Consider the following 59,302-nt stretch of genomic DNA (forward strand, 5'->3'; position numbering starts at 1 on the left):
TGACTTGATGGTAGGAGGTAATCAGAGTAGAGATAGAGCTCTACAGTTTGTGGGGGCGACGACGATATGTTGGAGTATATGGAAGTCTAGAAACTCAGCTTATTTTGATAGACAACAACTTAACGATCATGTTAAAAGTTGTGTTTTCTATTTGTCGATGGCTCATCTACTGGGGAAAAGGACTTCAGAAGGCTACTGAAAAAAGGAAGATGAAGTTAGCAGCTTATTGTTTGTCATTAGTTGCCACTGAAGTCTATCACGCTAGATTCGGATGGAAGCAACTTACGAGAAGGATTGAGACAAAGTAGGGCAAATTTACCAAGTAGATTTGTAGTAGCTTTACTTGAATTGGTCATCGCGTGTTAGTTTGGGTTGAGCGATTGGAGTTTCTAATTTTGTTTTCATTCCGTTGAGAACTTCTAAGACACTCTTGGTTTCATTGATGAAGCAGGAGTTATGTTCCTTCAATTCTAAAAAAAAGTCTTCAACAGGTACAATTTTTATTCTCCTTGTCTTTATATATGGAGTCCGGCCAAAAAACTTAGAGCCTACACATGTTTCCGTACTTCAATGGTCGGTCCATATTTCGCCTTTCATATCTCGGTATTAATGATATTCTCTAACTTTTTTATTTCCAACGGGTAACACTCCAACGGTCTTTGCGCAAAAAAAAAAATCCAACGGTCACATTTTCAACGGCTATATTTGTAGCTCTATATATGTACGTATGCTCGCACCATCTACCTTTCATATCTCAATACTAATGATATTCTCCAACTTTCTATTTCCAACGGCTAACCCTTCGACGGTCATATTTTCAACGGCTACATTATAGATCTATATTTGTACGTATACTCGCACATCTGCCTTTGACATCTTTTTCTCCACTTACCGTTGTATCCTCTTTCACACAACAATGAGATGTAGAAAGCCTATTCTGCGATGGCTTGAGAATGAGTCACCGCCGGACATGAAAAGCTACGCCAAGACTACTTCCATGATCCTCCCATCTACGTGCACTGTCGACGCAGGTTCGTAATTAGTATCACGTTCTAATTGTACCTAACACATTGTGTTTGCCAAGTCACACTATATTATTTTGTCGCGAAAATTTTGAAGCACATAGAAAACTCAAAATCTACATTTCCCCCCTATTTGAATTAGCTTGATTCCTTCATACTTATTTTGCAATACATGATTTCCAAGTATGTTTTCAGAATGGGTTTTCAAAGCAAGAGCGCAATGAGAATAATTTGTACCTTTCTCCGTCAAGAGACCTCTGCATATTTTAGCTGTCAAAATCCAATAATATGCTGTTATTGGATTCGTGTTTAAAAATACCTTTTGTGATTCTAACTTTGTAACTATTGTTGGGAAAAAAAAGAATCCACAGTCAAAGCTTAAACTTAGAACCGTCGAAGTACATCTGGACGGAGCCAGCAGCAGAGTTCCTCGAAGTGATAGTCCGTACTCACTAATGACCAATTATTATACTGCTAATGCCAGATAACATAAAGTAAGCATTTGTTATCCCAACGACATCAACTGGCTCTAACAGTAACCACACAAGATCCCTGATCTGATACTCCTAGCAAACACACTTTGAGCCACAGAGAATCCCATCCAGTCTCTCCCTCCCTCTCTCTCCCCCATCTTCTTCCTCCTTCCCCAACCCCAAGAACCCATCTCCCATCAGTCCACCATCACTCCTCCCCTTCCATCCATCCATGTCCTGATGCCTCCTTCTCCCTCTCCGTCCTCCTCTCCTCCCTTTCCCCCTCACCTCTGATGCAACTGCGCCTACCTCCTCCCCTGGCCGTGCCCTGCTCCTCCTCTGTTCGCCATTCTTGACGGTCCAAGGAGCCCGTGCGACCCTGATCCGATCCCTCCAGCTCCTCCCCGCTACGCAGATCGCGGGGTGCTGCTAGCGAGAGGATCCTGCTCGCTGGTGTGTACTCTGCTGCTGCGGATTCATTGCTGACAGCGCGCACTCCTTTTGTCGCTCCGCCATGGATGACGGTGTACGGAGCATGGCGGAGTGCGTGGGTGCTGGCGGCGGCGGTGGCCGGAACAACCTCTTCCGCACCCTTGGACCGGCGCTCTTCATTTCTATGGGGTACATCGATCTCGGGAAGTGGGTAACGTCGGTGGACGCTGGCTCTCGCTTCGGGTACGATCTCGTGCTGCTGGTGCTGCTCTTCAACTTCTCCGCCGTTCTCTGCCAGTACCTCTCCATCTGCATCGGCATGGTCACCGAGAAGAATCTTGCCCAGGTAACCACCACTTTTGTTTGCTTACTTCTTGTTCTTGCTTTGCTAAGTTAGTCAACAGCTGTAGCAAGTTGCTCCGGATTACCTAGATACGATCACCGATGATCTCAAAAGATATAATAACCTCCCATCTCATGTTAATCTCTCAAAGTTCCTTTTTTTTACCCCTCTTATCTCTTGTTTGTTCAGCTATACTTGCCATATTCTTCAATAAGCTGTCTGCGTGCATCAGTGGATGCAGGGCTCTTTTCGGAAGGAAAAAAAAACCCTACCACAATTTGGGAAGTTGTTAACTTTCTTTTTTGTGATACTTTTACAGATTTGCTGCCAGGAATACAGTCAGCCAACTTGTGCCGGTCTCGGTATTCAGGCATTACTGTCCTTGTTAACTGCAGAAATTACCATGGTATGTCATAGGCAATGTACATGAGTCTATGTTCTGTCAGTACTTCATTCCGGAACATTTATTGGCCTGTCTGATATATGCATTGACTTGTAGATAATTCATAACCAGAGCATGTGATGTTTGGCTATTTCAGATTTCAGGCATAGCACTTGGGTTCAACCTTGTATTCGAATATGATGATGTTCTCACAGGCATATGGTTTGCAAGTGTTGCGGTTAATCTGCTACCATACGCACTCTCGCATCTGGTAATTTTAAGAAAAAAATGCATCGCGGTAGGGAACCTTATCCAAGTTCTTATGTACTTTTGGTTCTGCTCTTGCCCATTCTAGGACAAGAAGATGGCTGGAACTTTAAACGCCTGCATAGCGGGCCTTGCACTTGTTTGTTTCGTGCTCGGTTTATTGGTTAGTCAACCAAAAGTTCCTCTCGATATGAATGTGATGTTCCCCAAGTTGAGTGGTGAAAGTGCGTACTCCCTCATGGCACTTCTGGGTGGAAATGTAATAGTGCACAACTTCTATGTCCATTCATCATTTGTACAGGTTAGTACTTCCGGTGTTCCTTGTTCATGCTTAGTTTGTTCAGGCATTGTAGTTCAATTGGAGTTACACTTGGAGCCCTTAGCGTTTTAAAACTTCTCTTCAATCACAAGTTTATGTGGCTGTCTTGAAACCTGTCTTGTATGGTGTTTATGACCTTCCATGTTTTCTACAGTCAAGGTATACCACTGGCTGTACTAATACACGATACAGAACAGTCCCTCGCCAAAAAAGGACAAACTATTGGACTTTTTGTTGTCCTGGTTGCATGTCCACTGCAACTTATGCATGGTGTTTTATATTCTTTCATGTAGGTCGGTTTGCCAGAATTCCGATCATACCATCCATACCTCTAACAGCCCATCTATGTTCATGATACTTTTGTCCACTTAGTCTTAGCTTATGGTTGAAGTTGACCTTCCTTTTCATGCTTAATGATATGGTTTTGAGTCTGATATGAAGGTTGTTGAGTGTGTTAACATTGGATGTGTGTAAGCTCATTTGGCCAATGTAAGGCTTGTATATATATTCCCTTCAATGGTTTGGTAAGGTGTACTTCCGTGAACAGCAAAACTCCTGACCCTCTCTAACTTAGTGTGGATACTGGATACATACTTTATGCACTCTCATTGTTAGCAGCATCAACCTTCCATATCTGCCATCTGAACTTCTACTCTTCAAGTTACAAACTTCTTCACCAATGCTCATAGCGTAGTCGTTAGCAACATAGATTTCATACCCTAAAACTAGGTGCCTCGTCCACCTTGAGTTTTATGGGGGTTGGGTGAAGGATTAATTGTGCACATGTGTATACGCCCGAGCCTAGGTTGGCCCATGGCCCCATGCGAGGCTTATGCACACCCTTCCCATAATGAATGGGATGTATGATCGTGAATATCACAATTCTTACCGCAAACAAGAATAGTATACTTCCTCTTCTAACAGAGTATAGTCCAAAATCTGAAAGTATCCAATATATCTACACAAGATCAACCTTAGTTCTAGAAGCACTCTGCTATGTCATAAAAGTTCTGATCCCGAGTTCTTTGCAAGAGACCACTTGGCGGTATACTATACTGATGTGATTTTTCAATGCTAGAAAATAATTTATGTGCAAATGCATTGCATGAGATATGTAACTTAAGTTCTCACAATTTTTTTTTATGATCCTACTGCCATACTTGAAATGTCATGAAATGCAACTCCAAAGATTAAACAGCCACACAAATATGGTTGGACTTCTCATAAACAAATGTCGGTTAAAACACCAGAATTAATTGGAACATATCAAGTGTTTGCATTGCACATTAACGCATTTTACAACAGAGTATTGATTTGGCAAACCAGTCTGCTATTCTTGAATTGTTTTCTGCGTATTGAATCTGCTTTGATATTTTTATATTAATTAAAATATCATCTATGCAGGCTCAAAAAAGATCTCCAGTTACCCTTGGGGCTCTATTTCATGACCACCTTGTTTCTATCTTGTTTATTTTTTGTGGGGTTTTTCTTGTGAACTATGTTCTTATGAGCTCAGCAGCAGTTGGACCTGGTAATACGCTGCTCCTGACCTTTCAAGATGTTGTTGAGCTAATGAGTCAGGTCCGTATCTTCCTTTCTGTAGTTCCTATTTATTTGTCAAATTATTTCTTCTGTAGTTGCCACCTATAGCAGTGTCGTTCGTATCTAAAAGATTAACATGTTTCCCTTAACTTCTATATCTGATATTTCTCGATGTCCACCATAGGATTGTACTATTTCCAGTTATCTGTCAGTCTTATGGGGTTTCAGTCCCGTGTTGAAGTGCTATCCTGAATTTTTTTGGATTCTTGTTTTCTGCAGATATTTATGAATCCTGCAGCACCACTTTTGTTCTTAGTGATTCTACTCCTTTCGAGCCACATCATCTCCTTGTCATCTATTATTGGTAGCCATGCAATTGCAGATAATTTCTTTGGTATAACCCTTCCTCTTTCTGCGCACCATCTGCTACTCAAGGTTTTTGCCATGATTCCTACGATCTACTATGCAAAGATTGTAGGCTCAGAAGCGATATATCAGCTACTTGTCATCTGCCCAGTTATCCAGGCTATGATCCTTCCTTCGTCTGTTATACCTGTTTTCCGTGTTTCCTCGTCGAGATCAATAATGGGCAGCTACAGAATATCTTCATCAGTTGAAATATTGGCCTTTCTTGCATTTCTTCTTATGCTGTTTACAAATGTCATTTTTGTTGCGGAAATCCTGTTTGGTGATAGCACCTGGACAAACAACATGAAAGGGAACACTGGGAGCCCTGTGGTACTTCCATATACTGTTATAGTCCTAATTTCGTGTGCATCTCTTGCTTTTACGCTGTTCCTGGCTGTTACTCCACTAAAGTCAGCAAGCAATGAAGCTGAAACCCTGGAGTTGTTTGTTCACTCTCAGAGAGAACCATTGGGCACTACTCATCACATAGAAGAGGCTTCACGAGAAGATATAGCCCATGAAGAAGTTCAGAGGCCTTCTATTGATACTGTTCTCAGGGATCCAGTAGAAATTCATCAGAAATCAGCTTTGGAGCACACTGAAAGTTCTGACACCACTGTAGAGTCTGATCATGACACTCAACAATCAACTGATTATAAATTGAATACTCCTAAAGCTCAACCTTCACTACCTGTCTACCATGAAGAGCCCAAACCAGTTTGTGTGGCTGATTGGGCAGAGTCAGTGCCAAAGGTATCCACTGCCACTGCAGTAGAACATATTAATGCAGAGAACATCAAAGCAAAGAGTACAACTGAAAAAGATGTTGAAGTAGTACCAGAAGTTTGCACGGAAAGGGATAATGTTGCCTCACATAATTTGGAACACGAGAAGTCTGCTGCATGCAGAGCACCTGTCAGTCCTGATGGTCCACCATCTCTTACTTTTAGCAGGGCAAAAGACTCTGAGGCTGGTAATGGCAGTGGCAGCCTCTCGACACTGTCTGGTTTGGGCCGTGCTGCAAGGAGGCAGTTAGCAGCAACTCTTGATGAGTTCTGGGGGCATCTTTTTGATTATCACGGTAAGCTTACGCAAGATGCTAATGATAAAAGATACAGCTTTTTGCTCGGACTGGACTTAAGAACAGCTAGTTCCGCTGTGAGGATAGATAATCAAACCATTGAAGCTTTGAAGAGCCCCTTGATGAGAGATGCGGTGCGAGGATCGGCTACCTCACTGAACTCATGGGACTCAATGTCTCGAGATAAGGAACTCCGCAACCTAGACTGGAATTCTGGGCATCAGATGGGTGCAATGGGTTCATCTAACTGGTCTCAGAGCATGAATTTACCTTATACAGACCTTTCAAGTCCAAGCAGCAGCTTACTTGAGCAAAATGCAAAATATTATTCAAATTTTAATGTGCCATCTTATTCTGATAATCAGTTCTATCAGCCTGCTACCATTCATGGGTATCAGCTGGCATCTTATTTGAAAGGGATAAATGCAAGTAGAAGTCAGCACTCCAACATTCCCCTGGACCCACGGCGAGTTCCTAGATCTTCTGAATCTTCTTTTCCTAACTATGCCGACTCTGCTATGCATGCCCGTAGCCAAACTGTGCGTGGTTCGCTGGGAGCTAACTCTTTGCAAAGCCCAACGATGAACCGTTTAAATGCAATGGCAGAGAGACCCTATTATGATTCTACCTCTATTGATGAAAGCGAGAGTGTTGGCTCACCTGCATACTCAAAGAAGTACCACAGTTCGCCTGACATATCTGCAATGATTGCTGCAAGCAGAAAGGCTTTGTTGAACGAAGCGAATTTGGGTGGTATTGCTGGAAATCAGTCATATCTAAGTAAGTTAGCATCTGAAAGATCGCAATATATGGATTCGGCAGCGAGGTCCAAAGCACAAATTGAATTTAATGAGCGCTCACAACATAATCTCCAGAGAGATGTCCTTTCCATGCAGTTGAGTATGAACCCAAACACTAAATCACTTTGGGCCCAACAGCCGTTTGAGCAATTGTTCGGTGTTTCAAGTGCGGAATTGAGTAAGAGTGAGATGAATACAGGCCAGAGGTCAAGTGGCATCACAAAGGATGATTCCTCTTACGCAGAGTGTGAGGCCGAACTTCTTCAATCGCTTAGATTATGCATCATGAAAATCTCGAAAGTGGAAGGATCAGGATGGCTCTTTAGGCAAAATGGTGGTTGTGATGAAAGTTTAATTGATCAAGTTGCGGCAGCTGAGAGATTTTCACAAGAAACAACTGAGAATCTATTGTCAGCTGATCTTCGACGCATGCCTTCTGATAAAAGCTCACAGACACTTCGAAGGAATGATGAGAGAGCTACCAATTGCATGCGTGGGCTACCTAACTGTGGTGAAAATTGTGTTTGGCAGGCTCCCCTGGTTGTTAGTTTTGGTGTCTGGTGTATCCGTCGGGTACTGGACCTGTCCCTTGTGGAAAGTAGACCAGAACTTTGGGGCAAGTACACTTATGTTCTTAACCGTCTCCAGGTGATCCTTTTGTCTTACCTATTTTGCAGCAAACTACAACATGTACCTTTACCATTAATAAATAGATAAAAAGTGGCTGTACCCTGCAAGAAAGATCCAGTTATTGGTTGCTTCATCCATGTAGCCAAGGTTATAAGCATCTCAACATCATTTTTTTAATCAGTCTTACCTTCAATTGATTACTTTGAATGTCATTTAGTTAGAGCATGGCACATTGAGCATGTAAAAACTTGCTATTATGTTGGGACGATTCCATGATGCAAATAAAGTGACCCACCGCTATATATGGCCTTGGTATACATTTTCTTGAGACCACAGCTGTGTTATACATTAAAACTTTTAGTTGTAACTCAAATGAAAAGATCTTGCCATAACTGTGGCGAGCACCTGTTCTTACTTGTTTCACTTCACTTGCAATTTTGCTAATCTTATATACTTTATGTAGGGAATCCTTGAACCTGCATTTTCCAAGCCCCGGAAACCTCCCACTGGGTGCACATGCCTTCAGACTGCAGGCCCGATTTCCAGACCCATTTCTTGCAGCTTCACTACTGCAACTGTGATCTTGGAGACGATCAAAGATGTCGAGCAAGCTATCTCTGGACGGAAGGGTCGAAGTGGAACAGCAGCAGGAGACGTGGCTTTTCCCAAAGGGAAGGAGAACCTGGCTTCCGTGCTCAAGCGATACAAGCGTAGGCTGTCGAGCAAGCCATCTGCTGGACAGTAGTATGCCGCCAAAGCTTATTTTTGCTTGTTTTGTAGGGTTTCTGGCACTGTTCTAGGCGGGGTGCCATTTTCCTGATTCTCAAGTCTTGGTTTTTTTTCGTTGCACCACACGACGTTCCCAGGGCCTGAGAGCTCCTTTGACCTTTTTGGGCCCTTCAGTTTTTGCATGTAATGTTTTGACAGGGGCCAAGGATGAAGGGTAACCATGTTTGCCGCAATGGCGGTGTGTAAGCAAAACGCAATCAGCGTTGTAAAGCAACTGGGCTACTTTTTTTGGCCTCTTGTGCCATATGTGACTTTGTAGAGAGGTTAAAGTGACATGCAACAAGGAGTCCAAACAACTACTGCTAACCTTTGTTTTGATTGCTCCTTTCGTCAAGACATTGAAAATATGAATTGAGATGTAATTCTCATGTGATGCTACCATGTGTGACGATATGCAGCCCTTGCAGGAGAAATACTCCCGTGGTTTCTTTAGGCTATTGATTTTATATCCGCAATGTTGCCGGATAGCATTCTTTTTGTTGTTTGGTGATTGAGTTTTTTCGACCAAAACATGATTTTATCCGTAATACATGGCAGTGTTATTGAACAAGTGCTTAGGCACATGTTTGTGCACATGGTAGAATTTCTGAGGTTCAGGACTGAACTTGCAAAGTTTCTTATGGCTCTTAGCAAGGTCAAATCCTGTTCATTGGCAGTTACCGAATTATGTCAAGTTTCTGGTATAGACTAGTGTGGAACGAAATTGAAGTCCAAATATATCTGAAAAACTGCCCCAAATTGGTTGCAAACTGGCTGGATTTTGGCAGTGAACTGAATACAAACTGTCCAAATCTTGTTCTTTGGTTCAGGCAAGACTCCTATGAGATAAATCATGGGAATAATACATGCAAATTTATTATTGACGATTTTTGTCCCAAATAATTTAGCAACAAGGAGAATTGGATATTGCATCAAAGAAAGCTTGGACAATGGCATCTTCCACTTGACATAAACAATAGGACAAAAGGGTGAGCCAGTGCAACACGTCTAGACACCAAATGCATGCAAACCTAAGATTGTAGTGCTGCCCACCTGCCTACGGTAGCATCATTCAGAATTTTGTTTAGTTCGGAAGACAGAACAAGTTACGACCTCTTCTGAAAGAGACGTTTCTGTAAAAACCTATCTGCGTGGGGAAGGGTTGGATAGGTCCTTTTGACGTATGCCTGGACACACTTCCTGTATGAGAAATCCTCGCTGCCGCCATTTGTTCTAACGACAAAGAGGCATCTGGACGGACGACTGGACAACCAGAAATCAGGATGCTTGTAACCTACGAACATGAGCACAGCACAAGTTACAAAATGTCTACAACAATTGCATTTCATAGGCTCATAATAGAATCATTACTTTCCCATAAGGTAGCAATCGATTTCTATTACAACTTTCTGGTTTTAAAGTGCATTAAAAGTCCTTTAGGTGTAATAGACACCGTCGGAGTGGCAAAAGATCAGTATAAGCAGGAAATAAATAAATTATGTCATGTTTATTCATACCGAGAAAGTTGCAAACTTATAAGCATGGTTAAAAAAATTGGTAAGCGTTAAGCGATCATTGAGGCACCGATTAAAAGAACTACCGCTTAAGCGTTTGTACGGACACTATACGGACAATTCACAAGAATGCAATTCTAGACGCACATAAGCCAATTCTGGACACACACATGACATATCTAAGGTCTACAATGCTTAAGACCCATGGTATTCTGAAGCTAGGACCCACTAGAAAAATAACCCAACTGCCTTCTTCCTCTATACTCCGTGTCTTTCTCTTCCCTCAAAATATCCCATAGGCCACCGCATCTCTTCCTTCTCGGTTCCTTCTACCACCGAATCCTCTCCCAAAATAGTAAAATCTCTCTGCCCCCATCGAATCCTCTCCCAGAATTTGTCCTGGGGACGAACTGGACGGAAGAGGAAGAGGAGTACCTGAGGCAGTCGTCGATCTGGAGTTCTGGACGGAGTGACGGACAGGACAGGGGGACGAGCAGAGCAGGTCGTCGATCTGGAGTGATGGAATCATAGACAGGGGACGCACGCGTGGAGGAAGAGGTGGGGAGGGAGGCGTCGGAGAAGCTGGACCGGCGGCGTGGAAGGATCTGGACCGGCAGCCGAGAGCTTCAATGGCGCCGCCGCCTGTCTCTTCTGTGTCGCGAGCGTGGAGTGGGAGTGGCCGATGGGTTTGCCTCATCCTAATCCCCAATTTCACGTCTCCCGCCTGCTCAGACCGAACGCTCACGCCGACGCACGTGTTCAAACGGGGCCTTGGTATGTTCTACTCCGTGGATGTCTCAAAATTTGAATGCATTTATACACTAGGTCATGCCTAGAAACATCCAAATTTTAACAAAGTTGAGACATTCTTTGTTGGACGGAGGGAGTATTTTATGTCATTCAAGAAACATACTTTCTACAGCTATTCAAGGATAAAGGAAGCCATGAAAGAAATAATGAAAAAATTCTCCAAAAATACAGATAAACTAAATCAGAAACAAAATTATTATTATTGTAAGTTAAAAATTCTTATATTTCCCCACAAAAGAAAACAGCATGTTCAGACTTGCAATTAGATTTGTTTGGGGAGGATCATGTCTTTATTAGTAAATAGAACAAAAGAAGGAAGTGATCACTGGTCTCACTAATTCACCATAATAGCATCAAGTCCGCAACCAATCTTGTCTTCCGAACAGGGGTGGTGAGCAAGAAGCTTTTCTACTACAAACTTCTGGTCATCTGGACTTAAAACTTCACCATCTCCATATCTGTTATAACAGAACACTGTAAGGCAAAACATATATGATTGTGGACAGACAACAAATACATCGTTGCAAATTGCAAGTATTATATGGTACATCTACTTGCTATGACATAAGTGTCTTTTTTTTAGCTGCACCATTTCTCTCTCTTTTTAAAAGATTTCCTGCATTTGTTTGGAAAAAGGTAGGGCTCGAGGAACTCACGGCTACAACACAACCCATTGGATGGACCTGTTGCACGGAGCTGGGATTTACAATACTGACCTCCAAAAAACATGTCCGGGCAAACTCACACACACATGGCAACACAAAAGTCTTTGTTTCTATCTCCAGAACCGCCGGAGAGAAGTAAGACGAACCAGGGCAGTGACCACCGCCAGTGGAAGGAAGAGCTTCAGCCGTCTCCGAATGATTGCCATATTGCATGTGTTGCCAAAGATACATCCCAGAAAATGGAGCAAATCATTGCCAGAGCACCACAAACATGTGGAGTGGGAGGAAGGACTGAAGGAGAAGCCATTGCCAGATCATGGAGGTACCTTGATGGCTGCCCTTTCCATAGAACACAATATCACTTTTAATATGATTGAGAGATCGCTGCTCCCATCAAGAGTGCATTCAATCTCTATTTGTCATTCAGTGAACCAGCAAACTTCTGAACTGAGCCATATGGCCATATCACCTTATGCAACAAACCAAGCATTCCATCATTCCCCAGTCACTCTTCCCGAGTTCCCGTAAAAGAAAAAAATTTATCCCCCAGGATATAAAGGAGTGCCCTTCCTAGTTCTTCAACTGGATGATACTAACACAATTTTCACCATAGAATACTTTGACAAACCTACATATTCTAGTCGTTCAACCAGTGACTTTGTAGGATTCTAGTTGTTTAAACAACCATGATGATCTATGGAATGGAAGCTTGCAGCCATTTGTATGCTGAAATTGCCAGTGTATTTTACTCAACTTTGCTGAACCTTTTGCAATTTCTGGAGAAATCATAATCACAACACTACACATTCTTTTGCGATGTTATGAAAACCGTGCGGTGTCAAATGTGCACAGCCATCGAGAAGTTAGGTTTTGAGATTCCTATTCATTGCAACAAGAGAAATCAACAATTGACCTGCCGGAGTGGAGGATGTCCTTGACAAGGTCCACGACAGGCTTGACGTCCCGGAGGATCTCCGCCTCGGCCGCCTTCCACGGGTCCTCCACGACCCCCGGAGCGGAGGGCTCGTCGTCGTCGGCGGTGAGTCCACAGAATGGACGACTGTAGCTGGATAGCGCCGGAGAAATGGAGGACGGCGGCAGGCCGCCGCGGAAGAGACGCGTAGCCGCTCGGGCGAGGGCGGCGGCCAAGGCCATGGCTTCTTCAGTTGCAGAAGAGACGGCAAGTCGGCAACGGCGACGACAAGGGTTTCTGGCTTGGCTAGTTGGGTTTTTGACCGGTGACGACGAATTTGTGGGCTTGGGCTACTATTTTGAGGAGTCAGGCCCAAAACCACGTTATCTCGCCCCTCACTTCTCTCTCAAACTCTCGAGATTATTCATCGGCAGGCTCTGATCATCGTCGTGGCAATGGATCCCTCATGACCTCATCTCTGCTCCCTCACACCTCACCTCTATTCCTTGTCACTTCCGGCCTGCCATCGGCGTATCACATGTGGGTAACCATCAAAAAACTTAACTTGTGATTCCCGACATGCACCAATAAGCTCGACAAAACATAATTTGAGGTTATCAAAAAGATGTAATTGGGTATCCACAAATCTTCATGGATACCCGGTGGATATTGATATGAATATCGTTTCGGCTCCATGGATACCTTCGTGGATGGATATTGAGTTTGGAGATGGGTGTGGATACGGATATGGATGTAGTCCGCCCGTCCTGACCCGCGCTATTGCCATCCTGAGAGTGACGGCACACCGGTGTACGATATGATGTGTCTATTCCTTGTTTTTATTTTAGTGCTCTGAATTCCGCGATCAACAAAGCCAGTTGTGTAATTGTTCAAAAGTATGGTGCCGTCTATAAAAGACATGTCGCACAACAGGAGCACAACAGGAGGAGGCAAAGTAGAGCAGGAGAGGTGTGCCTCCATGGTGCACGCTTAGGAAGAGAGCGAGTTAGCGTGGCTCCTTTTTAGGCCAGGGCCATCGCTCGGAAAAAACTGATCGATCTGATAACGATCGAGGCTGCCAACGAGTTTGAGGGCAAAAAATAAGACTTTTTAGGATCATTCTGGCAAAATGTTGTTTATGCGGCAGTGGTCCTGCCACGCGTGAAGCCCAGAGATGATGTGTTGAGAATAGGATCTTTACGTGACTCATCTTTTGTTGAATGGAGGGAGCATGTATTTAGGGTTATAAAGATTCGAGTTGGCTGTTGTATACATTTTCAATTTCGAGCAATGCGCATGCATAAAATTTAAAATTCAGGCTGGAATACATTTGAAAGATATAAAAAGAAACATATTAAATACTATAAAAAAAATTAGGAGTATTCACTTGCAGATAATTTATCGTCGGAGGCACGAGAACATACAACGAGTAATACACGTAAAACAACTAGGCGTGGCAGCTGGCTTGAGTAAGACTGAGCTTGACGTTGACCATGTGGGTCAAGGTTTTATGGTAATTTCGATTCTTTTTCTTGTACGGAGTACATAGATATTTAGCTTATTCGCAAAAGAAAAATCTACTCCAGAGTAGCTAGTAGCACCAGTACTAGTGACAAAATGGCGAGTCATCGAGACGGCAAAAGAAAAGAAAACGGCGTACCCCAGAGGGAGGAGCACTTAACCGGATTTAATCAACCTCGCCACGTCCGTAGCGCTAGCGCAGCAGCATCTCCTCTCCTCTTCTCTTGCTCCATTCCGCTCCCCTTTCCCAATCTCCGCCCACCCAACCCCCAACCCCCCCCCCCCTCCTCCGCCTCCCCCGTACACTAGATCCGCCACCGCCGCCGCCACCCCTCATGGGCCAGTGCCCCTCCGCATCCCGCCATCACCGTCACCATCGCAAGCTGCCGCCGCCGCCGTCCCCCGCCGCGCAGGCGACGTCGCCTCGTTTCTCCTCCGATGGTGCCGCGGCCGCTGCAGAGGACGCCGCCGCCGCGGCGACGGCGGACTACACCTCTGATCTCCCCGAGGAGCTCCTGGCCGTGGTGTTTGGGTTTCTCGGCTCGGGCGACCGCAAGCGCTGCTCCCTCGTCTGCCGCCGCTGGCTCGCCGCCGAGGCTGCCTCGCGCCTCCGGCTCGCCCTCGACGCGCGAGCGCCGCTCCTCGCGGCGGCCCCTGGGATCCTCGCGCGCTTCTCCGCCGTCTCCAAGCTCGCGCTCAAGTGCGACCGCCGCGCCGAGAGCGTCGGCGACCCCGCGCTCGCCCTCGTCGCACAACGCCTCGGCCCCGGCCTCCGCCGCCTCAAGCTCCGCTCCGTCCGTGCCGTCACCGATCACGGCGTCGCCACGCTCGCCGCTGCCGCCGGCAACCTCCGCAAGCTGTCTGTCGGCTCATGTGCCTTCGGTGCCAAGGGGATCGAGGCAGTCCTCCGCTCCTGCCCCCAGCTCGAGGAGCTCTCTGTCAAGCGCCTGCGAGGCCTTGCTAACTCGGAGCCCGTCGCAATCTCTGGCCCTCGTCTCCAGTCTCTGTCCCTCAAGGAGCTCTACAATGGCCAGTGCTTTTCATGTTTAATCACGCAGTCCCCTAACCTCAAAACTCTCAAGGTAATCCGATGCTCTGGCGATTGGGACCCCGTGCTGCAGGCAGTCCCGCAGGATGCTTTGCTGGCCGAGCTTCATCTCGAGAAGCTGCAGGTCAGCGACCATGGCGTCAGTGCTCTATGTGGACTCGAAGTCTTGTACCTTGCCAAGGCCCCAGAGGTCACAGATGTTGGGTTGGCAGCGCTAGCCACCAAGTCGCCACTCTTACGCAAGCTGCATGTTGATGGGTGGAAGGCGAATCGGATTGGTGACCGGGGGCTTGCAACCGTGGCACGGAAATGTGCTGCTTTGCAAGAATTGGTTCTTATTGGTGTAAATTTGACATCAGTGAGCCTTGAATTGATAGCTGCTAACTGTCCCACCCTCGAGCGGCTTGCCCTATGTGGGTCTGACACATTTGGGGATGCGGAGATCTCTTGCGTGGCGACCAAGTGTGCTTCTTTGCGGAAACTCTGCATCAAGGCATGCCCTGTGTCTGATGCTGGAATGGATAAGCTCGCTGAAGGCTGCCCACGCCTTGTCAAGGTGAAGGTGAAGAAGTGCCGTGGGGTGACGTTTGAGTGTGCCGAGCGGCTCCGTGCTAGTCGTCATGGAGCCCTTTCTGTGAATTTTGACACACCGGGCGTTGCTGGTGAATTGCAGGATGCTAGGAGTGTGGATGAGAGTGGTGTGCTGGAAAATGCAGGGAGCGACACTGTACCAGATGATCTTGATGATCAGATAGGGATCCCTGACCTTTCTTGTGGCAGCAGTGGCAGGCCATCAGGGTGGAAAGCACGACTGGGTGCTTTCATGTCAAGGAGTTTGTCAGTTTCCGTGTTCCGGAGGCGTCTGCAGGCGAGCTCGTGTAACTCATAAGTCAGCGCACGAGGATTGTGTGCTATGGTTGCTCCTTTAGCCCTTTGATTCTTTTATGTTTGTATGTCAATTAGTTGGTGCTGTGCTTGTTTGTTAAGATCGATGTTTTTTGTCTTTTTGAATTGTACCATTCTGTTCTTCCAGATTGCTGATGGAAAATTCAGTTTATTTTGCCATTCAGTTTGGTTCGAGGATACTTATTATTGATCTTTCGCTTTGTAGTAGAGGAAACATCCATGTGATCATACAATGTAATCTCTGATAAACAATTTTTTCAATTTAAAAACGTGATATGTGAAGCAGCAATGTTGTCAATTTTCTGTCATCATTGTTTCTACATGGTGATATCTATGATCTTAGAAAGTAAAATGTTTATTATTCTGAACTACACGGAGGTAATTTACGGAATGATCAGAAATCAACTATGCATACACAGTACAGCAGCTGATAATCAGATTCTGAAGAGAAGTGCCTTTTGTTGGCTCATAATCATGGAAAACCTGTGCTTAGATGGAGTCTTCTGGTAGAGTATACATGAGTTTGGTCGTCTTGGGGGGAGAAAGCCTGGTGCTCCCATTCCACCCCTGCACACTCTCATCTGCGATGGCAACAGCATGCTGGACATCAATGCCAAATTTCCAGTTTACTAGTGTGGTTTAGTGCATCAAAAATGGAATATAATCAAAAGAGTTCCTTCTTGGAGAATGGCTTGATTTTACATTTTGTTCTGCTGCATGCTATTTTTGGTAATGAGGAGCATTTAGTAGGTTATCTCTTTTTTCTTTTCTGGTGACTTTTGTGACAACATATGTTTCGGTTCTGTCTAGTATATTTGGGTTGAATTATTGATCATTGACGCTAGTCATCCTGCTCCTGCATATGGTATTTCACGATGTTTTGCATTATGTACCTGAAATAACTCCATGCAAATTATAGTGCCTATATACTCTTCAAGACAATGCTTTCATTGTGGCCAGCCTAAATTGGAAAATAATCAAGCTGTATCACAACCACTTTCCTAGAACTACGGTTATAACATATGGATTGGTTTTTGCGCGAAACCTATTTCGATTCGGTGACCCCTACAAGGTTTTAAGGGGGGCGTTCTAAGTTGTTTAAAATTGTAAGATTGTGGCCAACCTTTGTTTGTTGGTTTTGCAGTTCTCTTTCACCCGGACATTGGTGTTGGGCCGGACTTACTGGAACCATGTTATGTGGTACATCCCGATTGGCACTTATGTTTCTACGGAGAACTATTCCAGACATGGACCTGCATGGTTTCTGAAGTTTCTACTGTCTGTCAATTCAATTTGTCATGACGTTTTGCACACGGTGTTCAGGAAGGAAGAATATTCCTGATCATGCATGCAGAATGTTGAATGAGATGAAATGGAGCAACTGGTCAGTAGTAGTATCTCTAAACATGTTTGGCCATTTCCCAGCCCACACACACCGGGCGGCAGTTGACTTTGAAGCTGACCAGTAGCAGCCGCCAAACCTACTGACTGATTCGACAGGTAAGCTTTCTAGAAGACGCATTGCTGTGGGTAGCTTTGCCCTGGTCAAGTGGTCAAGGTTTTTACATTTTTTCTGAGTACCAGTTCTTGATTACATAAGTTGTGGACATGGATCTTCTGTTACTTTGGTGAAGGGCGTCGCTGTGTGACTATGGTTTTTATTAGACAACAAAGAGTCTGCCTGGTCAAGAATAAGTAAAAATTGCGTGTGTTTTCCCCTGGTAATCCGTCGCTCAATATCTCTTTGAGGTCTTGCTAGCAGAAAATCAATCTTGTGAGATTGCAAATTCTAGACCTGAGAGGAGGTAAGATATCCCGAACCCACCTTAGAAAGAGACTCAAATTTGAGCTGGATTCCCTCAAATTTGATCAATATGACTCAGATGTGCATAATTTTCAATGAAAAGAAGGGCCTAAAGGCTGGCCATTTTTATGATTGCTTGGGACGGGGTTGGGAGAATAATTGAAGCCGTAGAAAACGCAACTGAGTGGTACAGTACTAGTTTCCTGAGTGTGCACATGGTGGCAGACTCATAGGGCTGACCGCGTAAAATGCGAATTGAACCATTGTGGATTTGTTTGAACAAGAAATAAATGAGAGAAGACGTGATTACGTGAATGGAATCCGCCTTAGACGCTTACTGAGTGATTATATTGGTTGCCTGCTAGCTATGACAAGATTGCCAGGAAAACCGGAGTCAGCAGAACCAAGCAAGCACCTTTGGGGTTGCGGCGGGCACAATCTTTGGTGCGTATGTCCCACTGTCGGTGGAATAATGGGCCTAGCTAGTGGCATGATGGCGTGCCATTTCGTGCAATCAATCATGCCAATCAGGCTCCGCTCCTGATTTTACTGTTGCTTCTGCCAACAGTTTGACACAACAACGAAAACTAAAAAGATTTAACTTAACAAGATGCAAGGAGCACTGAGCTCGGTTGCCCAAGGTCCTCAAAATATGCCGGGCGTGTCAATTGAGTCATGTTTTTTAACAAAAAATCAAAAAGAGGAAGAACCCTCCAGCCTTTCCATCAGATCAGATGATGCACACCCGAGTATCATCTAATGGTTATAGAGATAAAAAAAGAAATAGAAAACTGCAAGCCAATTAGACCACAACACAAGGGAGTCATAATATTTTATGGAAATGCATATTTGATCCTAATAGGTTTTAAGTAATGCATACCAGATAGGTTGCGCTTTGACCACGTCCGTGCTGCCATGGTTGTTAGGCGGGAGTTTTCCACCATTTATTGGCTATGGAATATTACAAACATGCACTTATAAATTTGTTTTCCCTCTGTTCATCTCCTTCACCTTCAGGGGCGTCAGCACCGCCTGGCCACCCCGGGCAAATGCCCGTGCTCGGCTGTTAAACTCCTCTTAGAACATAGGAAGCATAGTGACGAAGTTAGCAAGATTTTATGGGCAAACTCTAACTTAGAAGAAGTGCCTATAATTTGCCCAGGCTCTATGAATCTGCTGGCTCCGCCACTGTTCACCTTTATCTTCTCTCCACTCCTCTAATCTAACCCTGCACCCTTATAACCATGTTTGACTCTTGGAGCTTGTATGCTAGTTCATCGGCAGCAGCGGGGAGCCCTAAATCACTGACGGGATCCTTCTGCCTACCATGAGTTTCTACATGGTAGATTTCAGGTAAAGATATGAAAGAGACGTACAGGGACCAATGTTGTTCTTGCAAATTTCCACCGCTCGTCATTTATCTACCGTGGCAGCAAAAGCGCCACCTATCCGGTCGGGGTTAGATAGGACCTCTTACAACACTTGAATTATTTTAGACCAAAAGATAAGCGGTTCGATAGAATTAGGACTAAGATACCACACATTGCTTTTTAACATATGTTGTTTTACATGAATTATGTTCCTCGGACCATCCACAAGAGTAAATTACTCAAAGCAATCACGTTTGGGATAGTTGTCTAACATAACCACTTGTTTGGCAAAAATAATAATCCAAAAGACCACTGTTTTTGAGATACCGGTTTACCAGGATCGTTCGGTTCAGAACGTTTGACAGCAAAAATGACAAATGGGGCCTATCCGTCAGAGCCACCATGGCGCTAGCTAGCATCACGAACCGGTGCTACACTGTGTTTATCCTGGCCTAGAGGTGTTCGTTCCAATCCCTCGTCTTCCCTAGATAGAGCCTACAGCACAGTACAGCCCACAAATGGCCGTTGCTGCCACCACGCCCCGACCACCACGTACACAACATCCTCCCACCTCCTCCTCCGCTGCATCCCCATCAACCACGCACCCGCAACACCGTCATCACGAGCGCTCCAACGACGTGCACTGCTTGAGCACTGGCATAAAAAACTGCTTCTTTCTTGAGGTTCCCATCTCTCTAGACTACGTGATGTTCCAGGGAAAAATTTGGCAAACACCACCTAGATTCCATGTCAGGCCTTACGTACACCAACCTGCTTGACCAAATGCTCGCGCCCTGCGTCGCCGCCTGTGCGGAATGGGGCGATCTACGCCAAACTTCTTGGTACCGCTAATGCGATACCCCATCTTGTTTGCCCAGCACGTGTCCACTCTTTCCCTTAATCCCTCTGCCCCATGGTTTACTCACCTTTATTGTCTCACCTTTATCTCCTCTCTCTCTCCCAATCTTCTCTCCCGTACCTCTCTCTCTCCCAATCCTCTTGTCTCTCTCTTCTGGGTCTCTCGAGCAGCAGCCATAGCCTCGCATGGGCGCCTCCATGCCTCCACAAGGCCCGGCCGCTCGGCCTTCGCCGCAGGCTCAACTGCCTTCCGTCCTGAGTAGAGCTGCAACTTTGTGACCCTCAGGGTACCCATTGACCCTCCTTAGTTCAACCAAATGAACTAAAGTTTTAAAATGACACAACTTTTTGAAAAACTAGTTCATTTGTTTGAACTAAGGAGGATCAAAGGATACCCTGAGGGTCACCATGTTGCACCTCTAGTCCTGAGCATCTCCTCCTCCAACCGGCCTCCCATGGTCTCGGCGACCACGGATCTAGAGGCCGCCCTCGCTGTTCTCCTCGCCAACTCCACGGGCTTCTTGGGGAGGCAAGGACCAGCAGGATGCTTTCTCTCATTTTTGCGACTCTCCATTCGTTGGGAGAAAGGGGATTAAATATTTGTTTGGAATTTTTCTTTCTCTTGTTCTTCTCTGTACTATAGATAAAGGTTGATTTGGGTCGACCTTAGGCCAATTTGAGTTACTTGTTTGATCTATGGTTATTCGTTTTTTGTAGTTTAGGTAGCTATTGATTGTTAATATTTTTGGTGATATTCATAATGTGATTTGTTAAAGTACGCAACATATGTACCGTTGGTACATGATGATGAGGTACTAAGTTTCGATGAATGTTGGTACTGTGGTTTTGTCTTGATACATGATGTACCGCTATTTGTTTCCTTTGGTACATGACATACCATTGGTACAAAATGAGGTACTAAGTTTTGACAAATGTTTGTACTATCATTTTTCTCTGGTACATGACATACTGTTATGAGTTGAGTACACAATCTTGGTTTGATGAGATACTTAAGAACTGTTAATGTGCATGTCATGCACCATAATGTATCTTTGATGTACCCGTTATGACCTGCTTCACGTGCTATAAATTAATAAGGTACTTGTCATGTATTGATTATGCACTTGTCATGAGTAGAAGAAAAAAAGTTGAAAAAAGAGGTGTCAGCACACATGCAAAAAGCAAAAAGTTGTCAGCACTCACATGCAAAAGGTAGAGAGAATAGGATTTAGATGTCAGATAGTCACAGGCTAAAAATACAAGGCATGATAAGCTAACTAGTTGGCACAGATCTCAAAGCTAAATCCTGTGGCTGAAACGATAGGGGTAGATCACGTTGGTGGTACCACTTCCGCTTTAGGTGATCTACACATAGAGTAGGCGGCAGAGCAGGACGGCGTGTTGTGCCCGAGTGAAAGGAGGGAGAGAGGAGTGGTTCGCCACGGTAGCTCTGACGGATTGTCTGTTTTGTCGTCAAACGCTCTGAACCGAGCGAAGAGTGACATCAGAAACTGATATCCCCAAATGTGGAGGTTTTAAGTAATTTACTTCATACATAATTTGTGAAACCTTTCAGTGCCAATAATAAACTGAGATCCCAAGCCTAGTTACTGCCTCGACAAAATCTATAAAATTGATCTTATAAGGCATCTCCCAATGCTCCTTCACAGCACCATGTTTTCTTTTCAAACAACCAACAGAAAGATCAGTAAATATCTTACACATCAACCACAAGACTTGTAATCGTGTAAAAATGGGATCTACTACATTAAACTTGCCTATATAAGATACAACCCATTTAGATGGACATTTATCTGAGTGATACTACAAGTTTAGATGCACGGTATGCACGATTAAGGATGACACAGAAGCACAATATTTGTTACCGAGGTTCGGCCGAAGCCTACATCCCGGGCATGACTACGGGCGCTCCTCCCTCATTATAACGCAATACCGGCCACCCTGGGCGCAGGCACAAGCCGCTGGCTCCCCCTGCGAGCCTATTGCGCTATTATATTGTCACGCTCTCTCTAGGTTACCCCACGGTACCTTTATATATTAGGCCCTCCGCTAATTCACGTATTCGACTCAAACATCTAACCTCCACTAATTCAAAGTCCAATGGTAGGTCTACTCGTACACATATTCGACAGATATCTCAAAACATTAGACTTGGTCTAAGACCTGGTGCTCGCGCCCATGTACTCTGCAAGCTCTGAACTTGAATAGCACGGAGGTGATTCCCCGTGGCGACTGGAAGCTGACCTGGCCGAGTTATGCGTTTTTCAGATGCCTTCCATTCCTGTTGTTCTTGGGTTTCTACGTTCTTTTGGCTTGCCCATTCGTTCATCCTAATAGCAAATGTCAATGCATACATTTAGATGGTAACTAGGGCGTACTGTGATGACATAACGTTGCAATAAAATGGTTGTGTGCATCGCTCCGATGCAGAGGCCGGGGAGCTCCCCTTTTTGAAAAAATACTAGGGCGTACGTAAGAGGAGCCTAGATGAGAAAAAATAATGTAAGAGCCGCAGGAATCAGATCACGAAGGAAAACATAATTATATGAGCATCGTGTTTCTTGCCTCTAGCACCGCAAGGGGAGAGAGGCTTCAAGTTTTCTCGACGCCTAGCTCAATCCTTTATAGTCACGCCCCTTTTGGCTTTGCAAACTTCTGGGGTCTGGGGAGTGGCGAACTGCTCACAAGTTACTCCTATAAATCACCGTGACATAAGCACGTGAAATTAATCTGAAATCACAGTACAGAGTACACGCAAAGAAGTGCATACAGAGTTGGATTCATATCATCTATTATATATTAAAAGTATATGACGGAGCAACCACAAAAAAGATAGATGGGCTAGAAAATCCCACGAAAAAGCAAAACAGCTGGCCATTGATTAACTACTAGACCCACCAAACTAACCATCACAACCGTCCGATGCCTCCTCATGTTGCGTCAAGTGCCCCTGCAGCCCGATCCGCTCCCGTCGCGCATGCAGCCGCATCCAGCCCTAGCTATTCCGGTCTCACGCTCTCCAGAAGATGCAGCGATCCGGCGGCAGCCGTGGACACCGCAGTAGTCTTCTCCGATGGTGCCGGCCCCCTCTCCCTGCATCGAGCTTTCCCCGTCTCACGCTCTCCTGAAGATCGATGCAGCGATCCGGCGGCAGCCGTGGACACCGCAGTCTTCTCGGATCCGATGGCGCCGGCCCTCTCCCTCTCCCTGCATCATGACCTGCTTGTGTAGTCTTCTCCATCGTTCTCTGTGCGTTGATGCATCACCACCTGCTAACTCTATCGTGCTCTACATCCTTGGTGCTTCGACCAGTAACAGGATGTGTTAACTCTGTTGGGGGAGTTCCACGCTTTGACAAAGACGTCACCGCTGCATGCTGCTTGAACGTCCTCACACGCCATCAGGATCAGATCAATGACTCTGTAAGATGTGCTTGGTACAAAGAACCTCTCAATTGTGTTATGTATATACGGGCAGAAATCTACCTTTTAACCCTTCGGTGTCTCTGGTACAAGACCATCGACTGCTGTCAGCTGACTAGGATATAAAGGCTTGCAGGCTGCAGCCCAACTACAACCACAGCCATTAATTTTTGAATGATCGATCAGGCCGGCTTCATTAGTACCTCACGCCAAAGAGCAATATTACCAAGGTAATAAACTTTTTTAGCATAACAATTTTAATGACTCCCTCTCTCTCTCTCTCTCTCTCTCTCCAGGCCGGTTTGCACGAGCAAAATTTTGGGTTGAAAGAGGAAGTGCTGAGATATCATTAGAATTTATTGGTGATTCACTCAGGAAGTCACATGCCGGATTCTTTAATCCTGATGAAGCTAGATTATTGTAATTACAATGATGCATAATTGTATCTTTCATGGCGGTTAAATCTACGTTAGAGGTAAGATAACATGGAGTATACTTTGTAGCTTGATAAAATGTTACTGCAAGAGGGCGCACATATGAAATTTAGAATCTATAACATATATTTTAATTCTGTGCATCATGGTTAACTGCAAACTAAGGACCACGTATTATTTTCCCTATATCATAGCAAATTGGTTCACGACCTTTTTTTTCCACAGATCAGATGTCCAAGGCTGGAAGCATATGTAAACATAAGCGCTTGTGTTATTCCAGAGAGTTTGTAGATCGGGAGCTGCCTGATCATTGAAGACCAGCGATATAGCACACCCTATCAGAAGCATAATGTTTACACAAAGGAGGTTTGCTTTCTTCCTTTTTCTGTCCTGTGGCTCATGTTGCGTTTGTACACGAAAGAAAAATTGATTTATTTCAAATATTAAAAGGTACTGCTTTCGAATGAATGTTTGTTTTCATGTTCTTGCATTCTATGCACTTATGATTGTATTATATATGATACGTGAGTGGCTAATAGGGAGACCATTTGGTTAGTGATTAATTAGCAATCATACATGGCCTTATTTTAAGTATTTAGTCGAGGCAAAAATATTAGGTGAAAAAGGTGAAAACACCCTCTTCCTGTGCAAGCTGCACAAATAACTCTGACAAAACCATGTGTATACGTTTCAAACAAATTCTCAGAAGGATAGATATGTTGGAGAAGTGATGTTCTATAAACATGCAAAATAATAATTTGGGAGGAGTTAACAGAAACAATATTATACAAAATAGTGCCAAAAAGTGAACAATCATTTATTCATTTTGAATTTGTTTTTCCTCCTTATGTCAAATGCAATTTATTTTGACTTAAGTTTTACTTTAAATCTATACAGAACATCACTTCCCCAACATATGCTATTATTTTGAACTTTCTTGGAACTTTTGCTATGGCTTTCATGTAGTTCTCACCGTAATGGTGGTTTCAACCGAAATTTAATAGTCAGTTTACTTTTGTTAGTTAGAGTACTCTGTTAGTTATGATAAAGCGTACATAGTATATGTTTCTAACGGGTTTGTCCTAGCTAGACATGACTTCAAAGTTCACGCCATTGCACTCTATTCTGTTTTATCACTAAACTTGCACATCCAAAACAAATGTGTGTGTATATCATATATATCTGACTACTACTTGCAAGTTGGAAGCTGAATATGTTCATGTGGTAATTTGGTATGAACAGAGTGTCAACTTCATATATTATCGGGTGGTAACTTTTGAGATTGATTTTTTCCATCGAACATACCAATATGCATGAAGTTATCACATGGTAACTTGTTACTAATTCGGTGATATGTTTGTATATTATTCGATGGTAACTTTAGTGGACAAATTACCAGCCTATTTTGCTTGAACTTACCACATGGTTATTTGTTACTAACACGATGGTAACTTCATGCATTATTGGCTTGTAACTTGTAGGCCGGAAAAAAATGTTGTTCAAACATATCAACATGGGATCTAGTTTCGAAGATCTAGTCGAGACAAATCTAACCGTACAAACGGATCATAAAACAGGTACACATTTTCAGAAATAAGAAATTTTGAAATTTGAAATCTCAAAAAATGTTGATGATGTCATCAAATTTGTCCACTAATGCATGCATGCAGATTGTCACCATTTGCCTCGAGTGTACGCGCGGGATGAGATTTGCGGGCACGGTCGCGCATTAGCACACCCCTTTTGTAAATAGCATAAAAACTATATATAGTAGTACTTCCTCCATCCAACAAAAGATTTTTCAAGTTTGTCAAAATTTGGATGTATCTAGACATGACTTAGTGTATAGATACATTCAAATTTAGTAAATGTTGAGACATCCTTTGTTGGACGGAGGGAGTACACAAATTAAAACTTTATCTATGTTTTTGTGATATTTCATATATATGGCATAACATTGCAATGGCAATAAAACAGTATTATCCATGATACAAATATTTATTATTTTCAAAGACTTTTAGCACATTAAATGATGCCCTCGCATTTGCGAGGGCCCACATACTAGTTTCTTAAAATTTATGAGCAAGGACTACCACATTTACTACAGGTACAATTCACTGATGATGTTCTACTTTCAATAATCTGCAGCTAAAGCATTTATAAGACATGCCTGCTGAACTGATGTGTTGTGCTAAGAAAATGTTGATGCTTCTTACAAGGGATTGCACATTATTTTTCCTAATAATTTATCAAAGTTCTATAGTGAAAGTAGCTTTCTTCATTCCGTGTCTAGTTCGGTTTCCTTTCCATCGTGACTAAGTTTTTCTTTCGAAAATGAAAGCTTTTGTTGATCTCGACGGCATATCGATTGATACACATAGAGTATCACACCTCCGGCCTCTGCGCCGAAAACGCACACAGCCGACCAAGTACGATACAAAAATAAATTATTACATCGAAAGAAAAGCAACATCTCTATGCAGACTCAATCCGCAGGCTAAACCGCCACCCATTGTGGGTAAAAAAGTCTCTGGCCACTTGCTCCAACTTGTTGTACGCCATCAAAGCCAGCTGACGATCCTCCGGCTTGAGAAAGATAGACCAAGTACGGAGCCAAAGAGTGCAAGAATACAAGACCTGCAAAGGAAAAGTTAAGTACTTTCTATTAAACGCAATATCATTTCTGCATAGCCAAATTGCCCAACATAAAGCGGCAACTCCAACCAATTCCTGTTGTAAATGTTTTCCATACTCTTTTCTCAAGATCTAGTAATAAGGGATATCACCACAGACGTGTCACGTGCTCTCATTATAAGAGAATTCAAATGAATGCAAGTTACCTCCTGTTCCTTTTGGCTTGAAATAGATGAATGTGTCACGACTTCTTCATGCAGTGAAAATGTGAAATACAATATATGTTTTGCTTTAGCACATTTTACTTTCGTTCAGCACCTCTGAAGTTGTGATGATTGCTTAGCTTTAGCCAATAGCCCTTCTCTGTAGATCCTATTGGGTATGCTACAAGAAAAATACCATGAATATTAACTTTTGACTGGTGGACACGCCAATTAAGGTAAGATGCATATCTGACTATCTGAGAACTGCGACAGTTACAAGATAACAAATTGCAGTGAGAAGATATCGGTTGCTACTACTCTAACCATACCTGCAATGTCGCATGATCTCTGCATTGTGGTGAAGCAGAGACCAAGCTAAGGTACTTTACATTCTTCAGGACTACTAGTTCATCCTACTTAAATTGAATTAAGTATGTCATGTAAAACAATATATGTGGTCCAGGAGATGCATGCACAGCTGAAATAAATATGTTCGTGCTAAACCAACATGTACGATAACTACAAAATACCAAGGCATGTGCTTATTCTTACTAGGGATTGTTGTTAATATTTCGTAATCCGTGTTTTGTTTTGCTTGTCTAGTTTTCTTTCATGTTGTAATGGAACAGCGTTTGTTAGACCGCCCATTCCTTACAGTTAATGAAACTTCACAATTGCATATCGATCAAATTGTGAATTGTGCACGTGTCTATAAGAAAAGATGGCGCTGGAAGACTCAGAAATTTGGTCCATGGTAAATATGGATGCATGTCATCATCTCCCTCTGCACTCTCTGCTTTCATTCTTAACACAACTCCAGTGAATGCATCGTTCCTTTTCGTACAGTTTCTGCAAAACCACGGCGCCTAGTTAAATATTTCTTACACTCACAATAGCTAAATAAGAGTTATGTGCCCCACTCTCATTGACTGCTATGCCCTATGGTGCACCATGAAGACTAGGCGCGTGCATTTCATTGTATTCTCACAGGGGTACTAGAGGCCTATATATACCAAATGATACTCGGGGGATCATGCAACAGTTTAAGATTCCTTTGTGGAGCTCAGTGCTCGAGGGTGACCCAGGAAGAGGAAGACGTGAGTCTCTAAGAGCGGTGGGAATAGGAACATGAAGGAAGGCCCAATTCTTCTTTGTCCAAACTCCAGTATTGGAGATAGAGAATTGCTTCGTGTTTTCCTGATGCCTCCTATTCCTATCGATCTTAGGTACACCTTCCTCTTCCTTTTGGCACATTTATTTTGGTGAGAAATAGAATGTACTAATACATAAGTCTAGATTTTAGATAATAAGCCATTACAAGTGAGTCGGGAAGAGGAAGAAAAGAGGGTCTGAGAGCGGTGGGAATGGGAACATGCAGGAAGTCCAAACTCTTCTTTGCCTCGACAACTAGGGGCTGAGATTTGTTTTCCATGTTTTCCTGATGCCTCCCATACCTATTGTTCTCAGATGCTCATTCCTCTTTCTTTTGGCTTGCTCAATATTTTATTGGCAAATACAACAAAAATATCTAATCCAGTTATATGTTTACATCATAAGACGAGTAGTGGGTATGTTACATGGAGAACATAAGAAAAATATCCTTTATCAAATTACAGGCTGATATTTGTTTTCGTGTTTTTCCCAATGTCTCCCATTCATATTGTTCTTGGGTGCTCCTGCCCCTTCCTGTTGGCTTGAGTTCTCTTGGTCCCATTAACAGAAGGCAGCTTCATGGTTCAGTTCATCTTCTGCTCTTTAATTATGACATGCCAAGTGAGCATATCATGTATGTTTTCCATTCAAGTAATGCAAACAGGAATGACCCGGTCGAAAAGAAGTGTTTTGTGCATTTTATTCCTCTGCGTGCTACGGATTTACACGATGAATGCAGGTAGAAATACTGGCGGTGCTATAACAGCAACTTGAAGCTAGAGAGCTTCGTTCTCTGAATAAGAGTGGGAAGAAACAGTGGAAGAGAAAAAGAGAACGATGCATGCACGTAACAGTTACCAATTAACTTCAAATAAGACTTGAATCAGATTGATATTCCTACATTACATTAATTAATCAAAAGCCTATGAACAATGAAGACCAGAGAATGGGCAGAAATAGAAGAGAAACAACACATATAGGATGGACAGTGGCGAGACCATTTGTAAAAAAAGCAAAGTTCGCATGTACTTGATCCAGTTCCAGTTTTGGATATTGACTTTTGCCTCCAAAACATATATTTGACCACCAATTTCTACTGAAATATATTTAGGAACCCGACAAACACATAATTGTGAAAGCACCTTTTGTGACAAAATTTATGCATACGAGTTCCAAATATCTAATTTAAATATTTTTACAGATATCGTTAGTCAAAGTTTTGAAGGTAAGGACAAATCTAAGTCCAAAACGACAACTTTTAGCAAATTGGAGGGAGTAATATGATTTGGATCAACTCAATTGTTTATATCCCCAGTAAGATGATACTAGGGATAGATGCATGCATATAGTGCAATAACAGTGAGTCAGTGACAGACGATATATGCAACTTTTGAAATGATACAGGGGCCAAAGCTAGGAAATGCTAATGTATGTAGGTTAGCATAACTAGTGCACTACTGGTGACAAAAGATATTTGCAACTTCCAAGTATATGTTCCACCAAAAATGGAAAGATACTGATTTCTATTATCATTCTTTCCTTTATTTTGACAAGATACTTGTATAATATCTCTTGTACACTTGTCAAGTTCTAGAGATCAAGCTTGATACTTCATAACACTAGTGGATGTGTACAATGATTTTAGGCTGGATACGGGCATGGCCACAGAATTACTGTCACTGTGTTTCGGTCTTCCAAGAGATTATGGTCAGTGAATAGGTCATGACAACCCTCCCATTTTGCGAAACCAAATCAATGGTTGGGTTTCTTCTTAAAGACAATAAATGGATGCCGCATGGTTTCTTTTCCTTCTCACTCTCTGTAAGTGCATGACTCAGGATCAGGGAAAAAATCTTCTGATCTTTAAGATGAGCCTGGCAAGAAGATCTGCTGATATCCTGCATGCATGTTCTCTACACTACCAATAGATGCATCATGGCCCAACCTATTATTGACTGGTGTGCATTACAGTGACCATACAGAGTTGTGTATTCATTGCTTACATTCACACGCTTGTGTATACTGGTGTGCATTACAGTGACCATGCATGTTCTCTAGACTACCAAGAGATCCATATTATACTACAAAACACTCCAGGCATTAGTCAATAGTTCAGACTTGTTGCAACCTTTTGAGTCATAGGCCTTGAAGGTGAGCCAGGAAGAGGAAGAAATAGATGATCTAAGAGCAGTAGGAGTGGGAGAAACCCTGAGATATCAGTCTCACCTCTAGAAATAGATGATCTAAGGTGCATTGATCCTTTCTCTTCTGTTCTGCTTGCAACACTGCCTTAATGTGAACATTGAGGATGCAAACATTAGTGGGGATGTGGGGATGTGTGTGTGTGTGTGGGGGGGGGGGGGGGGGGGGCAAACATGCGAGAGTATTTTGCAATGCAACATGAAGGAAATCCTTATAGTTGGGTTTCTTTGTGTGTCGAGAGTTATGCACAGTGGACAGTAGTATTTCCCCCTACATCCATGGGTCAGATCTTTTTCAATGTTATCCCCAATGCCTGGCATGCCTATTGTTCTTGGATGTGACTTCATCATTCGTGTGACTTGCAAAACAGTTGTCTCAGGGCCTAAGATTTGAGGGGCCCGGTGCGAAACTAGGACTCGGCGCTCTTAGTATAAATATGGCAATCATACCTCCAATTCAAAATGAGTGTCGCAATTTTGAATTAGGTTTGAACTAGGATTAGTTTAAAACCGAGACACTTATTTTGGACCGGAAGGAGTATGTATATATAAAATCTCACCAACAAAATACTACTAAGTTATATCTATCTCATTGCCGGATTGATATTTTTTACATGATTGATTCATACTTGTGAAATTTAACAAGACTAGATAAATTTACAAATTGAAAAACTAGCATAAAGAATTAAGGGTAAGGAGGCCATCCAATCGTAAGCAAATCGTAGGCAGAGCAGTTCGGAAGAATTAAAGATCTAAGGTGGTTCGGTAAGATGGCTCACGCGTCACGTAGCTCTATACTCCCGCAGCCAAGCGCATGTACACTATACCTAGAGGTTAGGGCCCCTCTGGGCCATTGGTTCCTCACTATGCATACCAAATCATTTTTTTTGCGGGTAGCATACCAAATCAAATTGACATTGGACTGGAAATGATTACTGTGGTGACCCATAATCTAATCGTCATGATTTCAGTGGATCTAATCTAACCTAACAATCGATGGGAAATAAATATCCAGTACAACAAAGCAGTAATAGACGAATACTGTGACAGCCTGTTTGGAACCATCGTTTCATTTCATTTGGTAGAAATGAACTAAAATCCAATTTTTGATAGGATTTCATTTGGTTGATTTTGAATTCCTTGTTTAAAAATCATGTTTGTCTACCATATGGATTTGTAGAGTGAGAGACAATTTCAGAAAAACGATGGCTTTTGGAGTACGTTATAGTGCAATTTCATGAAATTTGAGATTGAATTCCTGTGGCCAATTCCGTGCCAACCAAATAAGTTTGTTTCTGGAATTCAACATGAATTTCAGAATTCTAGAGCCAAATGATGGTTGCCAAACGGGTTGTTATTGTAGAAGAGGAAGGGCCGAAGAAAGAGGAACTCACGGGAGGCGACCGCCGCCATCCTGGGCCTGCCAGTCAGATGGCGCAGCCGCACACCGCCTGTCCACCCTTTTCGCACGCGTTCTCCGCAGCCGCGCCAAATCACAACCGTGCTCACTCCTTCGCCTGCGGATCCTCTAGCCTGCCGCCCTGCCCGTTACCCCTCGCGCTCGGACTCGAAGTGGATGGATTCGAGCTACATTTATTGCCTGTCAACCGAAGAATGGAGAAAAGCAGCTGCTGTTTGCAATCTGTTGAAAGGATTCTATGAAGCCACAAATATTCTCTCTGGATCTACCTATCCCACATCACACATCTTTTTTCTGCAGATGTGGAATATCAAGTGTCTTTTGCAAGAAGAAGCCTCGAATCCTAATGACTTTGTTCGAGAGATGGTTGAAGAAATGATAGTGAAATTTACTAAATATTAGTATCAATGCTTCTTATCATTATGCATACCTGTCATCTTTGACCCTAGATTCAAGTTGGATTACATTGTGTTTCAAATGGATAAGTCGTTAAGAGCTGATCGGGCGAATAAAGTTCTAGTTGTTGTGGAAGAAACTATCATAAGGTTATTTAATGATGGATGCAACTAGCGCGCGTACGTTCGTGCGATTGTCAAGCTGCGCCTACGGGTTTCTGGCAGGCTGGCAGCCAACTAGCTCAGATAGCCCGATGCATGTATGTATGTTCATAAGAAACGGAAATTTAAAAATGTTTAACTCCCAAACCGTTTACTCGATTTACGTTTCGTCTTCACGGTTAGCTTTGTCTCGACGAGATCTTCAAAATGAGATCTCATCTTAATACGTTTTGAAATTTTTTCTTTTCAACTTAAAAGTTACCATCCTGTAATATATGAAGTTCCCACCTTGTTAAATAACAAGTTACCACGAGGAAACTTCATTCGAAATAGAATGGCAACGTTGTTAAAATTGTCACCCAATAACATATGAAGTTACCATCTTGTAATATATGATGTTGCCACCCCGGTAGGTAACAAGTTACCAACGTGGAATCTTCATTCAAAATAGGATGGTGACTTGTTATTAAAATTGCCACCCGGTAATATACGAAGTTGCCATCTAGTAATATATGAAGTTGCCACCCTGTTAGGTAACAAGTTACCACGTGGATCTTTGTTCAAAAATAAGATGGTGACTTGCTATTAAAATTGTCATCCAATAATATATGAAGTGACCATCTTGTTAGTAACAAATTACCATGGTTACTTCTTTCAATTAGGTTGATAATTTGTGCAGTATCTTCTGGTAACTAAAGAGTCCGAATTTTTTTGTGGAAACATATTCGAGTATGGCCTAGTTTTAAAGCACTCGTTGATACAAACCTAACGGCGAAAACGGATTGTGAATCGGACACACGGCTTGAATTATAAAACATTTTGAATCTTAAGAATCAACCAGTACAAAATGCTACAATCATTTTGTGCATGCATGTTTTAGAAAAAACTTGGTGGATGCATGTGAGTATGCTCTGCACGTCTTCATGCCGTCTTGCATGCATGCATCCTCGCTCATAATGCATGCATCCGGTGACAGAGCTGGCTCGGAGTCGTTGGCACGGTTTGTCTAACGCGCGTCGTGCGCGCGTTACAATTCCCGTTTAATGATTATTCAGCTAAGGTGAGAGATCCGGTCAGTAGTACAATACAAGAAGAAGATGACAGTGCTGATGTTGTGATGGAAGACGGCTCTATGGAAGATTGGAACCGGCATTTTAGTGTTCAGTAACAGGAAGCGAAAAATGAATTGGATAGGTACTTAAAAGAGGACAAATTCTCATGCAATCTTTTATTGGATATCCTTCAATGGTGGGGCATTCACTCTGAAAAGTATCCAATTTTGTCATGCATCGCCCGTGATGTGCCTGTTGTACAGGCTTCAACGGTATCATGTGAGTTGGCCTTTGGTACATGACGTCGGGTGATAAGTGACCACAAAATTAGACTGACCGCCGACATAGTTGAGGAGTTAATTTGCGTTCAAAGTTGGCTAAAACCTGAAAATAATATTTTTTTTTCTTTCAAAATTCTTAAACCTTGTAGACTCGTAGTATCTATTTCATGTTCGCTAATTGGTGCATATTATTAAACCTTCAGACCCTGATTACCAAACGGATGATGATGCAAGAATTTGATCAAGCTTGGTTTTTTGCGTTGGATGAACTAAGGTATGAGCTCGTATGGTTTCATGATCTTATAATTTGTTTCCCTGCATATAACGTTCATGATGAAGTGTATGTACTTGTGCTTGAAAAAACAATGATATGCTCTATTAGGACTTGGCAAAAAAAATCATGATGAAGTATGTGTATTTGTACTTGTCCTTAAAAAACCAAAGCAGACATATGTACATGAGTCGTGACCGTAGATACTTAGCTTGCTTAAGGTTTTGGTAGTTTCCAGATTGTATCTTACAGTAGTAGATGAAGCTTTTCATGCACATTGTAATGTCTTCAGGTTCTGTATATGACCATTCTTGTTAATTCTGCAAAAAATTGTTTATGCTAATTACCTCATTGACTCAAAGTTTTCTGAAGTGTTGCTGCCTTAAAACACGACAACATAAGTACTTTGAACTCTTGCATTGAGATGAACTGTGATCTGTTCACCTGGGAGAATAACTCAGCGGCTCTTGTGTTTCTGCTAGCTAAACTTGATCTGCTCACCTGGGAGAAAAACTATTTGTTCTGGCCTTGTTTAATTGATTGATCTTTTTTCTGGCTTGATCTCTGAATTATTTATGCTGTGAGAAATTTGATGATCATGTGTGTGTGCATTAGAAATTGATTATGTGAGACATTGTAATTGGCATCTAGTTTTCATTATGTACTTGCATCAGAATGTTTAGACACAAATATCTCAGTTTCACATCACGGTGTAAAGATACGAAGCGGTTGTATGTGAGACATCACGGTGTACATGCATCAAATTACACCGTATGTGCATCTAGTTGAGGCTGTCCGCACGGTGGCCGCTGGATCACATTGCGAAATTACAGATTTTGTGTTAAAGATTAGTTGTAAGGTTGTGGTTAAGTGGATAAAAGACCAAAAGTTTTGGTTTTGGGATTCTAAATTTCCAAAGGTAAGTGTTCCTTGATATTTGCTCTTGATACTTTGATGGAGAATCTCGTTTAGGAGGCAGGTTATTGGGCCTTGGCCTGCCGTATGGAATGAGCTAGTTCGTGGGTTCCGGTAGCTGTTTAGGGGCTCTATGATTCACATGATTTTCAAAACACATGAATAAGAAAAATATAGGATGAAAATGGCATGTCATCTTGAATACTACAGGAATCATATGATGTTTGATTGTGCACAGGAAAAACGTAGGATTCTTACAAAGAGGTTGGAGTGGGTGGAATTTTTCCAACAAAATCTAGTACAAATGAATCCCAAGGGATTATTCGGCTTGTAGGGTTTTGGAATCATAAGAATAGGAAAAGTACATGATTGAGATGTCATGCACAGTTCAATTCTTAGGAATTTTAAATGAGGTCTCACCTAATGTGTAGAATCCTTAGGAACTAGGTCAATTGGGATCAATCCTTAGGAATCTAGCACCTCGGTTCCTATGAAACAAATGTTATATATAGAGAAAAAAAATCTAAGGTTTAAAATCCTGAAAAAAAAACTTTAAAATTCATGCAAACCAAATGAGCCCTGAGGGAAAAAAATCATGTGGTTTGCAATCCTTTGAATCAAACGATCCACGTAGGGAAAAAAAATCTTGAGGGTTAGAATCCTTTGAATCAAAGAGGGCCTTAGTTTGGAGAGGGAAATATCATAGTCCAAATCTTTATCATCTGACAAAAGATCTTCTACTTCATCTGACATAAGACCTTTACTTAGTGGGACCACGCTGATGGCCTCTTCTATCGTACGTAGTTCTTTCGGAAACGAGCAATACTCCATTGAGTCCATTTTGAATCTGTTTTCTCGGATGATATTTCCTCCTTTTTTTCGAAAAGGGGTTCTCCCCGGCCGATGCACACAGCCAAGATGATATTTCCTCCTAAGCTCGTCACTTTGCTAGAGGAATTTCAAAGGTAGTAGTGAACATTTTTCTAACCTTTTAGTTATTTGAAAGAATGAGATCATGAACAGAGGCAGGCCACTAAGGACAAGTCATCCCCAGTGGGACATAGATGATTGCCGTTCCTACTACTATCTTTTTCTCTCGAAACAGTCTTCAACCCCTCTTATGTTTTTCTTCATCTTGCAAGAACTCTTATGTTTCTTGTTAAACAATTGCGGTAATGGATGTGAATGGCAACAAGATATTAAAATAGGAATGAATGACTGTTGTATTGGTCATCGATCCGTCTCTTTGGCAGAGCAAAGAGGAATAGCATTTCCCTCCTGCCATCTTGCGTGTACCCATCGTATCTTTCGATGCGGAGTCCAAGAGGGGCTGTGCAAAATCTAATATTCTTCTTGTGGTAATAATACATATTTAGAAAATGTTGCATTTAGACTTTTGGTATACATCAATTTCAATTTCAGCGTGACCGTCACAGAAAATTATAATCCAGAGCCATATCTTAGCGTGGTATGTGCTATAATTTAATACTCCTCCGTCCGGAAACAAGTGACTCGGACAACACAAACCCAAATCACTTATTTCCGGGCGGAGGCAGTAGTATTACTGGACGATGACAGAGTGACAATCTTTTCACACGTTTTTACATGTGGCGTGAGTCGGTCATCTTCTGCTAAAAAACGTGTGTGTGTCGAGAGTTATGTTCCGGAAGGATGATGGTTCGCTGTCTCTCGTTTTCGCCCTGCTAATCCCTGTCCCCTAAACGGGGCAGCATTCACGGCTCCACACGACGACGTACTGAACAGTGAACATTTTCTCTCCCTTGAATGAATAGCTGACACGTTACCTCGTATATATAGTGACCATCGTTTTGCTGCTTAATTCGTAACCTGCTCTGTCGTTTGTTGGCGTTGCCGGCTGGTCGCTCCAACCGGTGAAGCGTCAAACCAGGATGAACAGAAAGGCGCGTACGAAAGAAACCATTCCTGATCTCCTTGATGTCCGATCCAGCGTGGATTCCTCCGTGAGGCTCTTGTCTTTGCTTGGGTTTGCCTCTCTGCCGGCTGCTTTCGGCCTTCCAGGGGCGCCGATGGTGGGCAATGGCAAGCGATATTTCACATCAGGTTGTGAATGGCAGCAGCAGAGGGTGTGGCAAACATTATTTCTGGTCGCGGATGCATGTCGCCATCAGGTGGTGGGTGGATTATGGATAGGATTTTGTCCGACAGCTCAGTCCCAGCTGACTGATTCGTTCTAACAAAAATCATCAGTTAACTGCCCTGCTCTGCTCTGTCTGTTGGACAAACATGACAACTGCATGTGCATATGCGCGATCACCATATATGCTTTGCATGCACAATCATCACATTTTATTAGAAAAAATATTTAGAAATGTAGGAGTAATTTTTAGACACTATTAAATTTATTTTTGACGTAAACCATCCGAAAAAAAAATACGGGCATTAAATTGAATATGTGCTAAATGAATGACTATAAATTTGCAATCAAGTGGTGATTAGTACGGATTCATAAGAGAAGTAATTGTACGAGAAGTTTGCAAGAGAAACAACTCACGGGGTTCAAATCCTGTTGCTCACAATATATACTCGAGGGATTTCCCCTACAGTCTTTTTCTTAAAAAAACTAATACCAATATAAAACACTACTAATTAGCCTGGGATACTTTTGCTCCAAACTGTCTGAAATCTTTAATCCAATTTCATAATCATCCATGCACCGAATGATTGTGGACAAAATATCATAACATCCCCTTATTACTCATGTATTTCTAGGCTCTCGATCATACTTATACCTCTGAATTACTCTCTTATTTATCCATGAGTTTGTGCTTGTAGTTTTTGGTTTCATGTATTGCTACAAAAATGACATCTTTGCTCTCGAGATTTGCATGTTATCTGAATTTTTTTAATAACATCTATTATGTAATTAAAACAAAAAAATGAAAAAAAATCACCATGTTCGTTCACATAGAATAAATTATGTGGTTCATTAGTTATATAGTAAAACCAAATTAAAAAGGTTCAAATTTAAAACAAATATCCACGACATGGACACTAACCAGGTAATGGCGGAATATGCATGCGATCAAGTTAGCATGACATTTTGGTGATGCTAGCAAGTCAATAAAAAGGCAATTGCTTTATAGAGTACCTAGTATCCCTTATTAGTTGTCTGTTTCGGTGGAACTTCACGAGCTAAACATGAACATAAAATTGAAATCCCCATTTGACATATATCATCTGCGATCATTTTGGAAGCTCTTAATTTCTAGAATGTTATTGTGGGTTTAGATCATAACTGTACAGATTTGAAGATAGAAAAAATAAAAAAGAATAAGTCACCGTGTTCTTCCAGGTAGGTCTAGATTATGGGCTCAGATCTAATGATAGAAAAATAATATAATAAACCACCATGTTCGTCCTTATAGGATAATTATCCACCATCAAACATTGTGAGTCTAGATTATAATGACTCTAATTTAAACAAGATATTTAGATAGAAGTAAACATACTTATAACAATAGCTCGGTGATTACCTAACTGCATAGGAAGATGACTTAATAGAAAGTTTAAGAGAGGTACATCAAATATAATTCGGTGAAACCATGAGTAATTAAGAAAATAAATGTTAATCTCAACTGAAACCACGTCATGTGATCCCTCTTTTTCGCTACAATGGGTCTCCAGAAAAACAAATCCATTGTCAGCGAGCCCAAATCAATGAGGCTGGTGCCTCAGCTACGAAGATGAGAATTCATGCAATTTGTGATTTGTTGATATTGCGTAGGTTCATGTGACCTGTTGCAAGAGTGTTTATTATTTCTTGCATGTGTGAGACCCTTATGCTGCTCCAATTTTAGGTGTGTTGCGGGGATTGTTTTGGTGTGCTACAAATGTATTTTTCCTTGTTCCAAATGTTGGGATTTATGCTATGGATGTTGCGATTCTTTTCTAGGTGATTTGCTACATTGAATGTGGATTTGTTGCATCCACATATTTTTTGCTACATGGTCATAGCTTTGCGAGGTTTTGGGTTGGTTTTTGATTGACCAATGTTGCAAGCATATAAAAAAAATGTTGCAAGTTGTTCTTGCGAAAATCGAATGGACGAGATTTGATGTTTTAGATAGACCGGACGGTTTGAGAGACGACGGATCGGTGTGTTTTATTGAATGGTCACACATATGTGCATATAGTAACCATGTGTTGTTCTAACAAAATGTGCTTGAGATTTTTTATGGAAGTGAACAATCTCAATCTCAATCAGAATTTTCAAGATTAACGGCAATACCACACAGAAAATCCTCAAACGGTGACAAAATGCGCTCTAGAGATTTTCATAAGAACACAGAGGATCACCTCCAACTAAATGCATTGGTACAATCTTGAGAGAGGAGTCAGGATCGTAAATGTCGATCTCACATCGTCGGTGTGTTCACTTCAGTGTATGCCAAGCGCCTGCAATCTCCGGACCAATGCGAGAGCCGCCTTGTTCTCGGCGTCCCATTCCTCCCTGCTTCTCTCCGTCCTCCGCTCCAGCAGCTTCCTCAGCGCCTCGTCGTTGCCGTCCAGGATGCCGACGACCTCCCTCATGCCGGGCCGCGCCGCGGGGTCGGACGCCGTGCAGGCGACGGCGAGCCTTGCCATCCGCAGCAGCTCCCGCCGGTCGAACCTTCCGTCGAGCCGCCTGTCCGCGAGCGCCTCCAGTACCACGACGTCCTCCTCCTGGTCCTGGCCGCGGCGGCCGAGCTGCTGCCGCACCTTCCGGACGAGGAGCACCTCGGGCGTCCTGGCGTCGACGGCCATGCCGCCCGTGACGACCTCCAGGAGCACGACGCCGAAGCTGTACACATCGGCCATGGTGGTGGCCTCGCCGCTCTCCATGTACTCCGGCGCCATGTACCCGAAGATGCCACGCGCCGAGGCGCTCGGCAGCGCGGCCGCGACGTGCGGGTTGTGGCGCTCGTTCCTGGAGAGGAACTCGGCGAGCGCGAAGCTGCCGAGCCGCGGGCTGCCGCCGTCGCGGTCGGGCCCGCCGCCGTCGAGGAAGACGGCGGACGAGGTGATGTTCCGGTGGATGACCCGCTCGTCCCACTCCTCGTGCAGGTACAGCACCGCCGACGCCAGCGCCGTCGCCACGCCCTGCCGCTGCCGCCACGGCAGCGGCTGCCGGCTGAGCAGGTGGTGGCTGAGCAGGCTGGTGCCCGGGGAGTGGTCGTAGACGACGAGCATCTCGCCGTGGTCCGTGCACCAGCCCCGGAGCCGCACCAGGTTCCGGTGCCGGAGCTGCCCCACGTTCCGGAGCTCGTTGGCGAACCGGACCCGCAGCGCCGGGCACGTCTTCATGCCCAGCCGCTTCACCAGCACGTGCTGCCGATGCCGATGATGCCCGTCGTCGTCTTCCAGGAACCCCTCGTACGCCGTCCCGAAGTCCAGCTCCGCCACCACCTGCGACGCCGAGAAGTCCTTGGTCATGGCCACGATCTCCGCGTACGAGATCTCCCGCGGGGTGTCCACGTTCGGGACCACCGCCCGCGACGGCGACCGCTCCACGCCGCTCTTCTCGCCGCTGGCGGACGACGACACTTGTTGTTCTTCTTCTGCGGTGAGGTACACCGTGGCTCCGTCAGCCGTGGCGTACATGGGCGGCGGCTTCATCGAGTTGGACGTAGTGCTGGTGGTGCCGGCTTCGATGGTGGTCGTGGTGCAGGTAGTGGTGGTGGTGGTGGTGCCGGAGTCGGAGGAGTCGGAGGAGGATGAAGTGAGGGAGATGTAGTTGGGCAGAGCGGAGAAGGAGGGGAGCGGCGGGAGGTCGGCGGAGCAGCTGCTGCCGGAGAGGTTCTCCACCACCCACTTCATGGTGGGGCGCGACCTCGGGTCGTGCAGCGAGCAGAGCAGGCCCAGGTGGACGAGCCGGCCCATGTCTTCGTGCCCGGGCCCGTGCCCGCCTTCGAGGAGCAGCAACTTACGGTCGCCGGCGTCGAGCAGCTTGCCTTGGTCGGCGAGGCGGCGGGCCCAGTCGAGCATGAAGATCTGGTCGTCGGGGAACGTGAGGTCGACGGCGCGCCGCCCCGTGGCCACCTCCAGCAGCACGATCCCGAAGCTGAAGACGTCCGACTTGGCCGTGGCCGCCATGGCCCGGCGCTGGAAGCTCTCCGGCGGCAGGTACCCGATGGTGCCCCCGATCCTGCTCGTGTCGATCAGCCGGAACTGGTAGTTGTTGTTGTTGTTGTTGCTCTTGCTCCCCGACGACGCGAACGACGGCGACGGCAGAAGCTGCTGATCCATGGCCATGGCCATGGGCGGCGTGGCGTCGTGCTCGAGCCAGCGCGCGAGGCCGAAGTCGCCGAGGCGCGCGTTGTACCCGGCGTCGAGCATGACGTTGCTGGCCTTGACGTCCCGGTGGATGATCTGCGTGTCCAGCTGCTCGTGCAGGTACAGCAGCGCCGCCGCCAGCCCGGCCACGATGCGCCGCCGCCGGCCCCAATCGAGCTTCGACGGAGCCGAGGAAGAGAAGAGGAGGCGGTCGAGGCTGCGGTTGGGCATGTAGTCGTACACCAGAAGCAGCTCCTCCTCCAGCTCCCGGACGCACCACCCGCGGAGCCGCACCAGGTTGCGGTGCCGCAGCCGGGCCACGGCCGACAGCTCCGCCACGAACGACTTCTCGAACCCGCCGCCTCCTCCTCCTCCTTTCTTCTTGCCTTGCCCATGGCCGCCGCCGGCGGCGGCTGCGGCCGCCACCACGCGCTTGACGGCCACCGTGGTGCCGTCGCTCGGCAGCACGGCGCGGTACACGCGGCCGAAGCCGCCGCTGCCCAGCACCTCGGCGTCGCTGAAGCCGCTCGTGCCGATGTAGAGCTCCGAGTAGCTGAACACCCGCGGCCCGCCCCCCTTGATCTTCCTGTCGTTGCCTCCGTCGCCGGCCTCGTCGTCGTACACGCCGTCGATGTCCTCGAAGCCCGCCGCCGCCGACCGAAAGTCGCCGCGGTGGCCGCCGCAGCAGCGGAGGCCGCAGGAAGAGATCGCGCGGCCCACCTTGCGGCGGACGGAGCCCGTGAGCTTCCGGTTCCGGCGAGGGCGGGGCTCGTCGTCGCCGCCGTCTTCATCCTCGAGGATCACCTCGTCGCCGTCCATGGGGAGCACGAAGCAGAGCCGGCGAAGCGACGACATTTTTTTGGTACCAGCACGTAATTCGCGTTTGCACGGAAATTAGTGACTCGTACGGGTGCTGGAGTGGGAAGGAATTAAAGTTTCGGGAGGGGAGCGGTGGATGTCTTGATCAATGGGGAATTGGGTGTTGTTGCATTTGCATTGCGTGCGTGGCCGTGGAGTCGTGGAGAGCAGAGCAGGTAGGAAACGATGTAGGATAGAAAGGGAGAAAGGAAGAAGGGGACATGCAAGATGACGAGGAGGAGGGGGTTAGGCGCAACCGTGGGCTGCTAAGTGTGTGAAAGCTAAGCGCTTAATTCTGGCTAGCTAGCTAGAGTGGCACGCAGAGCTTTCCCATGGCTGGTGGGTGGCTCACTCTGTTGACTTGGATGGATGGAAGGTGGAGGGTGGGGGCCAGCACCAGTTGGAACGAAAGGGGAGGTTGATGCACGCATGCATGGCCTGGGTGGAAAGGTCCGCATCGATCAAAGAATTGTTTCCCGCCCCTGATTTCACCTGGTTTTGGTGGTCCGGTGATGTCACGGGGCCGGCGGGGTGGAAGACAACACATTTTCAACGCTTCCTATTATTGCAAGAACTGGAACCCCTTAATTTCAACCCATGTTATCGTTCTTTTCTGGTTCTTTCCTTCCTTTGTTCCAAGGTTCTTCTTCCTCTGAGAATATACGAGAACCGGCAAAGGGATAATATGCTTTCGTGCTCTCTAAATCTAGAGAGAAATTAAGCCGGTGCGGGCGATGGACCATCAGTGTCGAGGGCAACCGATGGAGAAAATCGATGGGTAGGAGCACGAGGACAACAATGAACCCGTCTTGTTAGTGCGTGGCAGGCGGTCTGGGGATAGAGGGGATGGCGCTTCGAGGCCTCTGTGGTAATTAACTAGGCGCACATTAGCGATGTGAGTGAAAGCTAAGCAAGCAATTTACTTGGTCGGGTAGAGTGACATGCATGGTTGGTGGCTCACTCGGTTGACTTGGATGGCAAGTGGAGCAGAGGCAAGGCCCGACATCACGTTGAAAGAGAATGCATGGTTTGCAAAGGTCCAGATCAAAGAATTGTTTTCTCGTGTGTTTTTCACACGATCTTGGTGGTCTGATGATGTCAGTAGAAGACAACATTGTTCCTGTGTTCGTTAAACAGGTTCGTTCATTGCTATTTGTTTTCTGGGTTTCCCAGTATTCAGATAATCAAGTTTACCTTATTCTCCTTGTTTTTCTTCCTTCGTTTCGAGCTTCCTCTTTCCCGACATAAAAAAAACTAGTCGCCACCAAATAGGGTTCCAATGGTTGGAGTTATTGAGGGGAGTCGTCGAGGGATAAGAAGCACATTCTCTTTAAATCTCAATTTAAATACTATGTGGATGGTTGGATCCACTATGTCGAAGGTGCATCCTTTAGCAGGTGATCGATCTAGGATGGAAGAGAAATGCAGTGTCAATAGCATCGTGTCCTCGTTGCAGAGCACCCTTTTGGAAGGAGTGGAGCTCTGTGACGAGCACATTGAAAATACAAATAAAATGAGCGAATTTTAAACTGTTATAAATATAAAAATCTTAAATAGTTCAAAAAAATGTAGAAGGAACTATTTCCTAACTTTTGTTAATTAACTCAATAATGACATGACATATCCCAATCAGTGCAGAGGTTACACCCCACCTACTTTTGTAATGAGAAAAGCTCTTCAAGAACAATAAAAAACAACAGCGGCAAGAGCTGTAAATATACGACTCGTTATCGGAAAATACAGCTAAATTATCGTGGGGGGAAAACACAAGGGCAACTGGGCAAGAGGGGTTTTTTTTACCCGAAAAGGACAAGGGTAAGAGCTTTTTTTTTCTTTTTTCTTTTTTTGAGGGAGGAACAAGGGTAAGAGGTGAACAACAAGAACCCATCCTTGACTCTTCTCTCGTCAAAGAACTGTCAGCTGCCCACCCGGACGGGCCGGACCACAAACTTCTCTCTCGGCTCATCACCATTTATACTCTTCTCAAGGCCCGGTCGGGCCTCAATTAATCTCCACCAGCAAACCCTGCTCTGCCACCGGCCTGCCTTTGCTCCTCCACCTTGCCCTGCCTGCAGAGCAACCACGCGCCTCCCGTAGAGTCAAGTTCGATCAGATTCAGGTCGCCAGCATATTTTGCTTGCAGCCAGAAATCAGGAGGAACCGCCTGTAGAAAGTGAACAGGCCTGGCTGTTTTGAACGGCTAATTACTCATGACGCGCCGCGTAGGTGACAAAAAACGTTGGCAAGTTGCAGAAGAATAATGAACGGCGCGCGGCGTCTAGCGGCATGACCGGGTCACGGCCAGTGTGCGGCTAGCCGACCACGCTTTGCCGTATTTTCTTCTCGTTTTCCAGTCTGAAACAAAATGTCCTCAACTTTCAAGGTCTTGAATAATTCTGAGTTTGAGTAAGTCAATTCTACTGGTAGTCGTTTTCCATTTTGCTTTGTTTTAACCTGCACCGCTAGTAACTGTACGTTTCTTCTGAGTTCGCAACCAGCATCCTAGCGCTTCCTTGCATTTGGTTATTATACCCCGTATTTGACTTGGTATACATGAGTATACATGACGAAAGTAAATCTTCAGTTTTGTCATTTCTCCTTTGCAGAGCTGATTTTCAGTATGTATATGCGCTATTAAACGTCACCGAGACGCAACTTTTTTATTATCTATGTTTCTGTTTCTTTGCACTCTCATCCACTATGGAACAAGTGATATGCAAAAAGTTCAAAAAGTTTACGGAGTCTAGAGAAAATGGACCGTCGCAACCAATTAATCCTTTTATAGAATCAATATGTCAAAAAGGTGACTCTGTAGGGAAGTGAAAATTCGCATGCGTTTCAGATGGCTCCAAACCATGATCTCAAACCATCTCTCAACTGGTCCAAAGTGCATTGGCTGAGATTGTAACAAAAATGTACTGAAATAACCATATGTACCAGTGATGTTCTGAAAGACATCGTGTGGATGGGTTTGGGTTGGATTCGTGCAGGTTCACGATGTGTAGGTTTGGTAATGGGCTTGGTTTCAAACCATCTCAGCCAGCCCTTGTGAATCAGCGTGTGACCGCATGGCGTGGAGACATAGAGCTAATTAAGCTGTGTTCACTCATGTTTCGTCAAAATACGGATGTACTCGAAATACACTCTATAGCGGTTAAAAAAAGCGCCCATCGTGTCAGTACCCGGAGTCAAGACACGCACATGAAATCATGAATGCATGGAAAAAAAAACCAAATGAGCTTTTAATCAATTTCCTATCTAATTACAATCACAAGTATGGTTTCATATGTGAACACAATCAAAAGGAAGAAGATGGCATTAAAAGATGTCAACACAATTGCAATTATTCCGTGGAGCTTTGGGGATGCATAAACGAGGTGACCCTTTCGCATCAACAAGACTCCATCACCTGGCGCTGGACGGCTTCCGGATCATACTCGGCAGCCTCCGCCTACAAGGCTCAGTTCCTCAGTTCCTTCGCTCCATTCGGGGCGAGGAAGATTTGGTCCGCCAATGTCGAACCGAAATGCAAGTTCTTCGCTTGGACGGTGGCTCATGGCAAGATCCTCACGGCCGACAACCTCGTCCATCGTCAGTGGCCGCATAACCCCATTTGCCAACTCTGCAGGATCCACCCGGAGACGATCTACCACATCTGTTGCGAGTGCTCCTTCTTCCGCGAAGTGTGGGATCACATCCGGCGCTGGTGCCCGGGCCCCCCTGCTGTCTTGCCTCCTGCCGACTCCATCAACGACATTTGGGATGGTTTCATCCTCGGCCATAACAAGGACAAGAAGAACCTGAGTGGACGATTGGTCTACACGTACGTGGTGGGGTGTCTGGAAGGAGTGAAACCGAAGGACCTTCAAAGGGACGGCAATGCCGCCCCTACAGGTGGCTCACCTGGTTTGGGAGGAGTATCAGGGCAGGATTAGGGCCTGCAATGACGATCCTAGGCACTTTTAGCTTGTTTTTTCTTCCTTTGCTCCCCCCCCCCACCTCCTCCCAGGGATACCATCCCTCGTCGGTTGCCCGCGGGACCCACTATCAAGAAGTGTATCCACGGCTTCTTGTACCAATTTTTCCTAGCACATTACTAAATCTGCTAGCGCTAATTCACTTCTTTTTAATAGATAGGCAAGGTTGTTGTTCCGGCGGATAACTCTCTTATAAAGTTCATTAATGTCCGAAGTCACTACTTTATCCCCAGACCTATAAACAATGGGCCTCTATTCGGGAGGAAGAACCGGTAATAAGCACAAAACCATCCATTCATGTTCTACATTTGTTTGAATACAATGTTTCGCCAATTGCATGCGTCTAAACAAAAAAACTTTTCTTATTCGTGAATGACGGAATCGACCGTCTTGCCCTTCAATTTATTTATTTTTGCAATTATTCAACTTGAAGGAATGAAGTACCAAAGTTCTTACGTGTAGGTTCATGTCGAACTTTTGGTTGAAATCTCTAGAGGGTTAGAGGAAATAAAACTTTTGAAGGGATCTTCATGAAGCCCTTTTTTCCCCTTAATCTTTCTACCTCTTTTTTTGTGAGGAAGCCCCCTATCTTTCTCATTCCGTTTCTGATCTCCCTGTTGTCTCCACATTCTCTCGCGAGAACGTGGATTAAGGGCGGCGGCGGTGCTCATCGGTGCGAGCTCACACGAGGCAGCCAACAGCCATCCTCTGCGTGAATTAAAAAAAAGGTTTTGCTATTGATAAGTCCCATGTTTTTTAGTTAGAGATCGACCGTTAGCCATTAGATCCTAATCCAACGATAGCAAGTGAGATGAGATAATGGGGATGACCCTCAGATCTTAATCGAACGGCCCTGAAACGTCGACTGATATATATTTAAGGCCCATTTCTTAAAAAACAGACAACTTACAAATAGCCACACCCTTAAATTTAAAAAAGGTCGGCAACGATTGACTAGCCATCAGCCCTGACACATGGATCGACTCAGCATCGATTTGTTTTTTTTTTAGAGCCAAAGGCCCCCGCCCCGTTCAATTCCTTCGGAAATGAAACCATAGCATCGATTTGTTTTTGAACCGGTGTTTTCTATTGGGTTATCCATTTGGATGTTGTATATATTAAAATAAAATATGCACCCTTGAATTTTTCATGGAATTTAAGAAGATTATATTGTGTATTTTTGTTCTCTGGGAGAGATTGTTTTTTTAGAACAATTAGGAGAATTTCTAAAAAGAACAATTCATCTTCCCTTTTCTCTCGTGGGCCGAGCCCATGCTCTACTCTTTTCCTCTCTCTTTCCTCCACCCGGGTCTTCCGTCGGCCCATTTTTTCCATAGGCCCGTCTCTTCTTTCCTCATTTGCATCTTCGACCAAGCCCAGTCGATCGGACACCCCGGCTACCTCACGTCGCTCGAGCGACCGAGCAGCACGCACACTGCGCGCCGCCGCCGCCCTGAATCCCCATTCTCCCTACGGTTTATTCTCGAAATAAAACCGGCAATCGATTAACAAGGTTACCTCCCCTTAAACCCCAGTTTCATCATATGAATTCCTTCTTTCTACTTTTTTTTTGTAGTGCCCTTCTTTCTGAACCATCACTCGTGCACAACACATAATTGGTCAAATATCTGGACACAAGTTGCTGTATTACATCAATAATTTCCTAACAAGCCAAACCAGTCATTTCACTTCCCACTTTTAGTACCAACAAACAGAAATAATATAAGAAAAAGAGCACAAGGCATCCAATTTCCATCATCCTTCTTGCAAATCTTTATGTAGAAGAGCACCAACTGTTGACATCTCACCAGTCGATGAAGGAAGGCTGAAAACATGAAACATTGTGCTCACTTCTTCCAAGAAGAATGGCCACTCACTCACTCACTAATTTCACCCATCTCTACATTCACATCTCACTTTATAGGCACAGGTAATTTACACCCAAAGACGTACAGTCACCCTATGAAGAACATATACTTGTTGATCCCGTGGCTAAGTAAAAACGAAGCGCGAAGGAGATCTCATCAAGTCTTTAGCTGCATTGTTAGCTGTGTAGGTCCGCAAACCGTGTCAGTTTCATGTGAATCCAAAACAAAAAAGAAAGCCTGTTTCACATCACTTTCTGAGGTTTTTGAGCAATACGAAGCTGAGGTCTTGGCCTAGCCCTCGTGATCGTCTCATCGCTGTGGCGGATCATTTCTGACAATTTCCAGGGCTTCTGCCACTTCCACTTGAACTGAAGTAGCCACTGATGGTGGCTCCTCTTCCATCTCCAAAGTTTTCCTGATTGCCCTGATATTGAAATCTTCTTGCCCATAGGTAACTGTGCAATAGGTACCAACTGCATTGAAGATCATCAATGAAAAATGTTAAAAGAGAGATGACAAGGGGTAAAGGTTATCAGGTAGAGATATACAACCTTAAGTTCTTGTTTGTTGAATGCAGCTCCTCCTTTGCTGGGGCTATTTACAATTCCGGCGGAGTACTTCAGCTGCTTCTGTGCAGGAACCGCAACTGGCGATAGAGGTGTACTGGAATCATCGGCAGAGTGCTTTGCAGAGCCATTTCCACTGCCCTGTAAGGTGTATGGATTTTCATTAAAAGTTTCATGCTAGATATCCATGATCAAAATCAGGTCCCACGTCTACTATATTGTCGCAAATGATATTGTCATTTGGAAAATTATAGACAATTAAAGATATGTTATAGATGCTTAGGCATGTTTTTCATTCATAATTTTTTTCTCTAAGAGGATTCATATTGGCAAGCTGAGAGAAATCGGACCGGGGGTGTAGTCGCCATGGGGGCTGTCTGCTCTTTTTGCTTGCTCTGCTTTTCAAGTTCCCTCCTACGTGATTCGCTGTGTCGAAGAATTCCCACAAGCTCTGTCATTTGCTCCTTCATTTCCTTGATCTCTATTTCCTTTTCCCTTACTACACACCTGATTTCAACAGTAAAGAGAAGTATCACTCTCTATTCCAGTGTAAAATATATTAAAAAAAGTTGGCTTTGGAAAGAAAGAAAACATGATCTCCTGGTATCACAAAAGGCTTGGTGTCAGTTTCATTCCGTGACATTGGAAGATAATGAAAACGACACTTCTAATTTTCTGCTCGCTATCAACTATCTCTTCAGAAAAGAAGGGCCCTAGTTTCAGGTTCCACAAGATGTGGAACAGTATGGTTGTTGGAATGATATATATTTTTCACATAACATGATGCTATAATATGAAATAACAAGATGCCATAATAACCTTGCATCCGCAGCAACACTAAAGATGTACTGCAGCAAACTCTTTGCCTCTCCCATTGACCGCAACTGATTCCAACGACCACGCCCCGAGAATGCACGCTCCCTTTCTTCAGCTTCTGAGAGTTGAGAAGCCATTGCGACAAGAGTATTTGAAGAGATCGTCACCATACTCTCAAGTGATGCAATCCTAGCTTGTCGTGCATTTGGCGACAAGGTATTTGCCCTGAGAAAGAGAATTGCAACCAATAAATGCGTGAGCATTAGAAGCCTAGAACTTCAAGAACTGGATTGCCGATTTGGAGTAACGGTTATACGGCTTAGTTACACATTGTGTGATAATAAATGGATTAAATATGTAATTTGAAAGATACCTTAAGTAGATAAGGAAACAAGGGGACAACAATTACCTAGAATTTCCATTCTTCCCTCTTGGCGGACTAGCTGCACCAGACATGACATCTTCTTGTTTCAAAATGGCAAGCTCCTCCCCAAGTGCCGCACGCCTTTAAAACCGTATTAATTAGTGGTCATAAATTATGCAAGAAATTAAATAATAACTGCAAACAATATAGAGAGAAAAATTGTACTTCATACTACATACAATTGAGACTGCTTTTCATATTCGTTTCGGACTTCATGGACATGCACCATGACTTCTAACTCTTGATCTAGCCATTTTTGCAAGGATTTCTCACTCATCTGTGTTAAAAGAATATATTGAGGGATATCTTCAAAATAAATATTATAATTTATTGCGCAAGTATGAAGAGAGCTTACATGAGAGCCAGGGGAAGTACCATTCATACCAGCTATGTTTGGAGGAAAGGAGAACATTGGAGTGTGGTTAGATTGGAATCATTAGTTATACTCTAAATACTAATGTCGTGATGCAGACAGACATACCTGAGCTATCACGGCTTGAAGATTTCCGAGCTTCTAGTATCTCTTTCAGTCTTTTGGTAGCCATGGCGGCTTCTTCAGTCTTCCTCTGGAGAACCTATACATAGAAGTGCACCACATTGTTTTTCAAATTAGATAATAGCAGGGACATCTTCAAATGAAATCATATTTGTTGCTTCTGATAATAATCAGTCTTGAGGACAAACATGTGATGAATAAATTAATCACTTCTCTCGCTTCAACACATTCGTGTCCTTTACCACTGATTAACAACACCTTGTTTCTTGAATAATGTAATTTGAGATAGCATTGTGACAGATCAAAAAACTGATCCCTTTTGTCGCTCGCTATGTTAAAGACAGCACTAGTCGGTAAGCACCGTATCAACAAAAGGAAACACTGATCAGTAAGTGAATTGAAGAATTTGCATACTTGCAAGCACCACACCTCATGTGACGCATAGCAGAGTTGCTTAGTGCAAAGCTAAATGAGATTTGTTGTGGAAACACATATATCCATCCTAGTTTTTTTTAATGCACACTAACCAAATGGGTAAACTTGCACGAACCAAATGAATAACGAGAGATTTTTTGTTGGATCAATACACAACAACAACAGATAGCCATCATTTGCTGCAGGAGGCATTTATCAAGTCAGTGGCGGCATCAGAGTAACCCATATGCCAATTCCCAATGTCAAAACAAACTTCCCCATGACGTGGACACCATCTTCGGTGGGTACAGCAATTATGAAATCTATTTTTTTCCTTGAACTTGCTTTTTCAAAATTTCAGAGAATACCATTTTGATAAATTTAGACTATGAACTTACTAATTTTTGCCTTTGAGTAAGTGCTTGAAGTTTGTGACGTTCATACTCATTTCTCCTTCCCTCCTTCCGCAACTGCATTTAGGAAACAGAAAATCAGGAGCATGCTTCAAAATTATCTCTGGAACATTTAACTCTCTATAAAAATGTTATGACAGAATCATTAGATAAACACTGTACGCACACCGAATCCAAATATGCAGCAATAAATAAATGATTCCAAAAAAGCCATATTTCAGAATATACATTTTTTTTTCATGCTCTTGGGTCTTGGGTGCCATGCAGACATAGACGGTCATGCGCTCATGGATATCTAAGTAGCTATGATAAAGTGGCCATCATTTTTACCTTGTCCATGTCTGGATTGAGTCACATGGCAAGTTTGCAGCTATTTTCACTAACAACGCAATGAATTATTCATACCTGCAGAAGTTCCTTTTCACGGGAAGCCTTCCATTGCCTGAATTGTTCTGCTTCTTGTTTGATTTTGTGTTGTAGTTGAACCTGACATCATACAATATTGGCTTAATATGAATGAAGTACTATTAAAATGGCATACAAATGATGTAAAACACGATGTAGTTATCACAATAAGCTGACAAAGGGAAGGCAACCTTCTGTGACTTTATAAAATGGATTTCTTCTTGCAGTTTCTTAGCAGCTTCATCACTCTTCTGCTTTTCTTTCAAAAGTTGAACTTGGTTCTCCTGCTTTTTCTTGAGGTCTAGAATCTGCACATCCGATATTTTATGACTAAGACGTACTAAACTGCAAAATGCATTAAAACACATTAACAAGCACTATTTACCTGTGCTTCAAAGGTTTTAAGTTTTTGCAGTTGGGCATCTCGCAACTTATGTGTCTGTCCATCTGAATTTAGGCTTTCAACTTCAGCCAACAATCTGTCTCTTTCTTTCTGAAATTGTTCAAAATTTTCTTGTAAGATTTCTATGTTTCATGTGTGCGCTAGTAATATGAAACTCCTGCTGACTATGTATGGTAGTGTGAAGATGTTTTGCCAAACCTGTACAGCTCTTTTCTCTTCTTCAAGCTCCATAAGTTTCTTTCCAAAGTGTTGCTTAAGTGCAACCGTATCATGTCCATACCCTTTCATCTCGGACTGTGAAGTGTTTGACAAAAAAATGTGGTAAGGTTATTGGCAATCATAATCAGAAAATACATGAGTAAGGATTTAACACAGGAGACAGAACCGAATAAAGTCCGTATATATCATACTGCTTTGCTGTAAGTCATGACTCCATTTGCACTTCCAAGTTACTAAAGTAATCAATGGTACAGATAATGGCCCTTGGAACTTAATTGATGATGCAGGTAGAGTCAGCTTTACCAACATATTGACAAAGCTGACTCTACCACTGATCCTAGTGTAAACAGAAGGACATAAATAAGGGGTTTGGGACATGTAGATCTAGGCATGATGACGAACATTACTGAAACACTAAATATTATTCGGTATCATATTATGTACGACTCTACTTTTTTATTTTTTACATAATTTTTCAGAGGTGAATATATTATAGTATACTGCTAAAATACCTATGCAGCATGTAGTGAGAAGTCAATGCATATTCATTCAACATTAATTCATATATTTGTTATTCATGAGATTTGTTTTGGAACTTTTTTTCATGGTAAAATAATTTTCATACCTCCTTTTTCTCTAGTTGTTTGTTTAATTCATTCAATTCTTTGCCCAAGCTATCCTGTAGCATTGTGTGTTCCCATTCTTTGGCAACTTCATCATCAATATCTTTAGGATTGCCTGCTACAAGTAGGAAAAATTAGTGCATACAGGCATATTAAGGAAACAAAGATAAATTCAAAGCTTAGTCATGCTTTGAAGTGCAACCAAATATTTGATTACCTCTTACTGAGTCAGTCATTAGGACATCAAATGGCTCTGTACTTTGCAAGCTTCGTTTGAGCCCTTCACTTTTGGTATACCCACTTCCAGTTTTCTGAAATAACGATCAAAACTAATGAGATGTCAAGTGTGATTCCAGTGTTGCTGCAGTTTCGTTCAAGGCCTTCACTTCCAGTCTAGATATACCATTTCAAGTGTAATTCAATGAAAAAAATAAGTAGTAGACAACGTGTTATGTCGTTGTTTCCCTTTTCTCCCTCATGAGAAATGGACATATATTGTGAAAGGAGCAGTGGAAGTGCAAAATCATATACTTGTTGTCAATATAAAATCTCCAAAAGCAGGTTTAAGAATTCATCCACTTACGTTCAGTTCAGGTTCACATGGATCAGTGTGAGCATGCTTGCGAAGGCCATACAGTTCCCTGCAAAGATCTTCATTTGTGTGTTCAAGCCATGAGATCCTTTCCCTGAGGCCCTGAAAATTGGTCACTTGTTACTCTAATTCTTAGTGTGAGTGACTGCATTCTACAGTCTAATTGTATTTTTTTCCAAACAGGAGGTTTTGACCTTCCTTGTAAAAAAAGACTAAAAGATTTACCTGAACATCATCTGATCCAACTCCTCCACGAGCTAAAACAAGCTCTGCTTGGAGGTACTCAACCTGCTGGCGCATCCTTTTCATCTCATCAGCAATAGGATTCCTGTTGACCTGAAAATCAGGTAAGTAAATAGCAAAATGTCAAATAACCATTCTGGAAAAAGCATACCAGTTTAGTAAAGGAAACATAGATACATGTCCAAGATCTTTCTATGGAGGCTAAAGACAACACACTTACAATTGGCTTATTCTGAATATTACGTGCACGGTTAGCATATTTCAATGTGTTCAGTGTTTCTTCAGCATTAATATCTGCTGGACTAATACAGGCTGCAGGAGAAAATATAGAAAATGTCAGTTGAACATAAGTTCGGTCAGGCGGCCAGCTTGCAAAATGTAAGATCGATGAAGTTACCATAATTACTTGTTTTTTCCTCCAAATAAACCAAAATAAATGACTAATACATGGACCTATATGGTCTACTAAAGAAACTGAAGATTACATGAATCACCTATCATTTTCAGTTTTGATATGGCTGCCAATTCTGGAACTTCTATAAATTACTTTACACATTATAGGTGATTGGGACTGATGATTCTAAGCGTTATGAATACGCGATTAGGTGATCCAGCAAAATCGATTACCTATCATTACAGTCTTGCTGTTTCCACCAAGTGAGTCCTGTAACAAAGAAATAGAAATAAGTCAGAAGTAGTTAGTAACAATAGTTGTCATGGTTCTTTTTAACTGAAGATAGCTACGGAATCAATAACGTTTGAAGGCCACATTTATGCAGTTGCGTGAGAAGAATATAACCTGCAGAAGGCGAGTGAGTTTGCTGTCCCGATAAGGGACATGGGCACCTTCTTTCCTCTTCTTCTCATCTCCAAGAGCACTTATGACATTGCCAAGAGCAAGAAGTCCTCTGTTTATATGAACACCTAATGATAAGAAGCATAAATTACCTTTAGTTTGTGCCCGAGATTATCCTGGATGAAGGGTTCATCTAAATCAACAAATATGCCAAATACCTTCCTTGAACCGAAGGCCATCAGAACCAGTTCTCTTAGCCCGTTCTGAACCCGCAAGATCTACCAAGTGGAGCTTGGCACAGAGGTAATCATCGTTTATATCTTCAAAGGGCATTCCATCTGAAGTCACGATGGGATCTGCTTTGCGCATCTGCTCCAATGTGATTGTGAAGATGGCATGGGAACGACTATTACATGCCGAAACCAAAAAGCATAAAGTTCATTAAAAGTTGTAGAATTTAGTAATGGAGTATTAGATAGCCAATATGATTGAATGTGCCCTGAAGCACCTGAGCAGAATAAATTAGTTAAGATCCAATGAAACATTGACTTTTCTTTCTTGAGAATGAAGAAATATTACAACTAATTCCACAAGACCCAGAATGATATAGGTGGGGATAAATAGAGCAGTGAAAATGTATAATATTCATCACAAGAAACTGTATCCAGCACTGATTGCATGTTTCCAATCGTAATGATGCTACTTTCTTGACGTCAATTAAAGGTGATTAAACAGCTTCTTCATACAAAAGATAAATGATGATTAGGATAACGTTGCTCACCTTGATTGGTTGTTCATGTTGGTACTTCCAGTTGCACGACTGAGAGAACCTTGCTCAAGGCATGTGGTCATTTCCTTCTGAGTAGTGACATGCACTTCGGTCGATCCAGATAGAGTTATGACCCCATTTGAGCCCTCTCGGATCTGCACCGGAGGTTTCCCTGGCATGGACAATTTCCCAACATGTCCATTTCCATTCTCAAGTTTGCCAGCAGCAACAGTGGCAGGATCAAGCAAATCCCTCACCTCTTCTTTCAAGATCTATCCAAATGAATGGCTTTAGCAAATTGAATTCTATAGAACTTTGTTGTTAGACACCATGAGATTAAATCCCATGCTATGCAATGAACATCTCACCATACCTCGATGAATGAAACACGCAGCTGGAACTCTACTTGGTTTTTCAGTCCCTCAATCTTGTCGAACAATGCCGCCATGGCTCGCGGGATAATTCCGACATGCGACCCCTCCTTGCACGATGTCCCCATGGTGTATGTCTTTCCTGACCCAGTCTATGAACAGGAAAAGGTAAAACACTCGAAACGGTCAGCATTTTACGGGATTTTATTTTGTTCACAGCAGTTGCTAAAGAAACGATCAACATTTCTGTGTTTGTGGGAGCAAAGCAAGCACAGCACAGGAGCAGCAGTCTGCCCCATTATAGCAGAAACAGCTGGAAGAAAAAGGGATTCTAGTTCCAGCAACGCCACATGATGTGCTGCTGGCTTTTTGCTTGCATCTCTCCCCACCCCAACGTGGTGGTCCATTTTCATTGCCATGAATGAGTGAGTGAATGGGCACATGGGAATGAATGGGTGGGAGGCAAAGTGACTAAGTGAGTGAGTGAATGATTGACCTGGCCGTATGCGAGCACGGTGGCGTTGTATCCCTGGAAGAGACCCTCCACCAGCGGCGCCACGCACTCGTCGAACATGGCCGCCGACGGGGTGCCGGAGCTGCCGTAGACATGGTCGAAGGTGAAGGAATGGGTGCCGATCTGGACCTGCAATGCAAAGTAAACAAGCCGGCTCCACAATGAAAAGGGAGATTCTGCAAACTTACACATATCATCATCATCATTGCTACTAAAGAGTTGGGAGAAAAGCAAGTTACTTTTCATCCCCAATTTCATCTTAACCCCAAAAATGCTTCAACCAAAAATTGTTCACAAAGCTCAATAGGAGATTGGTGAGGAGTCCAAGAAAAGATGTAAAAGAATGTGCCACTGACAGCTGGAGATGAAGACTGAAGAGCATTTGGAAAAAAGAAAAGAAGAAACTATAGAATAGTGGAAAAGTAAGATAAGCCAGATCTCACTGAGACTCAAGGAGGTTGTTTTGACGAGTGAATAGTAGTAAATCTTTCTGAATGAAGAGAAGAGAAGAAGCTTGAATTGGGAGAAGTGAAAACGACTGGATGAAGAAAACAAAGCTGGACCGAAAACACCCGGGGTGTTATGTTAATTGTGTGATGGTGACAGAAGTCCTGCCCAGATAAAGAAGAGCACGAACACCATCAAGATCGGACGCAACTTCGCACCAGAAATGTGGGAAATTTTGGCGCTGCCGACAGTGGAAACTTTTCTAGGAGAGAGAAACACATTAATGATCGAAAAGGGAAAGGGAACCTGCGCATCTCTATCACCGGGAAAGGGAAGCAAGCAACCTAGATTCTCCTCTCCTCCCTGCCTGAATTTGTGTGTGAAGAAGTTCTTTTGCTGGAGAAAACATTGAGATGTCCATGGACCATGGTTGGGGAAAGAAGAAGTGGCTTCTTGTGTTCTTGACTCGACAGAGAAAAACAGAGTAATCTGTTGAACAGAAAAGTCTTTTTCTTTCTTTTAATTTGTCCGGCGAATTTTTGTGCCCCAATCCTTAAATTAAAAAAATCGGGTGTCAATCGAGTCCCGAATTTGTCAAAACAAATAAATAAAACGCAGCTATGCCTTGCTCCCTTCCCTGATTTGTTTGCAAAAAACACAAGAGGAATTTATCATCATGGCAACAAAAACAAAAGGAAGCCTGATTTGCGCAAAAACAAATCATCCAAAAAATGCCATCCATAATTTAGGCTGGAGGGAGGAGTGAATCTAGCCTCTGAATTGAGCGGAGCAGCAAGTGTACCTGCGGCTTGCCGGGCACGACGGTGACGCAGTCCTTGCAGCCCTGCAGCTTCTCGTCGCCGATGAGCGGGCGGGCATGGACGGCCACCTTGACGCAGCAATCCTCGCCGTGCTCCATTGTCATCTCGGCGCGCGGGGGCTGCCACCGATCATACAACACCAACAACAACAACGGCAGCAGCAATCCAAGAAGAAGGAACCCCCAACGCGAGCAGTAACCAACCAACCAAGCAAGAAACAATGGAGAGAGAGAGATGTGTGGTGGGTTTCCCTTGTCGCAGCAAGGGCAATAAGACAAGCGAGGAGGGGAAGTGAAGCAAAGCAAAGCAGAGGAGTAAAGCGAAGACAAGGATGGATGGCGACCGGTGGCGAGGTGAGTAACAAACAGCAGCGGCCACCGATCAGTCCTCCATCATGGTTTCTTGGGTTGTACTGCAATCTGAATCACCCCTCTCTCCGTGGGTGGATGTATGGATGCAGTTGGGGGATTCAGATGGAGATGGATTTCTTTCTTTCTTTCTTTCAGGTGGTGAGTGAGCAAGAGAAGAAAGCAGAGAACTTCTTGACCCAACCCCCACACTCCTACTGCGCAACCAACCACCGCCACTCCTCCCTCCCTCCCTGATCCAACCGCAAACCGATCTGCCTACAAATGCAGCTGCTGCTCTTGCGCTCCAATCCAGTCCCAGTCCAGCCCTGGGGGCTGGGGGTACTCGGATCTTGGTGCTTTCTTGGTGTTCTTGGGAGGGAGAGGTGTTTGGTGGTGGGTGGAGTGGAAATGGAAGATGGAGGACGATCGGCCGAGGATGCTGTGCAGTGTAGGTGGGGGGTGCATGTGTCAATGTGTGTGCGAGGGTCTCTTTATCTTTAATTAATTAAATCCAAATACTATAATTTTGGTTTTCTGCTTTTGGTGAATCTGGGATTGTTACCGGTGCGCGTGTCAGTCAGTCAGTGTGTGTCAACAAGGACACCCCATCTCCTTGGTTGTTAGCCAGCCACCGCACTCCACTAGTTTTTTGATGGCCCTTGACCGGAATGAAATGGGATGGAATGATTTTAAGCCCCCAGCTACTCTCCCTTCCTTCCTTGTTCATCCATCCACGGCCATTGATTCCGTTACGTATGTCATGTCTACCCTGGGCGCCTAATTTTGAGCTTCGGAATCTGGATTTAAATGCCAAGGCGTGCTTGCGTCATGGCCGATAATCTCTCCTAGTTAATACGGTTTTTAATACTGCATGTCCCTGGAATTAACTCGGAGCGCATAATTTCGCTTTGCCGCGTCTATAAATTTAGACCCTTCGTACCATAATTTTTATGATTGTTTTAGTACAAATTTAAATAAAACGACGACGGACGGAGCACACTGTACTCCATCTATCGGCGGCGGGTGGAATACGCTTCAGCTACAGTTGCACCCGGCAGCATCTGGAGTCACCGGTTTAGTTATCTACTCTACTCTGTGTGTGTGTGTATTCCTTGGGTTCAGAGCCTGTCAGGAAATGAGCAAGGGACAGTCAGAGGATAAAAATACTGGACTAGTACGTGGAGAAGACAAGCTGCAAAGTGTCAAAGCAAGCAGAGCACGGATGGGGAGTAAAGAATTGGGCCACTTCCTCGCCGCGCGCTCTCTTCCCCTCGTGTCGCCAGATCCATCAAAATTAGGGATGGATCATGCATGGGAGAGGGTACACAATTGTTTTTTCCATGTCTTTTATATATAAGAGGTTTAGATTGATGCTACCATTACAGGTAGGTAGCCCATCAAAATTAGGATCCGGATCACCCTTATTTACAACGAATATCCTGAGACGCTCGGTTAGTGGTTGTAGTGAGGAACAAGCAAAAAAAAAAGGATGCATAATATTAATGTTATGTTCTCACTTGCCACCATATTGCAAGTGATACATATTATATCAATGCGTGAAATTAATGTTCATATTACGAGCCAGTTGATCGTACGGTCATTTGTACGGATTCAATAGATTGATGTACTTCTTCCGTCCCAAAATAAGTGACGTGGATTTGTATCAACGGTATCTATTTTGGGACGGATGGAGTATGTGAATTTCAGTCACTACGACCCCTTGATCATTTGTAGCAAGTACAAAACAAAGAAAATTAACATATATACATAACATGGTGTTGAGAAATACTCGTGATGTGGGCTGCGAAGAGAAGATCTTTTGAAGTCGGTGCAGTCCAATCATGTGCAAGAACCCACTTCGTATCAGGGTTCTAACAAAAGGAAATTTGATTTTGAACATGTGTGAATGAGAACGAAAATCCTAGGCTAGCCTCCATTGAGAAGAGAGGAAAAGGAAATGAAAAACCAAAGAAGAAGTAAAGGCGAAGAAGCTTGAAGGAAAAAACTTGTCATCAAGCAGAGAGAGTTTCTCGCAAGGAAATGAAGTTCAGATACATCTCCTTGTCCCCTTGAAGCTATGATTCCACCATATTTTGGTGGGATTGTTCCATCCCTAACTCTTGTACCTCCAAAACTTTTTTGCGAAAAATACAGTCGATTTACTTCACTCGATTGGAAGAAAAA

The 59,302-nt window shown here is 43.8% G+C and overlaps 5 protein-coding genes and 2 long non-coding RNA genes across 10 annotated transcripts; 4 read left to right on the forward strand and 3 right to left on the reverse strand.

Moving 5' to 3' along the window:
• Nucleotides 1-1,644: 1,644 nt before the first annotated feature.
• On the forward strand, nucleotides 1,645-8,861 carry LOC100828216 (protein ETHYLENE-INSENSITIVE 2). Its single transcript, XM_003575523.4, has 7 exons — nucleotides 1,645-2,273; nucleotides 2,590-2,676; nucleotides 2,810-2,923; nucleotides 3,008-3,220; nucleotides 4,643-4,819; nucleotides 5,060-7,717; nucleotides 8,163-8,861. The coding sequence occupies exons 1-7, from the start codon at nucleotides 2,010-2,012 to the stop codon at nucleotides 8,442-8,444; spliced, it is 3,795 nt and encodes a 1,264-aa protein (XP_003575571.2). The 5' UTR covers nucleotides 1,645-2,009; the 3' UTR covers nucleotides 8,445-8,861.
• A 453-nt stretch (nucleotides 8,862-9,314) lies between these two features.
• Nucleotides 9,315-13,007, reverse strand: LOC100842683 (protein DCL, chloroplastic). 3 transcript variants are annotated; one of them, XM_010239011.3, is made up of 3 exons: nucleotides 12,370-12,995; nucleotides 11,135-11,249; nucleotides 9,315-9,761 (listed from the first exon to the last, which is right to left on the reverse strand). In XM_010239011.3, the coding sequence occupies exons 1-3, from the start codon at nucleotides 12,609-12,611 to the stop codon at nucleotides 9,552-9,554; spliced, it is 567 nt and encodes a 188-aa protein (XP_010237313.1). In that variant the 5' UTR covers nucleotides 12,612-12,995; the 3' UTR covers nucleotides 9,315-9,551. The 3 variants fall into 3 exon arrangements, 2 of the variants coding, with proteins under 2 accessions (XP_010237313.1, XP_010237314.1); XM_010239012.3 differs by having other exon boundaries at nucleotides 9,622-9,761; nucleotides 11,127-11,249; nucleotides 12,370-13,007; XR_002966423.1 differs by lacking the exons at nucleotides 11,135-11,249; nucleotides 12,370-12,995 and adding an exon at nucleotides 10,417-10,709 and having other exon boundaries at nucleotides 9,317-9,761.
• Nucleotides 10,619-12,188, forward strand: LOC112272508. The gene is made up of 2 exons (XR_002966425.1): nucleotides 10,619-10,755; nucleotides 11,428-12,188. It is a non-coding gene; the product is annotated as an uncharacterized LOC112272508 (long non-coding RNA).
• A 1,157-nt stretch (nucleotides 13,008-14,164) lies between the features above and the next one.
• LOC100846537 (F-box protein At1g47056) lies at nucleotides 14,165-16,129 on the forward strand. The gene has a single exon (XM_003576810.4). It carries the CDS (start codon nucleotides 14,226-14,228, stop codon nucleotides 15,825-15,827), a length of 1,602 nt encoding a protein of 533 aa, XP_003576858.1. The 5' UTR covers nucleotides 14,165-14,225; the 3' UTR covers nucleotides 15,828-16,129.
• Nucleotides 16,130-22,877: 6,748 nt separating this feature from the next.
• On the forward strand, nucleotides 22,878-25,578 carry LOC112268824. Its single transcript, XR_002960310.1, has 4 exons — nucleotides 22,878-23,549; nucleotides 23,979-24,119; nucleotides 25,235-25,330; nucleotides 25,424-25,578. It is a non-coding gene; the product is annotated as an uncharacterized LOC112268824 (long non-coding RNA).
• Nucleotides 25,579-38,656: 13,078 nt separating this feature from the next.
• Nucleotides 38,657-41,887, reverse strand: LOC100828519 (receptor like protein kinase S.2). Its single transcript, XM_010239013.3, has one exon. The coding sequence runs from the start codon at nucleotides 41,586-41,588 to the stop codon at nucleotides 38,859-38,861; it is 2,730 nt and encodes a 909-aa protein (XP_010237315.1). The 5' UTR covers nucleotides 41,589-41,887; the 3' UTR covers nucleotides 38,657-38,858.
• A 5,283-nt stretch (nucleotides 41,888-47,170) lies between these two features.
• Nucleotides 47,171-57,745, reverse strand: LOC100824732 (kinesin-like protein KIN-4A). 2 transcript variants are annotated; one of them, XM_010239014.3, is made up of 25 exons: nucleotides 56,750-57,745; nucleotides 55,483-55,629; nucleotides 54,989-55,138; nucleotides 54,628-54,887; nucleotides 54,065-54,252; nucleotides 53,850-53,974; nucleotides 53,678-53,714; nucleotides 53,271-53,362; nucleotides 53,033-53,143; nucleotides 52,799-52,909; nucleotides 52,433-52,526; nucleotides 52,218-52,333; nucleotides 51,572-51,667; nucleotides 51,356-51,463; nucleotides 51,162-51,278; nucleotides 50,971-51,051; nucleotides 50,551-50,622; nucleotides 49,724-49,817; nucleotides 49,598-49,629; nucleotides 49,422-49,519; nucleotides 49,228-49,323; nucleotides 48,822-49,043; nucleotides 48,353-48,509; nucleotides 47,988-48,143; nucleotides 47,171-47,909 (listed from the first exon to the last, which is right to left on the reverse strand). In XM_010239014.3, exons 1-25 carry the CDS (start codon nucleotides 56,870-56,872, stop codon nucleotides 47,679-47,681), a joined length of 3,114 nt encoding a protein of 1,037 aa, XP_010237316.1. In that variant the 5' UTR covers nucleotides 56,873-57,745; the 3' UTR covers nucleotides 47,171-47,678. The 2 variants fall into 2 exon arrangements, with proteins under 2 accessions (XP_010237316.1, XP_003576872.1); XM_003576824.4 differs by having other exon boundaries at nucleotides 52,218-52,330; nucleotides 56,750-57,005.
• Nucleotides 57,746-59,302: the final 1,557 nt, after the last annotated feature.

This window comes from Brachypodium distachyon, chromosome 4, assembly GCF_000005505.3.
Source record: "Brachypodium distachyon strain Bd21 chromosome 4, Brachypodium_distachyon_v3.0, whole genome shotgun sequence".
Lineage (NCBI taxonomy): Eukaryota > Viridiplantae > Streptophyta > Magnoliopsida > Poales > Poaceae > Brachypodium > Brachypodium distachyon.

Excerpts from the sequence above, each read along its gene's own strand:
- LOC100828216 (XM_003575523.4), top strand. The coding sequence starts at position 2,010 with ATGGATGACGGTGTACGGAGCATGGCGGAGTGCGTGGGTGCTGGCGGC. Across the intron at positions 2,924-3,007 it reads CATACGCACTCTCGCATCTG|GACAAGAAGATGGCTGGAAC; the intron begins GTAATTTTAAGA and ends TGCCCATTCTAG. Across the intron at positions 4,820-5,059 it reads TTGTTGAGCTAATGAGTCAG|ATATTTATGAATCCTGCAGC; the intron begins GTCCGTATCTTC and ends TGTTTTCTGCAG.
- LOC100842683 (XM_010239011.3), bottom strand. The coding sequence starts at position 12,611 with ATGGCCTTGGCCGCCGCCCTCGCCCGAGCGGCTACGCGTCTCTTCCGC. Across the intron at positions 11,250-12,369 it reads GACATCCTCCACTCCGGCAG|ATATGGAGATGGTGAAGTTT; the intron begins GTCAATTGTTGA and ends CTGTTATAACAG. Across the intron at positions 9,762-11,134 it reads GCGGACTTGATGCTATTATG|GTTACAAGCATCCTGATTTC; the intron begins GTGAATTAGTGA and ends TCATGTTCGTAG.
- LOC100846537 (XM_003576810.4), top strand. The coding sequence starts at position 14,226 with ATGGGCCAGTGCCCCTCCGCATCCCGCCATCACCGTCACCATCGCAAG.
- LOC100828519 (XM_010239013.3), bottom strand. The coding sequence starts at position 41,588 with ATGTCGTCGCTTCGCCGGCTCTGCTTCGTGCTCCCCATGGACGGCGAC.
- LOC100824732 (XM_010239014.3), bottom strand. The coding sequence starts at position 56,872 with ATGACAATGGAGCACGGCGAGGATTGCTGCGTCAAGGTGGCCGTCCAT. Across the intron at positions 51,464-51,571 it reads AAGAGAAAAGAGCTGTACAG|AAAGAAAGAGACAGATTGTT; the intron begins GTTTGGCAAAAC and ends GAACAATTTCAG. Across the intron at positions 50,623-50,970 it reads GTGAAAAGGAACTTCTGCAG|TTGCGGAAGGAGGGAAGGAG; the intron begins GTATGAATAATT and ends TCCTAAATGCAG.